The 72,089-nt window shown below is 38.9% G+C and overlaps 1 long non-coding RNA gene across 1 annotated transcript; it reads left to right on the top strand.

The window, feature by feature from the left end:
• Positions 1–34,996: 34,996 nt before the first annotated feature.
• LOC143260114 (uncharacterized) lies at positions 34,997–64,749 on the top strand. Its single transcript, XR_013034200.1, has 2 exons — positions 34,997–35,129; positions 62,122–64,749. It is a non-coding gene; the product is annotated as an uncharacterized LOC143260114 (long non-coding RNA).
• Positions 64,750–72,089: the final 7,340 nt, after the last annotated feature.

Below are 72,089 nucleotides of genomic sequence, written 5' to 3'. Positions count from 1 at the left end.
CAACAGTGACCTTAACGGGGCGGGTGGCAATAAGACGCACGAAACGATACCTACGATACTTTCGGAGCAACAAGAGAAAGCTTTCGAATCGTCTCCAACGGCCACAGCATCGTTGGAATCATCGGTGCGAAACATTTTGAAAAGTCCTGAATCGCACCGCGACGAATAAGAACATTTGTTCAACAATCTTGGACCTTTAGCCAGCAAATACTTGCGCAATTCCTTTAGCGGACCACCGAAAAATTTGGACAACGTGTATGGAGTGTATTTTTATAATGACAAACTGATACTTGGAAACACCACGTTTGATGTTAAAAGCAACGACGATATCGTTATCAGGTCTCTACGAATTGATATTCAAAAGAATACCCGACGAGAACCTGTACATCGAGGTCGATAAGGATATTTACAGAAACATTCTCATCGCTACGCGCGCGCATCAGCGAGGTAACCAAATGATGGGGAATAAGGGTTACAAGTACAAAACTATCGTAGGACCGATGTTTTCGACGTTGCGCGGAAAGGGTATACAAATTCCAACGATGATGCGCGTAACCAACAATCCAATCGATTACGTGCATTGGGACGATCCGAACGAGCTGGTGTATCGTTTGATATTGCTGATGGCATCGAAAAATGCCGGGCCCACTGGTCACGACAACGAAATAATATCCGCAATCGAAGAACTTCGAAGAAGTCGGATTGATTATAAATTAAATCGTTCGATACTCGTTACTGCAGTAATGAATGAAATGCCTGTTGATAAATTTAACAGGTGGTTCGATAGAACGAGTATTCGTTGGAATTGCTGCGAAACCAATCAAGCGATATCTGTGGACGAAAATTGGAACGATAGATTTACAAATATTGAGTTGAAACATAGATGAAGAAGATAATGATTGAACCGAGAAACCTCGGTAGCATAAAGTTAAACGAAGAATTCGTTCATCTTTCGTTTTGAAGCGACCGCGGACCCGATAAAGCAAGAGAGAGAGAGAGAGAGAGGTGTCAGTGGTAATCATGAGCGATGAGAAAGTAAACTTGGTGAACGAACTGCATGCTCCGGCGAGGCGTTTCTTCCCGCGCAGGCGAGTGATCGTGCGAGGACTCGACGATCTTGTAAGGGCCTTAATACATTCTCATGTTACACACAGACACTACGTCATCCGGAAGATAACCCACCCAAGATCCTGCACATGGCCCCGTCGCCGAATGTTCTGGAAGCACCAACCCCTGACAAAGACCGATATAAATACCAGTCTCCAACGCACCAAACCTCAGCCTTGACGAATCCTCCACCAGCTACGGAACTATTGTACTCGGTATAAACTATTGTAAATCGTATAAAACTTGTATTATTTGTAATAAAGAGTTAGAGAGTTAGGCAACGGCTCAACTCCTTCTTTTTTTATACTTCTTGGTATTGCTTTACGTAACAATCTCTGGCAAGCCGACATCGTCGAGGTTCAACGATATGCTAGAGACAATAGAGGACATCGATACATTCTCACGATAATCGATAATAAGTCGATCTAATAAACAAATCCTTTACGTTTCTTAATGCGATTATTTATTATTAAATCAGCTTTGCAAATCATTCGTTGAATTCTGTTCGGACACGGAATTATTTAAATTAAAATATCATTTACGAACTTTGTTAATCTTCACTGTACACCTTGCATACAAATTTCATATGGTACCCATGAGGTGTCATGCACACTAGAAAATTAAAATGGTAAATAATATTCAGACGTTCTAAAATAAAGATGAACAGCTCTTTGTTTAAAAATATCACTTTCACGTAGTAAAAAAAAATCCGGAAATTTCACGCTTCGTGACTTGTTCAGTACTTCGAACGCGGCTCGAGTCCGTCCGGACCTTCTGTCAAAGTCTCGTGCTGCGGGCTCTCGAACTTCGCGCCGTCACCTCCCATTGGTCAGTGTTTTTCGTTAATAACTCGTAAACAAAGCTGCAGATTACATTTTCGCAAAGGAAAAAGTTACTTAGAATGATCTCAGCTGCCCCACATTTCCGTATTGCGAGACATTTTTGGGACACCCTGTATAATAAATACATATTTAAATATATATTTACGTTTTATTATAATATATATTAATATCTATATTTTATTCAAATATTTTATTAATTAACTATAATTAGAGAATTATATAATATATATTATAAATTTATAAAATATAAAAAAATCACAGGATTATTAAATTTATTAATATATATTTTTAATAGATCAACTATAAATTTAGAAATATTATCTGTCCTCATAGATATATTTTAATGGATCCATTAAACAAATAATTAATATTTAATAAATATCTTTATATATTCATAGATTAATTAACAATTCTACTTCAAAAGAAGTAATCTAAATTTATAAATCTTTACATCTTAACATTATTCTTAAATATAATTAACTTATCATATATTTTTAATTATTTAATAATATACAAATTTTTAACCAATAAACAACTACTCGAGGTGTATCTTCAATTTTTCTTGCAAAAGTTACGAGGCATCCTATTCTATTCTATTCTATTCTATCATCTATTCTATTCATCCTATCCAATTTATCCAAATCCTATCCTGATTACTCGGTAGCCATCCGTGCTGAAAGAAGCATCGGCTGGTCCACGCAATCTCCCTTATAAAAAATCCCAATCGCATCGAACCTCTGACCACGCAAAGCTGCCTGGCCCTCGGCTCGTAACATAGCAAATGTTCCTGCGCGGTTGCATGCATTGCACTCCTATTATCTCTTTTTACAATTCGCACGTCCAATAATTACATTTCATTTACCCCCGTCCCTGACGCATCTCAAGCAACTATAACCAACAAACTGCGGCAATTATAGCCCATACACACAGATCTTGTACACTCCCTCTGCTCAACAGAACACTCAACGTTGAAGTTCTCCACGTCATCTAGAGCAACAACCACTACAGGAGCTACAAGCTCAACAAAGTACAACAATCATAACAACGAACTCCTCTTTCCTTCCCTTCCTCTCAACTCCAATAATCTTGAAACCTACTAATTCTCGAGCCTTAACAAATAGTTAACTCCAACTCTCAGCACTTTTCCACGTACAATCCTAATTCAACTTGACTTGACCCCATCACACTCAAAGCAACAAATGGTAATACACCACTACTCACTCAATCCAACACCCCCACTTCCTCATCGCTGACTCACCCTACCCTCCTTTCCTCTCCACACCTATCCTCTACTTATCATATTGTTGCGAATCACTCCGTTTCTCTCGCGTCGCGGCATTTTATATATATTTACAATAAAGAATATAAACTATAATACAACTCAATACGATTATATTTCAGATCTTTCAATTTGAAATGTTGCTCGTTCGACGGTCCGATTTCGACTCTCCGATTGTCCGTTGGTAACACTCTCCGTGGCAACACCTATCTTCTATTATTTTTTAAGGAGTTGTTCACAACAGGGCAGTTTCACGTTACAGCGACTTGATTCGGACAAGTCACCGTAACAATATAATCATATTATTCACCATATTATTCAACGGCATCCTCTCAAGCCGGAGTTTTTTTGCAAATTTTTCTCCTTCAGTCACTCATTAAAATGAATTTTTTACATCCTGCAAGTAACCACAATCACGTAATTCACTTGATAAGTCTGGATTACAGGCAGCAACGGATCCAACATCACAGCATAAACCAAAAACAACCACTCGTCAGCGTTTCACCAGGAGCCTAGAAGCAAGGTGCTACTTGCAAAACCGGCTCCCGAAGGACACTGCCCCGCTATATAGATTTCATGGCGAGTTCACAAGTAACATGTAATATGTAATATACACTATATTTCTGAACATTTCGGGACCAAAAGTTTCGGGTTCTGACCCAAACTCAAAGGAAATTTTCGACCCGACTCTAACCTGAAATCTCAGATCCCTGCTTACCTCTAGTGTACAGTAAAGTGAACATTCTGACACCATATAGAGGGTGTCTCAAAATTATGTTACTTGCGGAAATGGAGGGTTCCTGAGGTCAATTCAAGTAACATTATTTTGAGAAACCCTGTATACCAGCGATAAAAATAGCATCTACAGAATACGATAGAATACAGAAGTAAAATTCGCCCCAGGAGTTCACCCGCATTGACTTATTTAATTATATCATCAAGAATAATTTATTTATGATTATAGAGAAATAAGATTTTTGAATATTCTAACAATTTAATTGATGACGTTCGTCAAATTCGAAATTGTCAAGTTTACTGAAAAAGGTATTGTCAATCCGAAACTAGTCTCGAACGCATCTCCGAAACTCGATCAAGCCCAAATTATGCAAATGACTTCATTTCACATAAAAACAATGCTAGCGAGAAGGATTTTTTCAAATTGGAATGTTACGACCCGAAATATTGCGAAGAATGTATTGCACTGTTATATAAACAATATAAACATTTACCATTTCTGTCTTTTTTAAAAACGTTTACAAAACCTCCAATAAGAATGAAAAATTTCTTTCCTGACCGAGTCTTTTCCGTACTTCAACCTAAACCAATGCAGTGTATCACAATCAGTGTAGGTTCGAAATACACAGCGTTCGTACTCAAGCACATAATATACAATGCGGTTCCATTTCACAAGAAGAACTGCGATAAATACTGTCCAATATAAATCATAGACCTATTTAAACCAATAACACTACTATGAAAAACCTCAGAAATAAGTTTATTAATTGCATTAACTCTGCAATGCTATAAATGCTTGAGTTTGCTCGAAAAGATTCGACGCACCTACTTTTTAACTTTACAGCTTACTTAATAGACAACAACAAGGTTTTGTCCTCGAAAAAGTTGCTACAACTAGACAATCTGCATTATCAATTTCATCGAATGAATGTTCCAACTTAAACATTTTAAACATGGATTTTTATACATCTAGAGTATTTGATTTAATCGTGTCAGAATAGGAAGCAGACAGTAAATTGATCAACGAACTCGAGAAAGCAATATCTCTAGTGGCAGTAGGATTTGAATGGAGAAATCAATCCTCTGAAGCTGTATTGCTTGTTATCCAAATATGGTTGCAAGTTTTTAATTAATGGAAGGCAACACCATATAATGACGAGTAAATAAAAATTACCGATCCAGATTTCAATGACTCTTGGTACCATTACTGCACAATTTGATTCATAGATAATATACACGGCTTCGCAGAAACACTTCCGGTCCTGTTCACCCCGAGAAGTAAATATTTCAGATTCTTAACCAAATTCAGGAAAGTTTGGTATGGAAGATCCAAAAGCAATTCTCAAAGCCTTGCTTCAAAAGTACGTCGAAATTCAGATCAATGTAGTCTTACTTTTCTTGTTGGTTACTTCCGCAATAGTCATCTGGATATCTGCTGAACACTGACGTGAATCTTGACATGAAAACTGCATCACTCAACTTCCATGTTGACCCAATCGGTTTTTGTTGACGGCAAAAACTGTAAATCATCAAGCAAGCAAATTCCTGCTTTCTGTATTTCCACTTCAATATTTACTAGGAATCGTGCATTCTTGCTATTTTTCATTATGTGATTAATATTTGTTGCCAGTATACCAAGAATGTATCCACTGCGCGTTACTTTTCTAGTTATGTACACTATTTGAAATTTTGTAACTCTGAATTAATCAGCAATTATTCTGAAATACTTTGGAAATTGAAGTCGATAGTTGTGAAGTTAATTTATGATTCTTTGAAAATGGCTATATTTTCCTGTAATTAATACTTAGGTAAGTAACGTTGTCGTATCCAGCCATAGTTGCCTTCGACTAATGAAACCAACGACTACTGTTACATTGCTTTTCTTCCTCCATATTATAACCATTTTAGGAAAACATTTAGTTATTTCGGGCGCGTAGAGTACAAGAAATGTTCTGCAAACTACCAAGAATGCATAGCTCTGCAGTAATAAAAAATGGAGTATTCTCAATCTGAATGTTCCATTTAATGCAGTCCATTACCTCCTCTTTACTGGTATCACTTGGTTCGATGCATAAGAACTCTAGCGCGACGTTAGTTTTTTTACATTAAGTCGAGCTCAGCTGTTCGAGTTCGACGCCCGTCCAGGTAGACAACCCGTAGTAAACACTTCAAACAGTCTTTTTTTGCAGCGTCGCAATGTATTTATCACCTTCCAATAATCCCAATATCAAATCCGTTACCTATTTTTCGTTGTTTCCCATGCAGCGCTCTTCGTTAGGTCATTGCCTTCGTGCACTGTAACGAACTTTCAATGCTGCTTAGTTTTCAATATTCACAACGAAATAAATAGGCCCTCACACGTGGCATTAGTTATCAACTACTGTTACGTAGATACATATAGTTGCGCTAGTATATATAACTCTAAGTTCTCTGCTCTTGCAGTCCAGTGTCTGTATACTTTTGTGCTTGCAGCCTAGCTTCGCTATAATCAATTGCACTTGCAAATTTCGCTACAGCTTTGTAATCATAAATTGATCGCTTGATCGTATAAATTCGTGACCTTCATGATACATCAATAGATTTTATCATTCTATTGTATATTATGCTGCTCTGTACAAATCTTATTGGTTAAAATATATTTAGTGTTATTACACTAGCGTTCTTTACTGTACAGTCCACTATCCAATTCATCCTTCCAACACTACTAGAGTTCCCAACGAAAAGATATATTTGCAACATAAACTTTTATAAGAATAACGAACTAGTAATTTTGAAAATTGTCGAACATTTAACTTATTTTTGCACTTTATGAGCCTTCCTGAGTACTACATATTTCCAAAACTTCATACTCCGGTTACGCAAATACATACAACTGTAAGATGTAGATGGTTCATTCTATTATATATTTCACATAGAACGTTATTATGATTCAGATTTTGATAATACTCAACATTCATGTTTAAACCCACGATTTAATTTAGTGTTGATAAAAGTGATGTCAATTTTGCAGGTTGTCTTCGCTATAGCATGCATGAAAGTAATATAGTAATACTTTACTATCCACACTTTATTTATGCATGATTCGTACTCAAGCCGCTATATGCATTATTCCGACTTGACGAGAAGGCGACTATACACAGTGCGGACACGTTGGTCGCAAAAGTCTTCTCGTTAGCTTTAAACTATACGTTAGTAGGAGTTACCGTGTTCGTTTGAACGGTTCAAACAGATATATGTATAATTTCCTTATAGTACAATACTGTGTATAGTACAAACAGAATTAAGTCTCATTACGAATAATTTCTTTCACGAACCATCACTGAACGCGACATCGGGTCGACACATTCGATGGAAGAAATAGAAAAGCTCGTCACGATGACTACATTGTGCAACATATGTCCAAAATGATCTATTGGAATCAAAATATACTCCATAAATACTGCAGAATTCATTTGAATTGATAGAATTAAGAATTAACTTTCCTACCTCGAGTATAATGATATAAAAAAATGATCACGTTTTCAGTTAGCATTTATGCATTACTATCCTACAAATGTAAGTTTTATAAATAACGCTAAATATTTATTAATAAAAATAAGATCAAAATAAATAAAACTAATTCAAACAAACACTATATGGTACTACAATATAGTATATAGAGTATTTTCCCGAAACTACAGAGATTTAAATTATTGTAATATCATTAAAGAAATTTTTTTCACCAATTTTTAAAATACACCTGTGAGATTTATTATGTATACAACATTATTTAGAATACCAAAATTATGAAATTCTTTTTCGAAAATCATCGGTTGGTGTGAAATTGGTTTAGTCAAGTGTATCGACTGAGCACTGGCCAGAAAAGCATAGGACTACATATTTCCAGACTTGTGGTCGGGAGATTAACCGAATCAATTAAACCAGTTTGTTTCGCACTTATCCGGCTCGAGGGACCGGAATGTGTCGCGGATCCGGCTCGAAGGACCAAAATGTGTGTGCGAAGCGAGTCGAGCTTTTTCGACCCGCGATTGCGTTCGCTCGTTGGCGAATTTATGCCGCGGATGAGGATTCTACGGGAGGTCCTACGGAACGGAACAAGTTTATTACAAAAGATAAAAGGTAACATTTTCTATTATTCCAAACATGACTAGACATATAAGTCAACATAATAAAAAACAGGGAGAATGTGAATGTGATTGTTATTATTGGGTATGGGCCTTGAGAAATGAAAGAGAGTGAGGAGAGTTCGTCGGAGCGTGTGCAGTTTCAAATGTTATTCTCTCGATTAGAATACGTAATTTCTGTTCACAATTTCGTTACTGTGAAAAATCATATCTTGCGGTTCTTCTTGAAGTTCTTTCGTTTCTTCATTTACGTTTCTTCTTTCTTCCTCCTGAGAGCCTAATAAAAATTGTATGACATGTATCGGGGTGCATCGTTCTCCTATAATCGTACTTATAATGTCTAGTTAATCATGTTCAAGCTTTCTCGTGTCTGATTGAATGGAATGAGCATTTTTATATAATAATCCCTCCATTCCGAAAAGCGATGAAACGTATAAAAGAGCCTTAGAAATAGTAAGGAATTTAAAATTAGTTAATGACAGTGTAAGACGAGGCTTGAAGTTTATCACAGAATGTAATAGCTTATTATAATGAAAAATGAATATAATAAACAATTTATTTTACAAGTATTAGTAGATTATCGGTGACGTCATCCAGATGCCAGCAAATCAATCTGAATAAAAGCCGTATATTGATCAGTATGTGATATTTTATAAGATATTTCAATTAATTTTATTATAACGTATAATTTTAAATTAAGTCACGATAATATTATATACATGTAAGATTACATTTTTATTATAAAAAATATTTAGTACCGCCTCTAAAACAGTGGTACACATTTATATTAAAATTAACGTACATAATAGAAATTTCAAATCTTTGAACCCGATGCGACACGGGTTACCGTTATCCAGTTGCTTTGAAATTTTACATACATTATTTTTTCACCCTCAGAAATCATGTTTGTTGTTACATAGCATATTATAAAGAAAAAAAAATCAATCATAAAAAATGTTTACCTTGAATGAATATCTAATAAGAAAATACGTACAACTCCAGAAATCCTCCACGGTATGATACTTCTTAAAACATTCCGGCAGAAGCTACTTTACCTCTCGCGCATTCTCACTTCGTTTCGCTTCGAATTTTATATTTATGTATGAACTTGGAGTCGAAGAGGTGTTTCAACTGATCTAAATTTTCCACGCATTTTGTAGTCCGGTAATTCGACAATTTGTAAAATTGCTTCTGCTATATTTATACCGTAATCAACATAAGTCTCCCTTTTTCAACTGTGAATAGCTTTATGCATAATGTAGGTATTGAACAGAGCCATATCTGACATGCAAAAGAAAAGTTTTCGGCATCCTTCGATGACTTTTTTCATGATTCGGAAACAGGCAAACAACTGATCTTGATGATCAACTGCACCCATAACCTTGTTATATTCCAGAATACATTTAGGCTTCATTACTTTCTGTAATTCTTTGTTTGATTACTCGACCATCTCTCCAGTTTCGTGTTTCATTGATATCATATACACGTCGCGCTTGTCCTTCCACCTCACAGCTATCAAATTATTGCAACATCTTCATATACATTCTCCTTTCTTCAAAATATGCTTTTGATTGGCGTTTGGCATATTTTTCCTGTTCTTGCGCACTGTCTCGATTACGTTTGCCTTTTTCTGGTGTAATTTTTAAAAACAGATTTGGTGAAGAGTACCAGTTATCCACAGACAAAGTATATTCCTTGTTTATTATAAATTATGACAGCTCTATCACAACGTTCTCTAACGCACTATCATTTCGATCAATTTTGTACTGGCCAGTATATATTTTAAATCCGTGACAGAAACCGGTACTTGCCTCGTACAATTTGTAAATTTTTAATACAAATCAGGCTCTTTTGGATGGATTGAATTGTTTGTACGCTAAACGCTCTTTATATTTCATTAAGGATTCGTCTATACTGACATATTCATTGGGTGTGTAAATTTCTTTAAATTTTTCATTCCAAAGGTTGATGATAGCTTTTATCTTTAGAAGTCGGTGATTACTATCAGCAGTTTCATTATCAGAGAGATGTAAAAATCTCGAAATTTGCCGAAATCTCTTAAAAGGCATCGTTTGTCTAAATATTGGCGTTTCTACTACAGCTCTTCTAGTTCAATACAGTTAAATATTTGATTTTTTTCACTTGACCCATCAAAATTCACAGTGCATAATGGGCCTTTATTTCATCTAAGATAACAGGATACCAAGTGTCGTCCACATGCCGTCTTTTCGCTCGTCGTGAATTGTCTGATGTGCGAAGCGATTTGTTTTCATGGTCAGCATTTCCCGAAACTTGTTATCAAATGTAATAAAAAATAGGTCTAACATTGTTGGATTCTCGCTTAAATTATTTAAAATAGGCGCTTTTTTTTCCATGATGTTCAGAATACTTCCAAACTATTGGTGTGTTTTTTACTTTCTGGCAAATCCATGATTGTCGTACCTTTCTCTTCACTACTCCCAACTATAATCATACGCCTTACACGCTTTGTGATTGGCGCAAACACGTTACTATCACTGGATTCGTTATGATTGCTTTTATCTAACACTTTTGTATTTTGCATTTTGTAGGGATTTCTTAAATTTTAATAACTAAACTGCTTTGTAACAACAATTATAAGAATCGCGACTAACTCTCGTTCGCGAGCCTGGCTCGTGATATTCATTTTTGATAAGCGATGGTAATATACAACGAATTTGTACAAGAAAACTGTTGTGGAAAAGACCAAGAATCTTTTTTTCAGGTTTAACGTCGTATCGACCTTCATGTCATTAGCGACGGTTTATTGTCCTGTTTCTTGTTTTTATTTCTTGGGAGATGTTGGTTTCCTTTAGGAATTTTACGACGGGTAGTATCTTGTATTTTTGTCTTGATATTTCGTATTTTCTGCATTCGAAAAGGACGTGGTTGGTCGACATAGTTTGGTTGCACGTGTTGCAAAAGGGTGGTTCTGTTCGTTTGATTAATCTTTTTTTAATGTTATTGTAGCAGAGATCTTGAAATTCAAGTCGCTAATTTTATTGGGTTGATATGACTTTCTTCTGATGTTATAGATAGCGGTCTCTTATTCTCCGTTTTGTTTGTGTTGGATTCTTCTGGCTCTATTTCCATTGTATTTGTCCTGCCTTCTTGATATTCGACAATACGTAGACCGATATGAATATATCATTGATGATTGATACGTTAATGCGGGGGGAGGGGATTTATATTCGGATCGGTTTGGGAACCGTTTTCGTTCGTGTTTGTATTGTTAGGACATTGCTTATAGCTTGATTGATTACAATTGAAGCAGATCTGTTTCTCTGAAGTGGTGAATATTCAGAGACATGTTATAAACAAGTTTGTAGACTTGTCTTCTTCTGAAACTTAATATGTTTGCAAAATCTGGGTCTGTGATTACTGCTTTCAAGTACAGTGACTCGCATTAATATTCGGACACGATATTATTATAAAAATTATTACTCCCTTTTATTATTTATGATAGTATTATTGAATCAATAGTTTTCTCATATAATAAAGCACTTCTTATAGTTAGTAGAAACATAAATTTTTTGTTTATTTATTGCGCATATTCTTTTGTATAATAAGCAAATCTGTTTGTCAGTAGAGGCACAAATTCTGTGTAGGGTATCGTCAAAATTAATTAAGAATGTGCTTGGAAATTTGTTCAGGACGTCGATATCGACGTATACTTGACGTCTGAAGCTGCACAAATTCAGGGTCAGATATCTCTGCTCTGATCGGTTATTCTTGAGCAGAGTTTGATGTTATTGGTTCTAAATGCATCTTCAATTACTGAATTTGGGATGATCGATGCTACATTTGACAGCTCGATACGTTGGGTCGGCGAAATCATAGGACGGATTTCAATATTTGTGTTGCTGATGGTAATTGATTTAAATATTGCTGTTATGTTGCTGACAGTTTCTTTGTTATCTAGGTATGTGCATACCCTACCGTTTGAAATTCTCGATATGTATTTGATAGATCTGGGGCCTATTATCTTTCCTATGGCTAATGCATAGTCCCTGACGGTAATACCATCTACAGCATGCAGTATTATGGCTTGGTCCTTGGTTGGGGCGTATTCTCGTTTGGCATTTTCGTAGGAGGTGACTGATATAGTTTTGTTTTTGGCTCGGTTTCTTGAACTATTGGGGAGTTGGGAAGGATTCCTGTAGTCAGGATCTCATCCCAGATCTGGTCGCTCTACATTTGTATCATGATACTGTAGGAAATGAATCGGCAAATTTATTATTCTGAGTCGAAGTTTTAAATTGTTTATTTCACAAAGGCTCGGCTCGAATAAACATCGTAATGTATTAAACAATCTTCTTATCGATCGCATCTCACAGCTAACACGATTCATTCTACAGTTCAGCCAATCCTGAACTGTAGAATGACCATCCATGGTCACCAAAGAATCACAACTTTATTTCCAAGAGTTAGATCTTCAAAAATATACAATTCATATTACACAAAACGTAAATAAGAAATAATAAAAATAAGTCTTACGGAATGCAACAAATACGCATACAAACACACACAAACTTAAACTTATTCACAATCCGGTATCGTTTTAGTTTTCGAACAATCTGACACAATGCTTCATTTCAAACTCTGTCAAATTTCGAATCACTTATTCAGATCTTGTCGATCTACAAGCAAACAGTTTAACGAATTTGGTATAAACCCATCCACTACTGCCAAAACATATATAAAACCTTTTCCACACTTCTCCGTAATGATCCACATGAATTGTCTGAAATGGTAGGTCACCTTTAGGTAAACTATGCAAAAACCTCTCCTGTCTACCACTAATTAGCTAAAATTCAATACATTTCAAACAATTGTTAATATATTGTTTAATCTTTTGTCGCATTTCCGGAAACCAGTATATTTGTCTTATGTCATCGATGACTTTGTCAATACTTACATGCCCCAAATTGTCATGAGCCTAATAATTTATATATATTTATATATATTTATATAATATATATATATATATATATATATATATATATATATATATTGTCATTAGTCTAATAATATTATTTTCTAAACACGCGGGTACGTAAAATAACAATTTATCATTATTAATTTTTCTATTTTCCTATAAACTAACCGTCCCTTAATTCATAATGTTTTTCCTCGCTTGTTTCCAATCTATTTCTTAATCCACGAATCGTATGATCTTGATATTGTTTAATTGACAATGTCTCTTCTAAAGTATTAGGTTCCAATACTGCGTCAAGATATCTTAGCTCGCAACTCATTTGAGTCGCTCGAACGTCCCGGTGAAATGTCGGGACGCACATTGTTGTTGTTAATCCTGAGCTCCTTAAACCGGTGGAACATGCAAACGTTCGTGAGTAATATCCTATCACTAAGCTTGTTCGACCACGGACCGTAAGTCCACAATGTTGAATCCTTCGGCGATGATGGATCGTGCACGTGATTTCTTCTGCATCCCTGCCTCGATGATGAAATGCTTTCTGACAATGAATATGGGTTTGAGATTTTTCGAGCATTTCTTGCATAATCTTCATTTCGTCGACTCCTGCGTTGCGCATCATTTTTGATCCTACAGCTTGTTTACTTCTGAAAAAATACAAACATGCAAAATATATAAACATGTGCTAGAAAAGAACGATGTATTGCGTAGCAATTTTTAAAAAATGCGGATCTATCAGGGACGGTGGTGGATTGTTGTTATACTAATTGACCGCGAACTAATTCGTAGCACACGATCCATTTTTTTATTCGATTGGATTTCACACCTCGTACCCAATTCATAATCGATTCGATTTCATCAAAATTCAATTCATGGCCGATATAGGTGTACTCTATTATTATCACTTTTCTTTTACTCATTATATCATTACCAAGTGTATTCAGAGTTAATAGTACATATATTTATTAAAAGGACAACCAATAGTAGTAGTAGTAGTAGTAGTAGTAATAGTTGTAATCTAAAATTGTTGAAGAAGTAACTGTAGCCTCGGACAAAAATTAATTTATACTTTGCTTGGGACTGAAGTTCGAAATTATCAGATTTCATTGCGCCGGTTTCTTAAGCGCGCACAGGCGGTAATATAAACTGTAATTTATAAATACACACCGCGATACACACCCATTATCGCCGGTGTCGTTAGAGCACACCAGCGGTAGCATACAATGTAAAACGCGATAAATGACCGTCTTTAATTGGTGGAGAGGATCACATCAAAAAGGTATATACGCGGACGAAATTCAGTCGCGGTCTGTTAGTTGAAATTGGGCAATCAGTCGTTCGTGCATAACGTACATATATCTTCTTAAAAATAAAAATTATAATAAAAGTTTTAGTAAAACTTTGTACAGTAAATAAATAATCCAAGCCATAATCCCAATAAAAATAAATAATTAAATAATTAATTTTTAAAAACAAAGTTACAATTTTCTTCCTCTGTCATAATTCTTCGTCATCCTTATTATACAATAAATAATCATCTTTTCAAAAAATTTGTGTTTCCTCCTCCTCTAACATAACCCAGCTTCATCCCTTCCATGTGTTATTCATTTCTGTTCGGGGCTGGAACTATCCCAGAATGGGAGACTGTTAGTCGGAATGGTTGAACCTAAATAAACGATTAAATACATGTAAACACGTCGAGTCTTTATTACAGAATCGCAGACGCGATCAACAAATAAATGGTTTTAAGTATACTTGATGAGAAAAATTCTCGGTCTACGTGGATGGCACAAGGTGGAAAAAAACAATTGGTCCCAAATGGTAGTAGCTACTTTAGCATAAACGAAGTACATATAGGGGAGGGGGAGGATACTGGCCTAATTATTGGCACACGTGTATTGTGCTGTGATCAGCGAATTATGCCTCGTATTTGCATGTTACTTGCGCGGTTTTATTCAGTAATTTACGTATGTTAGCCGTGGCGTAATAATACAGAGCTAATAAGTAAGGTAAGGAATGTATTATGCTTGATTACCAATGAACGACTGTTTTATTACTCTTTTATACCTTTTGTCATTGTGGCGTACGTGATCGAATGCATGTACAATTATAACGGCGTACATGATAGCGCAGGTAAAAGGGATCGGATGTCCGAAAGATAGGCTGGTCGAATGCGTCTCAGGTGGGCTCGCCTGGCACTCTACCCGAACGAATTTTCCTGCGTCATGAATCGAATTCCCGAATATCGTGCATTATGTCGGGTGGTCTGCCTAGGAGCCTGTAAAATCCCGGAGTTGGCCTCATTTTCCAGCTTGACCACCGGTCAAAACGGGGACAACGTCAAAGCATTTTTGTTCCATATTTAAAGTGCCTTATCATTTCGTCCACACAAAATTTCACTTTTTTGCATAAATAACAAATGAATCGAACGATTTATTTCATTTCTTCATGTATTACGTCAAAAATACTACCATATTGTGACGTGTATTCATTTTCCATGTATATAAACAAATAGGTGTTCATCCTCAGAAATATTGAGGTTCCTTATCATTGTCCGCCGGAGTATTTGTAGGATTGGGATGGGCGTATTCGAAGTATAACTTTAATGACGAAATAATTTAATAAAAATGTAAAAATGTTTCGGGTAGGGTCTGTTCGTAATTAATAGTACTCTCGCGTGCGGTGGTAGAAAGTTCTTTTTATTTCGCGGACTATGTCTGTGGACGATTCGTGATACAGTGATCGAGTTTGATTCTTCGTTTCGCCGTTTGCTCTGGTAAAATTCTTGAACAACCCTGATTGGTCAACCCCACGCGTTGGGCCTTTCCAATCAGCGTTGCTCATTTTGTCCTTTTTACCGCCCGCCCCTTACGCTCTTTGCGTATTTTCGGGATGGCTCGGTAATCGGAGGGGATGATGAGTTGTACGTGACAACGTGTGGAAATTTTCCTCCGGGTCACCCACGTCGGACCACATGGCCTTTGGGTCGCTGGGCCCGCTTCGAGTACCCTTCGGAAACTCTCCTAATTTATGACGGTTTCTTTAGCTATTGAGGAATTTCTTAAAAAGACTCTACTGTGCAAACATGTGCTATCAAGTGGTGAGCTTGTCTTCTCAAAAATAGCTTCTTCGAAGGAGTGTCATAAATTACGTTGGCCGTTTGCACGAGGACTGAAGATCTTATTGTGCGCACGACTGGTCGCTACAAATGTAAAGATATAAAAATGGTACAATGGTCATGTGTACATTCACGATCGAAATTGATACATATCTGCGGTGTCTCCGCGATCTTCTTTTATTTCTTCCTGGACACGTTCCTGGAATGCTGGAGAATGATCGCGACGTTCTGTTTCTTTCAGTTCAATATTTCGGAAGCTCTCGATCCTCCGGGATGCTTCGTTGCAGCATCGGTATCGCCGGTCTCGTTAGCCAATATCAGCCGATTACGATGCATCTGAAACAATAGTGTAAGAATGCCCGTAAGGATGCCAAATGAAAGGTAACGTAACGACCTTTGAGGTCCATTTATACAAACGTCACCGCGGGTACATCGTAAAACTCACACCAACAGATCAGTACGGTCCACAGACATGGCCTCGCCGTAAGACGGCCGGGCTGACGGAAAAGTGTTGTTCTGAACTACATCTGACCGTTACCAGACCGGATGACGAGGTCCTAACCTCGCTATTAAACTAAAAGAAGAATGGATTCTACTCAGCTACATCGGAAGCTAGGCTAATCCTCACGACTTGTTTTTATTGTTGTTGACAATCGACGACTATAATTCCGTATCGGTACACGGCTGGCGACGTTTTCATCAGCGAAGTTTGCTGTACACGTGAAAATAGTAAAAGAATAAAGTCATTTCCAGGCTTATAAACATCAGGGAAGATATTTCTCACCTAATCCATGACATCTGAAAGCAGACAGTTCGAATGGATATTTGATCGCCGACCGTGTGTCGCTGCAAGGCATTCCTGTTTCTTATAAGTTTCTTGATAAACTATTTTTCGCTTGTAAACATTTAAATTACAGACAGGCTGTGAATATTATTTCTCACAAACCAGGTATGTATTGTGAAAGGGATGACTGATATGCTATTTTTGAATGTATTACTTTACGAATGGAATGGAGCCGTTCTTCATTGAATAAGAATTTAATTGGCAGAAGTTGACGTTCCCATTACGACAATTCTAGGTACTAAGTATTTTTTTACAATAGCAGTTAATGGTTGCTGTATCATATGATTCTAGGTAACTCATATTTAACAGACAGTTATTTTTATATTTTTAGGTCAATAACTCGCAGGGTACCTTATCACTTTAACAGCTATCCTAACAGTTACCTGCGATGAATGCTCAGTCAAGTGTTTCAGTGCATTGTATAATAATTAAATGTAGAGCTCGAAATGTCGGCTAAAAAGTCGCTTATATGTTAAGTGGCCACGACATTTTGAAGTCGGAAACGATTGTCCTCGTTACTGCAACATGGCTACTTTGGGGTACTGCCGATCTTACGATAATTTCTTGTGTTTATTCTCAATTGATCTAATATATTCAAGATATAACAGAATGCTTCAGGAAACATAGTGTCACAGAACGAAAACCATTTTATTTGACTAGTTCCCTTCATCTGTAATTTTCACAACCGAATCAAAAGTTTAACATCCTAAGATTTATGAAATGCAGAAACTAACTTCTTAAATTTCTAATAATGGTTTGACGTCATTTTGCCCTATGAATCAGGTTGCAAATAAAGACGAAAAAGATACAAAAATCATGCTTTCCAAAACAAAAGAATAAACTATTATATCTATAAAACTCGACAAAATTACAGAAAAATAATAATTAATCCACTGCCTAGATATATTTGCGTCTTGTTTTAAGTTTTCATGTCTTTTTTTATGTGTGCGTTGTGATTACAGAGCCCTCTTATGACAAACTGCGTATTGCATTTAACGTTAATTTCTTGGTCTGTGAAATGTATGGACACTGCACGTAATTTTCTTTCCTTTTTTAAAATAATATTGCAAGTACTGAAACATGTATAATAAGTTATGATACCTAAAGCTCATACAATTTTCGAAGTTTAGTATTTACCTAGAACTGATTACATCAAATTAGATCTAATTAGATCAGTGCACAGAAATCGACACACGGTAACTAGATCAGTGATCAGAAATTGGCACATGGTAATTAGAAAAGGCTCAGTTACTGACACATAGTAATTAACCTTTCATTTTTTAAGAGCGCAGTAATTCGATCGAAAACTGATTTTTATATTAGATTTTGTTAATTATTTTGTGTTCTTTATATATTTCGGTTATCATAAAATTTGTGTATTTATATTATATAATAGACATCAATGTTAGAGGTGTGCGAGTACGGATCAGGACGGGATCTTGAAACTTTCGGGTTTTCCGAAAATGTTTAGGACTTCTTAAAATACTGGTTAAAAAATTTTGATTTCCATTGTTGCAGTTTATTTTGCAAAATTTTATATTTTTTAACAAACCAGAAAAGTAAGATATGTATAGTTTGATTTAAAATTCTCTACGTATGACAGTATGTAATAGCTTGGTTCTCTCGATTGCAACGATATTTCCAATTGTTGAAAACATCTTTTCGTTAGTCAATTCTGTACTAGGTACGGCGATGTGTCGTTTTGTAATAATTGGTAGCATAGGAAATCGAATGTTTTCAGGAATCTTGAATATTGTCGTCCCGATCTCGTCCCGACCCGATACACATCTCCTCATCCCGTTCCAAGCATCGGGTTTCGGGAAATCCCGAGTTCACGCACACAACTAATCAACATATATTTTAAATATTTTAAGAATTGCGATAAGGGTTAAGAAAACCATTTAATTTGTCGAAAACTTAGGACGACACTTTAATGAACACTGTTGCGCACGGCACAAAAAAACCGCCGGAAGTTGTGAGGAGACGACAACGATTTATTTGTTGGACTCCGCAGTCCTCGTTTACAATGTTTGGAGCACGGCTCCGTTCAGAGGTTAAATTTGAAGCACGGCTTCGAACTTAGTATGAAATGAAGCACGACTTCGCAGACTATAAAAATGAAGCACGGCTTCGTACGGGCGCAAGGGCGCTGAATAAAACTTGTAATGGTATCTGCACTGAAATTGTTGACAATTCCATCCGTTATCGAATTTGCGGCAGTATATATAGACACCTGGCCGATGTTCAAGGAGAAGCATCGTCAGGCGTCGAATGCCGGGTCATTGCCTCCTAAGGCAAAACGCCGCGTGTTTACAACGGCCGAGGCGAGCGTTTGACGGTCGGGCCAACGCACGTCGATCGTGTTATTGTCTTGCCGCCTCGCCGTTTATTCGACAAAAACGGCGAGACGGCGTACATCGAATGTCGAACGTGCGTTGACCCGCGGTCCGCGATTCGGCCGGAACAAACACAGTAAATAACCCACTTACCCTAGTAAATAAATATAGAAAAGAAAGAATATTGCACCGAGTGGCAGACCAAAAAAATTAACAGTACAAAAACATGAAATTCTTAGGATTATTAAAAAGAAGCCAGATATAAGTGCGTCTGAGATTGTATCAAAAGTCCAGGAACGAAATAAAAATCAAATGCATACAAGAACGATTCAGATTACATTGGGCAGGATTTAAAAGCAAAATTGTGAGGAAGCAACCGTACATCACTGAAGTGAATAAAACAAAGAGAGTGGAATTTGCGAAGCAAATCTCTCTCTGAGTCGGAGAATTAGTGTTTATAGACGAAATAATGGGTAAACACTTGAATTTTGACATATGAAAGGAAAATTAGCAAAAAAGTGCGGGTTAATTAGGAATGGGAATGACATACTATTTTTAATGGGATAACGATTCGAAACTTGCGGCTGATATGGTACGTCAATGACTTTTATGTAATACTATATGACTCCTATCGAGAGATCCATCCATGTAAATCGGGGATTGAAATTATCGAACATGCAGCATTGTTAGTAGGCGTAGCCTCGCGCTACACTTGCGTCTACTTGAACATACTCGAACGACAGTGCTCGACAAGACATTCTGCAAGTCAGACGTTTGTTTCATGTCACCACACTCCTATATATGTATTTGTTGTTGGTAAGGAATTTATATGTTACGACCAACCTGTTCACGAAAAAGGCTACGCAAGGAGTGAGGACAAGCGACGCATGTGCGAGAGTCCCGCACAGCGACGTGGCGCGTCTAGCGGGTGAAAAAGTTATAATGTTCAAAATTATAACGTTCACGCGGTGGACGCGCCACACCGCTGTGCGGGACTCTCTTTCTTCGTCACGACCTTTACAGCGTAATTGTATAGCTTTGGAAGTTGAGTTGAGAAAGTTGAGGAACCAACCTACAGTGGATTTTCCTTAGTTGGAAAAGTACTTGAGCGATTTATGGAATGCTCTTTAGAAATTGCGGTCTTTTGCGGACAATTCATCAAATCCTTATCGATTAAGGATAAGGATCTGGCGAACATTTGAATTTCTCAAGGAATTATAATTACAAAGTAATTCAATTACAATGTAATTCGATATTGAGATCGCCATTTAATTAAAATACAAGGTGATTTGTAATTAAATAGGAGTATAATTACAAAATACTAAGTATTTCAATTACATTAATTACGAATTACAATGTACTTAATAAATAAATTAAAATATTATTAATAACTACGACGTAATTATTATTTATTGGACACGGTATACCGCATGAATAATAAATACTTAACCATTAAATGATAATTAATAAGTAACAATTGAAATCGTATTCGTAATTAATAAACAAATTTTATTATTTCAGATAATTAATAAGTAATTGTTTTCTCTTTCATTTAAACTTTCAAACAACAAATAATTATACATACATATATATTATATTGTATTTCAATTACACTCGTGATTAAAATAATTCGTAATTGAATCAATATTCTAAATACATTCGAGAGGCCAATCATTCCCACGTTATCGCGACTGTGAACACTCTCCACTCATACAGGATTGTATACGCCTATCTTGAAATGTGATTGGTTTCTTGAAAATTCGTTCAATTCCTTCTTGAGTGGTACCACTTATTACGTTTGCATAGGTCATTTTGCTTAGAACACGTAATTTTTGTTTGCATAAGTGCATGGTAGTTCTAGGTAGTTTTTCACTTACTACTGAGGGGGGTTGGGGGCTCCCCTTGACATGCCGAAAAAATTCAAAGTCGAACGAGTCACATGGATCGTAATCTAATCCGGGCTTGAATATGGGACAACAGGTACAAAATACATAATGCAAAGATGAAACATCCTTCTTTTTGTTTATTTTTAAATAAAATTTGCGTAAATGTGTTTGTAAGATTTTTCTGATTAAAATAAGAACAAACAAATTTTTTACCATAAATTATAATCAAGTAAGTATTAATATGAAAAGTATATTTATATTTTTTATAAAATTTGTAATTTTATAAGATATAATCTTACAAAAATTATATTGTATTTGATCTTAATTTAATCACAAAAACCTCACAATTACAGTGAGAAAAATCTTACAATTACCGTTAAGAAAAAATAAGAAATAAAAAAGTGTCGCATTGCATTATAATGATATCCATCCTTTATTTGCTGTCTACTTTTGTGTTTGTCGAAGTTGTATTAATATTTTTATTAATAATAAGGTAAAATAACTGGAAAATGATTAAATTAATAGATTAATCATAAAGACGTCATTCGGCGCAAACCGAGCCGCATTAGAGAGCAAACGAAAAATACGTCGACGTAGTATGCAGTGATTTAACCTAAAAATTTTTAACTTCTTAACAACAGATTGCTAACCTCAAAATATGTAATTAAATATAATTACTTAAAACAGTTTCAAAGTTTTGTTCATATTTACCAACTGATGAACAATGGCATTTTAAAATTTTTAAAAAGATTTGATCCATTTTGTATAACAGGCCACATGTTAGAGAATTTTTTCAGATTTTTCGATCGTAAAATGTGATCACAAAAAATAGAGAACGTAAAAACAAAACGGAAAGTTGCAAATTTTTCGGAAATGACACATCTTGTCTTCGCCATTTTAATTCTATCGGAGGATATTGCCAAAAGCAGCAATCTCTGATGTTGTCAGCAATCTCTGCCAGATTTTTTGTGGGGGTGAAACAATATTATAAAAAATAAAAACCAAACTTTCGACATTTTCTCCATACTTAACTTGGTTAAGTATAATATTGTCCACTTAATAAGTATATTATGCAGTATTAAACGGTTTTACATTTAAAGAAACGATTACTTAACTAGGAACACGAAATTCAAGATATGAAACTATGATATGCGTGATATACAAAATCTTCGTTATGATTACAACGTCGTTGGTTGATGGAGCGAGCGAGATACGAGTCTTTTGAACGTTGTGCGAGCGCCGATGAGGCTAATTTTTTTCATAAGTATTGCTCTTTCTCGATTTTTTTCAAAATTAAGTTCTTAATGTTTTAAATATATTTCGGATAAAGATATAGGCAAAAGTAATTTTTGAGCATTTTTTATTCCATCGTTTACCCGAATGTATATACTTCTTATTACAGTTTTATTTCACATTCTTTATATTAAATAGATACACGTGACTCCCATTAATATTCGGACACGATATTATTAGAAAAATTATTGCTCCCTTTTATTGTTTATGGTAGTATTATTGAATCGTTTCCTCATATAATAAAGCACTTCTTAAAGTAAGTAGAAAAATAAATTTTGTTTATTTATTGCACATGTTCTTTTGTATAACAAGCGATAAACAAGATTGTGACAGAATTTAACGTCGCAAAAATATTCGGACACAACATCTTAGATGCCAGAGTAAAATATTGTATTACATTGACGACGCCGCTAACACATATTGTTTATAAATAAATAAAAATTCGTTGTAAGAACTCGGTACCACAGAAATTATTGGTGATATCAGACGCTTTACTTGTGAAAATGGGATGAAAAGGAAGAAATACGTCTTTTGAAATCCGACAATTGGTTATTTATCACAAGGGAATGGGATCTTTTAACAATAAAGCAGAATTAATGGAAACAATCACGAAAATATGACCAGAAATTCCGACTGAATTTATGCCACACAGATGCAATGCAGTCCTCAAATCCAAGGGTTATCCAACATCTTATTAGACTGTTATGAAAACTACAGTCAATGATACATCGCTGTTTTTCATTAAAAGTGATTATATAACTTAAGCGGCGTATGTTTCTATGCATTCGTAGGTACCGAACAATTCTATCAGAAGCTTATACTATTTCTTTCGTCCTTTCCTAATTCAATGGGATCTCGATGTTGCGAGCCATCCTTGTCCTGCTCGCCTCTAGCGTACACATGTTCGTATCTATTGTCTCGAGTCGTCTGTAAGTCATTCCTCTGACGGCTTGATTCTTCTCGTCGGAGACCCTAAACGAGAAAGCCACTTGAAGGTGCCATAAAATAGTATTCCCTGCAATTGCTGTCAAGGACGGAAGGACTGTCCTGAAACTATGCTTATCGTAAACGAGAATTTCGAAGCATTGCACAGCATATGGTGTATCTCGACGTATTTCGTTTCTTTTTTATGAAACCATTTCTAAATAAACCATAGACCTTTCCTAATATATTAAAGAATTTTGTCAGCTTCTTCTTTGTTGAAAATTGTGGTTCAAAATAATGAGGAAGAAAAATAATTGATATGTTTCTTTTTCGCAGGAATAGAGAAAAGACTGTTCCTCAATACATAATCTATTGCAATCAGTGTTTTAAATTTTTCAGATTTTCTGGTAGGGTTTGATCGTATATTTATTAGTCTACTTGGACTAAATGATATTAACGAAACTAAGGGAATCGTGAAAATAATATAAAATTTCGAGTTACTGCAGTAGCTGTGTGTGTGTGTGTGCAATGTAATTTAAGTTGTAATTTTTTCCATAATTTAAATATTTAATCTTTTTAACTTACTTCTAATAAACGAATTTTATTATGTCTGACGGTGCATTATTTTTTAATACAATATTAATCGATCTCGTAGTAATATGACTGAAACTTTTGGATCGATTAAATATATGTACTACTCGATTAAAAACATCTAGCATTTAACATTTTCAACTATTTCATCATAAATACTGTACGATATTTTTGCAGTATAATTTATGCTGAAATTCATTTGCATCTTGTAATTGCGAAACAAATGACAACCTAGCAGAGTTGTACATTATTTAGATAATAAATTATAGAAACGTTACGAAGAAAAGATATTTCTTCATCTTTATGCAATATTGTGGAGGGTCCTAATAAAATAAGTATCTTTATTCGATGTGTTTGAAATAAATAATTTTATTAGTCGAGAATTTGTCCGACAAATAAAAATACCACTTAATTATCAACACGTAACTACATTGTTCCAGAACAAAAACAAATCAATATTCATAGAATCGTTTTTCAAATAAAGATAGGAAAGTGTCGAATATGTGGATGCTTGGTCTCAAGTTTCCGATTATGCTCTCTAGTTTTCATTTCGGGGTAATACAGTATCTAACAAAAAGATAACATACTTTAAAACTAATGTAATTTTTATTTATGTAACATTACAACTAAAATACTGTTTCTATATAAATTGGCAAAATACCACTATAAACATACACAAATGAAATAAAATTGCATTTCGCAAGTGTAAACAATTTTATTTAAAAAAAGAGAATTTTTATGCAAATACAGTCGGACAAAATGTTAGCACACTTAACTAAAAATTATGTATGTCAATAAATCAAGCAATAATATTGAATGCCTAATGTTTTGTGGCTTCATCTTTCCACTTATTAACAGTCGTCATTATCTACGAAGTTTCTTTATTAGTTTTTTGTTCTAATTGTTTCTTATCATCTTAAATACATTTTTATCATTCGGCAATCTTTTGAAATTATCTGCCATTTGCATAATGCATGGTTATGATTTTCGCAACAATTTTCAACGATATGATCTTGCTGATTAATCCTCGAGAAAAAAATTCGCGGCATCACCCTGTTGAAAAATATGTACAGGGTATTCCTGAAACTATATACAAGCGGTCACCGGGTTATTCTTCATAAAAAAGAAATGAAAAAGATATAGAGTGACTTCTTTTTTTTTAGGATTTCGTTTTTGAGAAAACCAGGTTTTAAACCTTGCTTTGTACATACGCTTTTCCGGCTATAAGCGATGTACAGCGCTTAGCAAATTTTCAATCTCGATTTTCTCGAAAACTAAATCCTAAACAAAAAAATATTTTATTTTACACTTTTTTCATGTTTTTTTTTATTTGGAATTACATGGAGTCGCAACATAATTCTTAGTGAAATATGCCATCATTATTTTCCACCGTATTTCCATAAAAATTCTTTTTTTCTAAGTAAAATTGTTTAAACTGGCGTAACGTAATTTTATTTTATTTGTGTATGTTCATAACAGTAATTTACAAATCTATATAGTATTAGAATCTCGGCTATTACCTTAAATAAATCTAAATTACGTTAATTTTAAAGTGTGCTATCTATTCGTCCGGCACTGTAGCTCGTTGAGTTTCTTCTTCTTTGAGCTTCTTCACATGTCGCGAAGTAAAGATATTTTTCTATCAGAAAGTATCAGTGCACATTTCTTTTTACATCCATTTCCAATACATACATTTTTTATTCAAAGCGTATTTATTCGTGGCGTTGAATATAATTTTCATCTTTTATCTTTATCTTTATATGAAGGCTACGAATAGATTTGCGGATAACTTTTGCCAGAATTTTGAAGATTCAAACTTTTACATTCTTGAATATACCTTCATAAAGCAGAGATTGAAAACAATTATGACATCGGTTTCAGTTCGTGAAAGAATTATGGAGAATCCAAAAATTCTCATCAAACAGTTTCCATTGTTTAATGATGGAAATAAACAAAAAGCACAATACCGCGTATCCAATTAAATAATGATATTTTATTCGAAGTATGCACACGTGCTATTTTATGTCCTTTATATCCGTTTATGTAACTGCGACAGGCTGACTAGAACGCGCTGTTTGACCCATCAATTGAAACAAAAAACTCAACGCACACAAAATAACTGCCGAGTAGCGACGATGTCTTCGAGCACCAAGGAGAAATGTGATAGTTGAATGCCGACATTTAAAATCGATATTATGTATATAGGTCCATAACTGTTAATTTTCAGTTCTGTATGATAGCCAGATAGGATTAGTATGTCACTTACTGTGCCCATTAAAGTGGCGTCTGAAGTTTTCGATAAATTATATGATTTTCTATGTTGATGTCTTTTATGTTGTTGATGTCATATATGTTGATGTCTTTTACATAACTACTAATTTTATTATAATTGAAATATATAAGGAACATAAAATATTTAACAAAATATAAATAGTAGTTTTCGATCGAGTTACTGTGCCTTGTAAGAATGAAAAGTTTACTACTGCGTGCTATTTGAGCCGTTCAGTGCATACATCGATTAACTCCACTTTCTGAAAAATCTTAAATTTATGTGTCAAAGCACTTGCTATAGTCATAACTTTTTATATTTATAATAACTTCCCTGTGTAATAAAAATTAACACCATTAAACGGCAACATTTTTTTGGCCATTGAAAAATAAGTAATTTATTTCAGAAGTCATTTTGATTAACTCCATACCCTAATGTAATCGTTGCTTTATTGTCATGCATCAACGCTTTGTTTTAAACAGCCGAAGATGCTTTCCCTCCTCTCAATAATATTGGTAATAAAATCGCATCGACAAACAGATTAAAAAAAAGCGCAATGCAAACGGTAGTTAGTATAACAGTGATCTCGCACGCTGAATGTTACTGTCTACTTCACCATTACTGCACGGCCTACATATTTTCTTGGTCTTTTCATCATTACTCCCAGATTGTTTTTAAAGAAATAAATATTATACCGTTATAACCAAGATGAGTGAGACTAATAACAACGTGGATGACGAAAACAGTGATGGTTCTTCAATACGATTTATTAACAGAAAGTGTGGTTCAAGAAGACGTTTATCGTTTTCCTCGGATTCATCTGATTGCAACAGTACAAATTTCGCAACAAACACGTTGATCGGGAGGAAAAGAAGTTGTAATCCTGATAAATGGACACGAAATTTACAAAAGCATAACAGAACAAAAGGTTTGGCATATAGGAATAGGGGAGGAAATTTAATACCTGCAAAAACATTTGTCGATATAAAATGCAGATGCCGCCAAAAGTGCAACCAAAAAATTTTTTCAAATGAGAGAGAGACTGCCATGAAGGCATTTTATAGATTACATAGTCAGCTTGACCAAAATATTTTCTTAAGAGGTTGTATTAAAGTCAACGAAATAAAAAGAAGGCGCCCCACGAATGAAACTAAAGAACGAAGATCACATTCTTTTACATATTACTTTCGAAAAGACACACGTGATATTCTCATTTGCAAAAAATATTTTAGAGACACTTATCAGGTGAGCGATGGGCGGATATACAAATGTTGTCCTAAAGAACAAGTTACATCTTTGGTTGATACCGTAGTCACTACACTAGAGCTCATAATCCAAGACGACAATATTTAGATCCTGACTTAAATATTAAGAAGATGTGTGAACTATACGTCACAGAATGTGAAAAGGAAAATGTAGTACCAGTGAAAGAAAAGTATTACTATAATGTGTTCTCTACAAAATTTAATTTACATTTTAAACAACCATCAAAGGATACGTGTCAAAATTGTGATGCTTTGCAAATAAAAATTCAATCCTCAGACGGTGAGGCAAAGAAGATGGCAGAAATTGAAAAGGAAACTCACTTAGAAGAGGCTAAACGGGCTCGCAGCCAAATGGCTGCCGACCGAATGGCAACATCAGAAAAAGTTTTCTTATTTTCTTTCGACTTGGAAGAAGCTTTGTCCTTTCCCAAGCTGACCACATCCGTAGCTTATTATAAGCGTAATTTATATGTTTATAATTTCGGATGTCATGAATTCATTAAAAATATAAGCCACATGTTTGTTTGGCCAGAAACTGAAGGATCTCGTGGGTCTCAAGAAATTTCATCTTGTCTAATAAAGTACATAAAGACTTACGCTACAAACTTTGAAAAAATAATAACATATTCGGATTCGTGTACCGGGCAAAACAGAAATATTAAAACTGTCTTAAGTTTATTGAAACTTGTTCAGAGTACGGAAATAAGAGCTGAGTCAATTGAAATGAAATTTTTGGTAAGTGGGCACAGCTATTTGCCTAATGACTCAGATTTTGCCATTATTGAGTCACGTGCGAAAAAAAATCAAAACATTTTTTCACCAGATGATTGGTACAATATAATCAAAACATGTAAAAAGAAAGCTCCATTTCATCTAATCCAAATGACCCACCAAGATATTTTTTCAACAAAACCTTTAGAACAATCAATCATTAACAGAAAAGTGACCGTCACAGGCTTTCCAGTAAATTGGCTTAAAATACGCTGGATAAAATTAGAAAGGTCCAAACCCCATCTCATACAATTCAAATGTGATTATAATGAAGATACAGAATTTAAAGCCATTAATTTAAGAAAATCTGTATCAGGTAGACCGCAAAGTTTGAAAAATATATATCAGCCTTTATTATATCCTAAAGGCAGAACTGTGACAAGGGAAAAATGGAGAGACATGATGGACCTGCTAAAATACATTCCTCCTGTTGAACATGATTACTATAAAAACTTGACAACAAATCGAAATGACGAATCCTCACATCCAGCTGATGAAGAAGACATTATTTATAATATTTCTGATGAATTAATTACAAATAATATAATATAACAGAACTGTGAACATTCATGTTTATGCAAAAGCTGTAATAAAAATATATAATAACTAACTTTTTCTGTAATAAAAAACTTAAAAATTTAAAGACTGAATTTAACTTTACTACTTTTTTTCAGTTGCCAAATTGATTAACTCCACCAGTCACATAAAAGCTGTAACATTACTGACGATTATTTTTTGGCTATTCTTTCTTATTAATTTTATACAGCGTCAGATGAAAGCTATATCTGCATTTATGCACTCTACATTATATGTGTGAATCTATATTATAACAGGAATTTTAGAAAACAATGTACATCGTTTCATCGCGTTTCTCAACTTTTTCTTTTATGGAGTTAAGCGATATGTGCACTGAACGGTTCATTTACTGAGCCTTTTCTAGTTATCATCTGCACACTCATCTAATTACTATATGTCAATCTCTGTGCACTGATCTAATCACTATAAAGAGTGCTAGGTAAATACTAAAGTTCGAAAATTGTATGAGCTTTGGGTATCATAATTTATTACACATGTTCAGTACAATCACGTATAGCGTATACACATTTCACGGACAAAAAAAGTAATCTTAAATGTAACACGTAGTTTGCTATAAGAGGGCTCAGTCTAGACTGTTTTTCTGCAATTTGGTAGAGTTTTTTGAATATAATAATTTATTTTTTTGTTTTGTGGAAAACATGATTTTTGTATTTTTTTTATCTTTATTTGCAAAGTGATTAGTAAGTCTTTTAACAAAATCAGGAAAGAAGGAAATTCTGCGGCTGGAAGAAAAAACACTGAATGTCACATGTTTTCACTTTCGAGATGTTTGTCCTTTAAAGTTCTTACAGAAACCAATTCCTTTCTTGGTTTTCCATTTATTGAGCTTATCGTATTTGCATAAACTGAAATTTCTTGAAATTGTAACATGTTGCGGTATTCTCTACAGTCACTGAATTATGCCGCGAGATCTAGGACGCTCGGAGCGTGGGCTGAGTCGAATGGTGCCGGCCCTGAGCAACGGCGAGTGCGCGTAGGGTTTGTGCGTCGTGCCGAGCCGTGAGTCTGGGGAGTGGGGAATGCCTCGTTTCTGGCTGAGGAAGCGATCTGCCGAGAACGAGGATCACTGTCGCGTAGACCGTAGCGTTGGGTATTTGGAAGAAATAAGTGTAACTGTGACAATTCGAGCCGAGATTAATTCATACGAAATGAAGGAAGATAGCCGCTAAAGACCATAGGGCAGCAGGCGAAATAATAAAGGACAGTGCTGGCAACAACTGGCAGCGACCGTTCCAAAGATATGGCAAGACTAGTGACCGGCCAGAAGCCGCATTCGTAACTGGGAATTTCTGATCAGTTTTTCGGTAAGTCTCATTATCAGTACGAATTTCTTCATTTACATTTCAATGGCTCGGACACCTTCTCTCGGATGGGCTAATTATTCGCCAGTGCAAATTATTACACGCCACGTGCGTTACGCATATGGCGTCTCGAGAAAGCTTGCGAAACTGGAAGCACGTGTCTTCCACGTGGGCAATCGGTTCTTGCGGATATATGGCGTCGCGGCCATATTTATTTATATTAATATTCGGACAACTTTTAAAACGCCATAACTTGCTTAGAACTGGACTGAACAACTTGAATTTTGTTATTGCTTAGAATGATTAAAGAAAATAATATATGACGAAATATATATAACGATGATTTAAGAAATGCATTTCGTAGATCTCGGTAATTTATATGCATGTTGAAAATTTCAGCGGAATCGGTTGACTTTGGTATAAGCGGTAAACAATTAAAGATCGCAAAAATCGCAGTTTTGTCCTGATTTTTAATATTTCTGTCCAATAATTGTGAGAAAGTTGCTGTTTTAAAATTTGTTTAATGCTCGTAACTATGACCTTGCGTTAACTGATTTCGATGAAATTTTCGGCATGCATGTAACTTATCGAGATCTACAATTCCTAATATATTTTCTTTGCAATATGTAAGCTTATTTTCTAATAAAATGTCGCTTTATGGGCATGTCTTGTATTTATTTCTTTATTTCTAGATATCTGAAACTGTTTCTTAAGTTGTTTAATGTAAGTATTGTATAACATACTGTATAGCGTACCTGATTATACATTCACTTCAGATTGATCCTCTATAACTTGAGATATTATTTTATTGTCGTTAAGAATATGAAATCCTTTATCATTTCCATCATTTTTAATCACATTTTCTACATCGCACTCTACGCAGTGCGAAATGCACCTTGAGACATTATACATATAACTTTGTGATTACGGTTTGTTCGCTATCTGATCTTTCATGCAAAGATGAATTACTTTCACCCACTTTTAGAGGTTGTTATTCATTTTTATTCCTGTATTCGTGTTTGCTGCATCATCTTCTTTGCATTTTAATGTTATCTTTATAATTTTTTTATGATATATACAGTAAATCTACCAATGTTATATTTACGAGACAAGAAATTAATTGTTTCTGAAGCGTCTATTAATTTCAAATTTTTCTTCAATACAAAGCACCACTCTTTTTCTCTTTTCGTTTGATTTGTGTGAAGACGTAATGAGAATATAGTTTCTGGACGAATCACATAGATACAAGTAACTGAATTAAATCGTTACTTATCTTACATTCTATGCAGGAAGACTATGCTAGAATTTCTAACTAAGAAACAAAAACAGTGTGTTGTATAATGGGTATGTCGCGTAGACTGGAGTTGGATAAGAGGAGCATCGTTCCTGACATCCAATTGTTGGTAACGGGTTACTATGTTGGATAAACACAGTCCAGATAAACGGTGTTTTACTAGTTCTTGTACTAGTTGTTCTGTCATTAGTATTTATTTAAGATTGATGTCGTTTTTAAATCTCTATTTTATACGATTTTAAGATTTGTTTATAGTATGTATTTTTTTTTGTTGCAACTTGAATGTCCGAATTATATATAATATATATTATATATTATCAAATATTTCAAGATTTAATGAAAAGTATTTGTTTAATATAATGTTTTACAAGTAGTGTATAAACAAGGATTCGGACCTGGACAAACTAATCTAAATTGGAATCGAAATTGCGTAGGAACCGTATTTTATTAGGCTTCCCTCAATTTATTTTCTTTATTACATCACCGCCCAATGCTTCATCCTGTAGCAAATGATAAAATGTCATGGTTAATAGTAAATCAAAGACCTATGCATATAAACTGTGAATCGTTTAATAGAGTTCGATGATGTACCTGCGCTGTTGTCTGTTTTTGAGTTGAAGTAAATTACCTCTCAGATGTTATACCAACAGAACTTTTATGATTTTCATTATTTTTATCGGTTTCTTTGCTTTTGTTACATGCTCCACTGCCATTAGCTTTATCTGTTTTTTCCGCTTCTTCTTCATCGTTACTACTACTGACAATAACTATTATCTCGTCATTATTGAAGGGTTTTACCGGTCTATTAGCAAATAATGTTTGCATCTATAAAATAGCATGCGATTATCCAATCTGTCAAATCTGATAGTATATTATCATTTTTAAATGAGTTTGTTTGCAAGTATACATATACTTCTGTCTTTTCTTTTTGTGCTTCCTCCTTTCTCTTATCACAATAATTTTTAATTTCTTTCCTGATATTTCCAATATCTGCAGTTGTTTCAGTAGTTTCCAAACATAGCACAAGTTCTTTTATTTCACGACTATATGTAAAGAATTAATTGTAACAATACAATCGAGCTTATAATGGCAAATCAATATTTTGAAATATTACATTGTATATGCTTGACCTCTGTAGGTTATTAAAAGCGTTAGTGTTATTTTTGTTAACAAATTTACCTAATGCTTTATTTAGATCATTCACTGTTAGTATTGTTCATAGGTTTTTATTTTCAACCAAACTGGTGTCCTTTTAGTTTTGCTTGTATGTGGTTTCCACAAAACCTTAATTCTCCTAGTTAAAAAACCAAACACAAATTTTACCTTCGAGCACCTTGTAGAATATCGCAATTTTTGTTTACCTCAGTATAGCTCATAATGTCAGTCGTATCCTGGAGTACTTACCGGAACTTCTTGTTTTACAGAATACAATTAATTCGTGAGAATTAGCAACTTTATCACAATATTTCTGTGCCAATCTAAAATACACATATTACTTGTATTCGTTAATATACTAATAGAATCTTACCTGGTCGAATCGAACCGTTCTTTATCTTTCAAGTAAATTACTTTCAATCGAATATACGGCAAGACCGGTTGCTTCGGATGATTTGACAATTGTTCCGCGGTACTAGGAATCAATTCATTTTCTATGCGTCGGTCGACGATATTAAAAACTGATTCTGATAGCAATCTATCATTGTTACTTTTTATATTTGTATCATTAAGGACCAGAGTGTCAAACACAAATGGTCTAACGGTTTTTAATTTCAATTTCTTCAACTTAAACTTATTACCGTTTACGCTAAGTATGACAATGTGTTTGGCCTTTGATTCGCCTTCGCATAAAGAAATCGCAATCTGTAAGTGCGTTTCTTAAGCAGTAGTTTCTTATTTTTCATGCATCATAATTAATAAATAAATCTAAAAATATACCTGTTTGAGAAATGTAGTATTGTCTTTTAGAGTTAAACACGTGTGTGATACAACATTCCTATTCCCCTCCCCACACGACAAAGTCAACAAAAGAGGGAAGGTGGGCTTCCGAAGTATATCCACGTTTAAGACATGGTGCACGTTTTTTATGTAAAACAAACAAATTAAAGCATTTCACCTATGAATGAAAATCATTTGCAATAAAAAAAAATGGAAAGACCTCTCAATACATATATGGATCTCATAAGTTCACCTTAAAATCGTTCAACATCCGTATTAATTTATCATCGTTCATGCAGCTTAAACCAAAAATTGCAACATGGGTATTACCCATTTTTATCATCAGTGGAGGAATGATCATTTTAGGGGTGGCTGTCCATTTTCCAAAATAATTTATGAAACCAGACACAGACAACAAGTCCATTTGGCCCATTTATTCCACAACCTATAATTTTGATTATAATTACTAATGGCTGAATCAATGTTGAAAAATCACTGTACTTAAACTATTGATATTATATTTCTTACTTGGATGGTCGTTTTTCCCGTGAATGGAAAATATTAGCATGTCAATATTAAAATTTGGATCCTAAAAATTTACAGTTTTAAAGGTACAGTGTGGGAATGTTAATTCTGGCTCGCTCAAAAATTGGATGTTAATTGCTCTGATGAAAAAACAATCATTAATATTTGTCGTACTTCAAATACCATCTTATATTGATATTATCATATCTTGCTAACCTGGGACCCATACAGTATTTATTTAACAATTCCATACATTTTAATTCATCAGAAGTTGTTGGTTTCGCATCGTGAAATAAATCTCCACAATGAAATATAAGGTCTACATTTTTTTCCTTGCTACATTGAAGTATTTCTTCAAAAGTATTAATGCTCTCATCCGATGACTCTCCTGCTTGTATAAATTAATTATTTGCAGTATATATGTGCGTGTGTTGCTGTCAATGGTCATGATGCTACCACTGAGTAACCACATCAATGGCCTTGCCATTTTTTAATTACTGTAATGTCTCCAGTTACATTTCGAAATATGTATTCTTCGATGCATTCTCGGCATCGACTAGCGTTTGATGTTTCCAGGATTACAGAACCATATCCTTCACAATGACAATCTGCCTCACTTCTGTGGTTTCCTGCGATGATATGCCAGCAGCCTTCAGGAAATAATTCTCTTTCTTCTGCTGCCACTCGAGACCAACATTTTTCACACAATTTGTATTCTTCAGCTTCAAACACGAGTTGCATTTTCCTTATACATTGGCATATTAAGAGATCCTCGTGCACCTCTGGATAATCAGCGGGATTTACTTCATCCTGAAAGTGATTCCAATTTTTAATTTGTGTCGGACGAACTATCGAAGACGAAGGAGTGTTTTAATTTATCCTGATGTTTCGCGATTAGGTGTCCGGTCGCATCTGTTTTTAAAATTGCATTATTTATATCCGACATCTACTATCTCGTATGGCCCGATGTAACATGGATCGAATTTACTTGTTTCAGGTTCTTTTTACACATGAACGTATTACTCCACCATAAGTTATGTCGGATTAGCTCACTTATCGTAATTCCCGAAGATTAATTCGTGGGGTGTGAAATTCGTAGCTTCGTGGACGGAGGTATTTATATGAAATCATGGCAAATGGTAAGTAGAGGTCCCATTCTTCATATGACTCGATGTATTGTTTTAGATGTTCTGTTAATACAATATATGGCTCCTTTTTAACGATCCATCTCGGCAACATGTAGCATTAGTTTCCCAAGAAACTAGTGTTTTCATCTATCGAAATGGATTTTGGTGTCTCACGTATTGCAATGAAATGACTCGCGGACGCGTCAGCTATTATCATGGCTTTAATATCTGATAAAGCAACTGCTAACCAATACTTTTTTAAATTGTCTCGCATAGTTAAAATGTAGCGATTTCCATTGATTGTTTTTGGAAGTAGTCCAAATGTGTCGATGGCAAGTTCGTCAAAAGGTTCCAGAGATGTGTCCGTAATAATCACGGGTTGACGGGTTTTGTTCTGATAAGTGAACGAATGAATTCTTGTGAATCTTTTCTCATTTCGGGGCAGTGATATTTTTCTTTTAACCCTTTCGGTACGGAGGACCTGGCCGCGGTTATACATTCGTGGAACGAGGAAGTTTTTCGCAAGAGTGGTTGCTCTGTCCGACAGCGTAAACCGCGAAAACATGTTTTGCGGCATTCATAGAAATCTCGAGCGTGATTGACACTAAACTTTTCATTCGGACCGCGACATCGGTGACTGACGCGGAATTTAACGTGTTTGAAAAACATTTCTAAAATGTTTATACTGCTTAGTCGTAACCTAAACCAATCCTCGGCAGAAAACCGATTTCGACGGTATCTTATCTCGCCGATCAGACGGAAGGACAGACAACAAAACAGGCATGGCGCTTAACGTTTTAAAATCATATCTTTTTCTTTACAGTACATTAATTAAAGTAAATGGCATTGATATAAATAATATGGTCCAATATTACAAAATTAAAATAAATAACAAAATTAATAGTGTAACATAATAAATAATAAAACTAATAGTGAAATATAATCAACGACAAAACTAATAGTGTAACTTGGTGTAATAGTTTTCGAAACAAGGGGAAACGCGCAAGCCCACATTACATTGTTCGCACTGATACTTGGATTCACGTCTCACACCACCAGCCGCACATACAACACATCTTCGTTTTCGATCTTTTTTCCCCGACTGATATATCGAAGGAAAATGTCCCCCTGTGAGCCGATGATATTCATGATTCTTGTGTTATTTTTCTAATATTTCCTTAATCAACTGAAGGTGAAATTTCGCCATTGGGATTTGTTTTTTTGTGGTGTGCTTATATAGGCAGTATGCGTTTTGGGCTTTAGAACAATTTCATTTTTTCTTGACTTCTTAGGTACTTCTGCAAATTCTGCGGTTTGGATAGTGAAAAGCATATAAAATTTCTTTCTATCAAACCATTTCATTGCAAACAGATTTTCAGATGAGCGGAACACTGCCTTTCCTTTTTTCAATTTATCAGTTATTTTAAGCATCTCTTTCCGTCTTCTTTGCACAGTGCCACAAGCGTTCGTACTTTTTTCGTGGGGTAGGTTGAACAATATGGGACTGGAAAACCAGTTATCCAGATAAATACAATAGTCTTAGTTGCCAACCCAATGGCCTTTGTTTAGAAAAGGTTGCAAAAGCGACATTACAAAGTTCCCTGGCTTTCCAATATATTGATATTCGGTAGCTACAGTAGCACTAGCCCCACAATAAATGATTATATCTTGGATATAATCCGTCTTGCAGTCACAAAGTGGGAATGATTTTATACCAAACCTACTCCTTTTCGAGGGAATATATTGTTTAAATGAGAGACGGCCTTTGTAGAGGAGTAGACTTTCGTCTATACATAACCGCTGGTATGGCTGAAATGCATTGATAAAAAGATGTTCGTAGCATTTCCACTACTTCATTTATTTTGTATAAACGATCAGCAGTGCGACCGACTATGTCCGTAAAATGCAACACTTTCAATAATGAAAAGTAGCGATCTCTACTCATAATTTGACTGAATATATCGCTTCGGAGAAGCTTATCTTTAGACCAATATTCATTTAAGGATAGCTTTTTGGTTCGCGTCATTAATAACGACGCAGCAATAAAACAATATAATTCATCCACTTCCATCCCTTCTGAACCCTTCTGTCGACACCAGTAATTGTTTGTTTTTTCCACAATAAATTTAACTAAATCTTCAGAAAAAAGTAGTCTGAAGTAATCCAAAATTCTCGACGAACGATTTAAATTGTTCCCAACTACTCCCGAATGATGTGGCGTAACATCATGAATTTTTGGACTGAGCTTCTTTGATGTCCATTTGATGCTAGAAGGAGTATCAATTCGTACTTCAGGCTCTTCTGCTTCTTCAGATTCTGAGGTGCTAAGTACACGTGCTCGATTGTTCCTCCTTTTGCGAAATGCTAAATTATATTGATTTTCTTCATCAGAATCTCTTTTGGAATCAATGATTTCTTTTATTCATTGTTCTCCTTTCAAGCGTTTTACACTCATCCTGAAGGGAACTAAATTCAAATTGTAAGTTATACATTAAAAAAATTAACGATATAAGCAAACATTCCAATTTGTTTTTCGTAGCTTATCTATATATTATAAAACATATATAATTAAGGCACGCTGTTGACTGTTACTAATTATATATTATAATGGAACGATTAGAACAGCCGGGAATTTTAAACACAGAATAGTAAAGTAATGTGTACTATAGAGAGTAATCATACCCACATAACTTTCCGTTGGTGCTGTTCACGGTGTCCACATAAAGTGCCCACATAACTTTCCGTGGATGCCGCCAATAGGCGGCGGTAGTACCGAAAGGGTTAATTGATTTAAGGTTTCCGTTACACCCTTGTGACCTGCGATTAATCTACTGCAAGCTTCTCCTATTAATTTTCATCGAATTTCATCTGCTGGTGTGACAATGTTATTCGTGTTCGTAGGTTGTGGCAAAACTGGGCTAATATCTGGTTCGTCTCCATCAGTTGAACTGCTGTTCTCCTGGGATTTAGATTCGCAATCAGGTATAGACTAAGTTATACTTGGTTCACTGATCTTGGCAGGTGAGATTATTGGTAGATGTAATGGCGTAGATGAGGCTCCTGGGAGATTGTAGATGAGTGGTGTTTGCATCATTGTTTCTTCTAATCTTGGCTTCGCTGTTATCACAGTTTCATCTATTGAATTGCGTTTGCAAAAGATGCTTGGGTCGTCGATTTGGTTATTTGGATATTTGGACGTTTGGCTCTCATCGAGAGTGTGGGTTGTGGATGTCTTAAATGAATTTAACGCTGTCTTAAATTCCCACGTTTTCGACGTTATGTTCGACGTTCTTTTCCTGTGGCTGAATGATTATTCTTGAGCGAATTTAAAGTACGTGAAAGATAAGCTATGAAAAATATGTCAGGAATGTTCTTCGTATGTCACACTTCCAGTGAGCATTTTCTATGACTTCAATCAACTTTCTACTTGACATTATTAAAACCCCAGAGTAACCATGAGAAGAAAATAAAATAAAACATTTGTCTACAAACTCCTATTAAAATTTGGACGAAACACGCAATAGAAATTACAAAAATATTAGTTTGTATAATTGCCTAAGTATTCTCCATGTTTTTTATTATGTTGACTTATATGACTAGACATTTTCGGAATAATAGAGAATGTTACCTTTCATCTTTTGTAATACACTGGTTTACACTAACCGATGATTTTCGAAAAAGGATTTCATAATTTTGGTATTTTAAATAATGTTGTACACATAATAAATCATCTCATAGGTGTACTTTAAAAGTAGCTGAAAAAATTCTTTTTAATGATAATATAATAATTTAAATCTCTGTAGTTTCGGGAAAATACTCTTTATATTATACTATGTTGTAATACCACATAGTGTTTGTTTTAATTAGTTTTATTTAATCTGATCTTATTTTTATTAATAAATATTTAGCGTTATTTATGAAACTTACATTTATAGGATAGTAATGCATAAATGCCAGCTGAAAACGTGATCATTTTCTTATATCATTATACTCGAGGTAGGAAAGTTAATTCTTAATTCTATCAATTCAAACGAATTCTGCAGTATTTATGGAGTATTTTTTGTTTCCAATAGATCATTTTGGACATATGTTGCACAATGTAGTCATCGAGACGAGTTTTTATATTTTTTCGATCGGATGTACAATTTACACATTTTTGTCCCGATGTCGCGTTCAGTTATGGTTCGTGAAAGAAATTATTCGTAATAAGACTTAATTCTGTTTGTACTATGCACAGTATTGAACTATAAGAATTATACATATATCTGTTTGAACTGTTCAAACGAACACGGTAACATACAGTGTATTTGTATGTATGATAATAAGTTTGCTCGAAAAAATTTGAACGCAAATTGTTATATTAATTTTAATGTACAATTCATAACTCCTACTATCGTATAGTTTAAAGCTAACGAGAAGACTTTTGCGACGAACATGCCCGCACTGTTTATAGTCATCTCCTCGTCAAATCTGAATAGTGCATATAGCGGCTTGAGTACGAATCATGCATAATTAAAGTGTGGATAGTAAAGTATTATTATACTACTTTCATGCTTACTATAGCGAAGACAACCTGCAAAATTGACATCACTTTTTTCATCACTTTTTTAAATCGTGGGTTTAAACATCAATGTAGAGTATTATCAGAATCTGAATCATAATGTTTTATGTGAAATATTATATAATAGAATGAACCATCTACATCTCACAGTTGTATGTATTTACGTAACCGGAGGATGAAGTTTTGGAAATATGTAGTACCCGGGAAGGCTCATAAAGTGCAGAAATAAGTTAAATGTTCGACAATTTCCAAAATTACTAGTTTATTATTCTTCTCAAATTTCCAAATATGTTGCAAATGTATCTTTTCGTTGGGAAGGATGAATTGGAGGAAGGATTGGAAGGATGAATTGGATAGTGGACTGTATGGTAAAAAACGCTGGTGTAATAACGCTAAATATGTTTTAACCAATAAGATTCGTACAGAGGAGGTTATAGATGATATACAATAGAATGATGAAATGTGACGATGTGTCGTGAAGGTCATGAATGATACGATTAAGCGATCAATTTATGGCTACAAAGCTGTATCGAAATTTGCAAGCGCAATCGGTTGTAGCGAAGCTAGGCTGCAAGCGCAAAAGTATTACAAGCGTAACGTGAATCGCGTGCACAATAGCAGAGAAGAATTACAAGCGTAACTATATGTATCTACGTAACAGTAGCTGCTAACTCATGACAAATGAAAACTAACCACGGTCGCGGTGTGAGGGCCTATTTATTTCGTTGTGAATATTGAAAACTAAGCAGAACTGAATGTTCGTTACAGTGTACGATGGCAATGCCCTAACGAACAACGTTGCATGGGAAACGACGGAAAATAAATAATGGTCGCGCTAGAATTCTTATGCATCGATCCAAGTGATACCAGTAAAGAGGAGGTAATCGACTGGCGATTTAAAATTGATCGATTTGATTTTAGACACACGAGACTATTTTCTTCAGCGTACTGGATCTGTATTGGAAAATTTATAGTTGGGTCGGGTTGTTGCTTGACAAATTTCCAATATTCGGAATCAGCAACGGAATCGCCAACATCTAATTTCACCACAAATGAAGAGTTGCATTAAATGGAACATTCAGATTGAGAATACTCCATTTTTTATTACTGCAGAGCTGTGCATTCTTGGTAGTTTGCAGGTCATTTCTTGTACTCTACGCGCCCGAAATAACTAAATGAGTTTCTGTAGTGGTTATGATATAGAGGAAGAAAAGCAGTGCAACACCCACTCTTATGTTATTCATCGAAACCAAATTATTCGAAATGCATTAATGATACTACTGCAGCTTGGTTTCAGTAGTCGAAGAAAACTATGGCTGGGCTATTAATTATCTCATATCTTTCGATATTGGAGCGATGCTTCCCTAAGTATTAATTATAGGTAAATATAGCCATTTTCAAAGCATGTTCACAACTATCAATCTCAATTTCCAAAGTATTTGGAAATTTGGTTCCATAATTTCAAATAGTGTGATATACATAACCAGAAATGTAACCTGCAGTGGATACATTCTCAATAAACGGGCAACAAATATTAATCACATAATGAAAAATACCAAGATTGCACGATTCCTACTAAACATTCAAGTGGAAATTTAGAAAGCAGGAATTTGTTTGCTTGAAGATTTACGGCTTTAATCGTCACCAAAAACCGATTGGATCAATATGGAGATTGAGTGATGCAGTTTTCATGTCAAGATTCACGTCAGTGTTCAGCAGATATCTAGAAGACTGGTTCTTCTGCTTGAGACTTTGTATGGCGCGATTGCGGAAGTAATCAACAAGAAAAGGAAGACTACATTGATCTGAATTTCGATGTACTTTTGGAGCAAGGATTTGAGATTTGATGTTGGATCTTTCATACCGAACTTTCCTGAATTTGGTTAACAGTCTGAAACATTTACTTCTCGGGGTGAACAGGATCGGAAGTGATTGTGCGAAGTCGTGTATATTATCTATGAATCAAATTGTGCAGTAATGGCACTAAACGTCATGTAGAAGCAAACTTGAAATCTGAATCGGTAATTTTTATTTACACGTCATTATTTGCTGTTGCTTTCCATTAGTTAAAAACTTGCAACCATGTTTGGATAACAAGCAATACAGCTTCAGAGGATTGATTGCCTTGCTACTTATTTCTACATTCAAATCCTACTGTCACTAGAGATATTGCTTTCTTGAGTACGTTGATCAATTTACCGTCTGCTTCCGATTCTGACACGATTAAATCAAATACTCTAGATTTATAAAAATCCATGTTTATATGATCAATTTGGAACATTCATTCGATGAAATTGATAATGCAGATTTTCTAGTTGTAGCAAATTTTGCGAGGATATAACCTTGTTGTCTATTAAGTAAGCTAGAGTAGGTATGTCGAATCTTTTCGAGCAAACTCAAGCATTTATAGTATTACAGAGTTAATGCAATTAATAAACTTATTCCTGAGGTTTTTCATAGTAGTGTTATTGGTTTAAATAGGTCTATGATTTATATCGAACAGTATTTATCGCAGTTATTCTTGTGAAATGGAATCGCGTTGTATATTATGTGTTTGAGTACGAACGCTGTGTATTTCGAACCTGCAATTTGGTACTATCACTGATTGTGAGACACTGCATTGGTTTAGGTTGAAGTACGGAAAAGACTCGGCCAGGAAAGTAATTTTTCATTCTTATTGGAGGTTTTGTAAACGTTTTTAAAAAAGACAGAAATGGTAAATGTTTATTGTTTACATAACAGTGCAATAGATTTCTCGCAATATTTTGGGTCGTAACATTCCAATTTCAAAAAATCCTTCTCGCTAACATTGTTTCTATGTGAAATGAAGTTATTTGCATAATTTGGGCTTGATCGAGTTTCGGAAATGCGTTCGAGACTAGTTTCGGAATGACAATATTTTTTAAGTAATTTTGACATTTTCGAATTTTGTGAACCTCATAGATTATTTAAAACATTATATTTTATTTAGGACAGTAATTTAAATTGTTAGAATATTCAAAAATCTTATTTCTCTATAATCAAAAATAATAAATTATCTTTGATATAATTAATCAAGTTAATGCGAATGAACTCCTGGGGCGAATTTTACTTCTCTATTATATCGTATTCTATAGATGCTATTTTTATCGTTGCTATATAGGATGCTCTTTTCTACTGGTACGTTTCGAAATGTGGTTCTGATGTTTTCATGACACTCAACAACTATCTGCTACCATCACGGAAGTTGTCGAGTCGTCTCATCGGATACAGATAACGGCTTTGATTGTGGTAGGCTTCAGCGAGGTTCGTCGTGATTTGGTAGAATGACATCATCCATTGGTTCGTTGAATTCCAAGAAATTTCTGAGAATTTACCTTGTCTTGGTACTGGAATTTTAAAGTCTAATGAACATTCGTTGATACGTAATACATATGTGGCATTATTGTTAATTGTACCGTTATTTGTTAATTAAATTTAGATCTTACATGTGCAATTTTCAATTTGTTAGTGTGTACTATACGTAGATTACCTCCAATTAGTATTTCTATTCGGCAAGATTTCTACAACTTTGTGTGGACTACTATATTGGTTACAAAATTTTCCTATTTTAGACTCTTTCATAAGTTAAATTAAATCTAATGGTTCATAAACTTCTTTAATTTGCAAATTTGAATTTTGTCGTCGTTTTCTATTTAACATTTCATCATGATTTTTAGGACTAGAATTTATTATATCGTTCGTCGATAATTGTTCGACAGGGATTTCAGGTTGTGACGGTGCTTCTTGAGCTTCGGGAGTTGGGATGCGTAGATTATCTTCTCTTTGAAGATAATCAATATTATCGTTTTGATAATCTTGAGAAGACAGATTGACATCGAAAGTTAATGGTTCGCTATTGTGTTCGTCGCGGCCTAAATCATTTTGCGGGATATTTTCGGAGGGAACGTTCTTTACGGCAGACTTTTGAATGTCGTTCGCGCTGAAATTTTCGAGGAACTTTACATCGCGCGCGATTTCTACCCGTTTTGCATCCTTATTTCATATTCGATATCCCTTCGAACATTCGGAATACCCGACGAAAGTCCCCTTTCGCGAAGGTGGTTCAAACTTCCCTTTATTCGGATCGTTATTTAGAAAGTAGTAAAGCCTCTCAAAAGGAGATTTTCTGGCTGTAGCTCTTGACGGACATCGATTACGAATATGATTCGCCGTCGATACGGCTTCTGCCCAATAAGATCGCGGTAGACCGGATTGCGCGATTAGACATCTCGCCGTTTCTACTATCGTCCGATTCTTCCACTCGGCTACCCCGTTTTGCTGTGGATTGTATGCGACCGATAACCTACGTTTAATCACGTTATCGCTTAAGAACTTATCAAACCGCGAATTTATATACTCCTTCCCATTATCCGATTGTAGGAATTTCATCTTGCGACCGGTCTGATTTTATATATAGTTCTTGAATTCTCGGAACGCATCAAATACTTGGTCCTTTGACCTTATAAACCGAACTTCGCACCACCTAGAATAATCGTCAATGAACGTGACGAAATATCTGTTACCTGCGTGTGAGTGCGTTCGCATGGGGCCGCAGACATCGCTGTGAATTATTTCTAAGACTTCCGTCGCACGCTTCGATTGTTCCGCAAACGGCGTTTGCGTCATCTTATTTTCGATACAAATTTCGCAACACAATGTCCGTTTAAAATCTTCAACGTTGCCACTCGGTATGATGCACTTCCGCCTCGCTTCCAGTAGATCCTGTTGATTTAAATGTCCAAGCCGCCTGTGCCATATCTCGAGCTCGTTGTTCCGTTGCGACTTCGCTGCGTCCTCGTCTGCTGCCATGGCCCTGTGTGTGGACCCTTTTTTCGTCACGTAATATAGGCCATTTTTACGAATGGCGGTCAAATTGTTATTGCCTTTACCATCGATGACTTTGGCTTGATCTTTTGTGAAAAGCACTCTGTATCCACGATCCGTTATTTTCCCGACCGATAACAGGTTCGTTCTTAGGTCCGGTACTTGCAGAGCGTCTTCTAGCGTCAAGTTCTTTTCTGAACCCCTTTCATCGATAACTACGCGCAAAGTTCCACTCGCGTTAATGTTTGTCGACGCATTGTTTGCAAGATTTAATTTTCCATGCAGCCTTTTGTCGATATATTCGAAGCTATTTAGATCCTTGCACAGGTGAGGCGTGCTGCCACTATCCGTCGCTCACCCCGTTATTCACTCGTGTTATTTCGCATTTTTGCCCGAATTCCGACGTTGTGTAGAAGGAGATATCGCTGCTAGCACCTTTAGCCGAGTGTCTCGTGTTTCTACCCTTGCGGCACTCGGATGCTATATGGCCGAATTTCCGACATCGAAAACATTTCGGTTTTGAGCGGTCGTCATCGGTATATTTTCCGCAGCTCTGTTATAATTATTTTTCCCATAATTTGGTCTTACACGTCTTCCGGCAACCATAGCGTTAGGCACTGTGTCACACGATTCATTTTTGCGTGCGTCGCTTTCTTCGATGATCTTAATTCGAAGAGTATCGGGAGGTGGCAACTCATCACGCGACTCAATTGCACAGCGTAAAATTTCGAAACTCTGTGGCAAACTATACAGCAACAAAATTGCCAGCAAATCTGCGTTGATATCCACGTCCATTTCGTGTAGTTTGTCGACAGCATCAAAGAATTTCCTGAGGTGTTCGCGAACATCTTCGCCCTCGTTCATGCGCGTAGCTTTACGCGCAGGCCCCCGTGATTGATAGATCTGCTCGAGTTTCCGCCATACCTCGTTCGATGTTCTACAATCCTTTATTTGTTTTAATTCCGACGGATTGATCGACAGTATTATATCAGATTTTGTCTTTTTTTTTTTTTTTAAAGTAAGTTTATTTTTCTCATTTCAGTCATAATATACAGAGAATAATCCTACTTAAAAATACTTTTAACATTAATAATAAAAATTTTGATAGCCATTAGTTATCAATTTGGATAAACTCTATAGCTAGCTATGGTAATATGATATGTTTTAGGCACGTTATTAGGGCGAGAGATTTATATGCTATCAGTCTTGTATCGTTAGTTGTTAGTAAAAGAAAAGGAAGAGTCTTAAAAAAACTTTTACCATCTATCTTAAATATGACTTAGGCTAATTAAAACATAAATAAATAAGGCAGTAGGTGTGGGGTGAGGAGTTGGGATGGGTGGGTTAGGGTTCGGAGGATCTATTTACAAGGGAACTTAAAACTAATGTTGCTGTTAAGCATTTTGCGCTATTTAAGGATTGTATACAGGTCTTAAGACAATCACTGATAATAACTAATGACCTTTGTTTTTCCGGAACTTAGTCTATTTTTTCACTTTTTACGGGTTCTTCTGCGGAGTTCGTCAATGTGCCTGGCGTCGTTAGCTAGCTAGGAGTAATCTTTGTTTAGTCTATCCCTGTCCATTTTGTCCTTGATAGAGAGTGCTGTTGAGTAGTTGGATTGTTATCGTATGTATTTGTTGTCGTCTGGATTGATTTTCTTATTAGCGGAGTGTCTATTCCTATGGTAGATTATGGGTAAGTTATGTTGATCTTGGATTATTCCATTATGGTCACAGAAGAGGAACAGCTCTGGGGGTATGTAACCTGAGCTTAACTTGTTGGGGGTCGTCTCTTCTTCCGTTTTCATTGTGTCTATTATTATTTGATTTTTGGTGTGGCCAATCCTGCTGAAGTAATTTCGGGTGAGTTTTAAGTTGAAGCAGTCTATTCTTGGTATATCAGCTTTTGTGTATATTTTAATGTTACTGATTCTTTTGGTGTAATTTGATTCAGCTGTTCTATATCGGCCGAGGCATGATCTTTCAAATCTTCTTATTTTTTCTATAATTGTTGGCCCGGTGTTCCAGAATATGGGTGCGGCATACGTTAATATGGGTCTAACTAATAGCTGGTAGCAAATAAGTTTGGCTTTGGTGGAAAGATTTTTGTTGTAGAAAAGTCTAGAGTTAGCTTTGAAGGTTCTTCTGGCTTTGTCCAGTTGCGTAATGTGGTGTTTGTTCAGTCTTAGTAGATGATCCAGTTGTACTCCTAGATATTTTACTAGCTTTTTGGGGGGGATTTCAACAGTTTCGTTAGTGTGAATGTTTTTAGCTGTGATTGTTGCTTTTTCTATCTTTACTACGTTTGAGTATTTGATTTGTTTTACCGGTCTGCGGAAGAATATTAGCTCACTTTTGGTGGGATTAATTTTCAAGTTCCAGTTTTTATAGTAGTCAGTGATGTGGTTTAATGTCATTTGTAGTGAGTTTTTGATTTGTCCTACGTCCGTGTCAGCTTTGTAGATTATTAAGTCGTCCGCGTAGGCAATCGAGTGTAGTCTGTCTACGGTGTTGAGTCCGAATTCGTTTATAACTTCGCTATTATAAATGTTGAAGAGTATTGGTGATGTTACTGTTCCTTGTTGTAGGCCTTCTGAGATTTTGAATGTGGTGGTAGACATTTTCGTTCCGTCCCATATGCGGAACGTTTTTCCTTTGGTCATATTTGCTATTAGTAGGATTAGTCCTGCTGGAAATTGGTATTTGTCTAGTTTATGAATTAGCCCATTATGCCAAACTGAATAGAATGCTTTTTCAAGGTCTAGCAATATTGCCCCCACTGTCAGTCCGTTGTGTAGGTAATTGTTGAGGTCAGAAGTTAATTTGTGAATTGCGTGTGTGGTAGAAAGTTTATTCTTAAATCCGAATTGGTTATCTGGTATAATATTGTGTTCAAATGTTCGTAGTGAGACTAATGGGTCTGTAGCTTTGTGGCTCTTCTGGGTTTTTACCTTTTTTTAGTATCGGTAGGATTTTAGCTTGTTTCCATCTGTTTGGGTAATAGGCGTGGTCAATTGCATTATTAAAGAGTATCGTGTATTCTATTATGATGGTTGTCGGTAGATTTTTGATGGCAATTGATGGGATGTTGTCCAGCCCTGACGAAGTCTTATTATTTAGCTTTTTGATAATTTCGCTTACTTCACTGCAAGAAATGAAATGATTGGTTTCTTTATCCAGGTGTACTGGCCTGTATGCTGGGTTAGCGTCTGTGAATGTTGTAAAAGTTGCCTTTGTATCTGTCATTCTTTTTGCTATTTTGCTGTATTTGTCTGTTGTTTCGTCGTATCTTGGTGAATTTATTCTTTCCAGATACTTTCCTATTATCTCGAGTTTAGTAATCGGATCTGTAATGTAAAGTTCGTTGTTGTCGGTCCTGTCTGGTAAAGTTTTCGCTACTTCTTTGTTAAATTCGTTTTTGTTAATATTAAGTCTGAGGTTTTCGATGCTAATGTGTTTTTGTGGTCTCAGTATCCTGTTAATGGTCGGGAAAAATTCATTGGCGTTCTTGAAGTTTATATTTTTAATGATGGAGGCCCAGTATGCGGTTGCAGCTTTAGAGATTTCAATGTGGAGTTTTTTATTGAGTATTTTTATTGTCCGTTTAATTCTGTTTGTCTCTTGTCTGCTGTGCTTGCTCGAGCTTTGGTACCTGATGAAATACAACTTTGATACTAGGAATGACTTTGCCGCGTGTAGTTTTTTTTAGTGTTATTGCTAATGTATTTTTGACAATAATTTGTATTGCTAGGTTTATTTGTTGAGACTATTTCTTTAATTGTTTTTGTGATAAGCAGTTCGAGGTAGCTGATACCTTCGTCTATTTCATTTATCGCGAGATTCCTATTATCCGGTAGTTTATTTTTTAGGTACTTATCGGCCCGTTTGGCGTATTTTCGCCAATTAGTTTTTTTATAGTTGAATGAGTGGGGTTTAGGAGGAGTTGGTGTTATTCCTTGGAACAGTGTGGTTGGTTCTATTGCGAATGTTAGTGCATTATGATCGCTATCGTATGGGTTTGTCCTTATTTTGTTGTTGTTGAGGTTCAGTATTTCTAATCTGCTGTCTGTTATGCAGTAATCCAGGAAAGAGTTTGCTTTGGTGTACGTAGGGTTGGCAGCTGCGTAGATTGTTGTTTAATGTGATATACTGTTGTCGACCTCCCATTGTAGTAATCGTCTGCCCCTGTCATTCGTGTTTGAATCACCCCATTGTGTATTTCTGGCGTTTATGTCGCCGGCTATGATGAAGAAACTGTTTTCGTTGTCCAGATGAAAGTCTTTGTAAAGTTGTTCGAACTCGATTATGAATGTGTTTTTTGTGGATTGTGGGGCGTATATGCTGAAGATGAGTAATGTTTTTTTTGAGTTTACTATTATTTTTATCACTGTGTATTCTATGATTCTATTTTTCTTTGAGTTTGGGTATGGGACCATGGTGTAATTGATGTTGTTTTTTATAACTATTGCAGTACCTCCGCCTCTCGAGTTTGGAGCTCTGTCTGTCCTAATTATGTCGTAGTTGTTTAATTTCAGTTTGTGTTTGTTGTTAAGTTTGGCTTCTGAGATCAGTATAATGTCGTGTTTGTAAGCTTCAATATATTTTTGTAAGTCTAGTCTTTTCTTAATTGTGCACAGTGAATTTACATTTATCGCTGATATTTTGATTGGGTTGCTGGTGGTTGTGTGAGCCATTACTCGATTGACCATTGTGCTAAGTAATCGATTCTCAGTGTATTTTGGGTGATTTTATTATTGAAATCGACTAGTTGCTCTTTGATTTCGTCTAAGCTACTTCTGAATATATCGAGTATTTGGCTTATATTTATGTTGTTGTGGTTATTATTGTCCGTTACTTGAAATTGTGTTCTTTCGTTGCTGTTGGTCAGCATTCTTGGGGGGGGGGGGGGGTGAGCCTTTCGTTTCTGGTGTGTGTTTCGGGTTGTGCCATATGTTGTGTGTATGGAATTCTATTGTTTTTTGTGATGTTTGCGTATGAAATACTCGGGTCAATTTGTCTGTGAATTTTTTGTGTTTTTTCGAAAGCTTTTCTGTTTTTGTTTTCGTGTTCTTGCTTCTTCATGTTCATTATCATAAACATATATGGGCAGCCCAGGTAAGAGGCCGGGTGCCCATTTTCCCCGCAGTTAGCACATTTTAGCACGTTTTTATTACCTGATTTCTCGATTTTGCATTTTCCCGGTTTATGGCTTTGTGCGCATTTGACGCACCTGTACTCCATGTTGCAGTTAGACCTGGCGTGACCTACTCTTTGGCAGTTTTTGCATTGGAAAATTTTAGGCTTTCTAAGCCTTTCCCATCTTATTGATTGGCTTAGCAGTTTTTTGATTTTGAGTAGCTCCGGATGATTGCTATTTTTGTCTATTTGCACTATAAAATGGTATTTATTGCTATTTGTGCGGTCAAATTGTAGTTTGTTAATTTTGGTTATGCTTATGTTATTGATTTTGAGTTCTAATGCAGCCATTACCTCAGCTTCATTGAAGCCCCCTCGAATGCCCTTAAGGACGAATGATTTGTTTTTAAGATGGCTTGGGGTGAAGGAGTGGAATTGGAGGTTATTTTCCTTCAGGATTTCCATGCTTTTAACCACTTGCGGTGCAAAGAAATTCTCGGTTGCGCGTGCCAGAACAATCGAGCGGGAATCACTTCGCGGCGCGTTCAGCGGGTGAGTTCCAGAAGAGAATATAAAGAGGCAGAAGGATAAAATTACATCTGTATCAATACTAAATTTATTTATTAATAATCTTGTAGGGTGTGATACTTTTCAAAACAACTTGGAATGTGTAACGCTACAAGACATGTTTTACACTCCCATATAGTTTCACTCCGTTTTTTATGTTTAGCGCATACTACGCACCTCCGTTGTGGATTTTTTTTGGCGTTTGTAGGTGGTATATTTCTTGGGAAATGTCCCCATTGCTTCGCTTGTAAGCGACTCGGAGCATTTCCAGCAGACATCCTTCCACGTCTTTGGTAATCAGGAAGACATACTGTTTCTAAAATCTGTTCGGCTACATCGATTCGAAACTTCGAAAAAGAATACTTTTTACATTTTGGTATTTCCATTTTTTTGCAATATAAAATATATGAATTGAGCAGTGCCATATCTGCTACGTAAAAAAATATTTTTTTATAAGTTTTAACGTATTTTCTCATTAATTTAAAAGATGATAAATAACTATCTTGCAGATCCACTCCACCCATACCCTCATTGTACTCCAAAACGATGTTAGGCTTTGTTGTAAGGCTATTATTATTTTTCCACCTCTTTTTTTCCACTTCGATCATCTCAATTTTTGTATGTTTCGTGGACATTACATATATGTCTTTTTTGTCTTTCCATTTTGCAACCAAAATTCCATTACAGGAGCGCGATATCACGTCAGAACGTTTTAGTTTTGCAGCTGCGAGTTCTTTAGGCATATTCTTCCTATTGCATCTCACTGTTCCTGTGGCATTAATTTTTCTAGACTGTAACTTTTGAAATAGGCTTGGCGAAGAATACCAATTGTCCAAAAATAGAGTATGCCCGTAACCAGTTAGTACTGTGGACATAAGCATTGTGACGCTTTCGGAGACACCTACATTCGCATTTCTGTCTAAATCTTGACCAGTGTAGATTTTGAATTTAATGCAATAACCCGATTTGGATTCACATAACTTATAAAATTTCACTCCAAAACGTGCTCTTTTGGACGGATTATACTGTTTGTACGAGATCCGACCCGTGTACTTCATTAGCGACTCATCTAACGAAATGTATTCCGCGGGAGTGCAAATATTTTGAAATTTCTCATTAAAATAATCGATTACACTCCGCACTTTACATAAACGATCGTCATTATCGTTTACAACTTCGTTATCAGTAAAGTGCAAAAAGCGTGAAATTTGTGCAAATCTCCAATAGGGCATTGTTTTTCGAAATATTGGTGTCTCGATTACGCTTCTTTTAGACCAATATGACTGCACAGTAGATTTTTTGACTTGGGACATCAAAATGCACAAAGCAAAATACGCATGTACTTCATCTATATTGGTGTCCCACCAAATGTCTTCAAATTTTCGTAATTTGCGGTTTTCATTTTGTAGTGTTTGACTGGCGTAACGATTAATTTCTGTCACAATAATTTTCCAAAAGTCTTCTGCTAATACTTCTCTTGTCATTTGTAAAGCTGTGACATTTTGCCCAACAAGAATATGTATTCTAGATATTCTTGAATATTCCCATACTTGCGTTATATTTTCCGCGTCTTTCCAAATCCATTCCTGGGATGAAACATTCCTTTCTCTATTCTCATTCTGAACATCTTCCTCGTCGTCAGATATAATTCTACGCCGATTCCGACGTGGAAAAACAATTTGTTCTAAATCACTGTCAGATTCTACATTGTCTTGTCTTTTCCGTTTATTTATAGAAATAACATCACTGGCTTCGCTATCACTTTCCATTTTACAGTCTGGGGTCAATACTAATAACTTTACACGATGAAGAGCAAGCAGAAACTGTGCCTCGGTAAAGAATTTTATTGCACAGTGGACATGCCACGCACGTCATTTATCTTTCTGTAACAATAGCCCAACGACGTGCGTAACACGTCGCTGGCGTTCCGGTAACAAAAGCATGTTGACGTGCGTGGCACGTCTTTCCACCACAAGTGGTTAAAGTGAGCAGACTCATCACTGGCGTTGAGCCTCACAGTATCTTCGTCTAGTTGTTTTACCATAAATGACTCTGTGTTAAGTTTATTTTCTGAAATCAATGCTATTATAGCTTTTATCTTTGATTTTGTTATATATATTGGTGGCATTCTGCCCTTCCCTTTTGGTGTGGTGACATTTTCGGGAGTCCCCTGCGTTTCTTTGTTCTCAGCGCACTCTGCCGCGAGGAGATTGTAAAGGGTGTCCCAAAATTCACGCAAGAAATAATTTTGATAGAAAACACAGGTTTATAATTAAAAATTGTAAATTTTTTATTGATTTATATAGTATACAGGGTTATGTATGGAATAGCATATCGGGTAAATGGCCTCCACGACTTTGCTGGCACATACGCACTCTTTTGTTGAAATTTTCCATGATTGTTTTGCATAAATGTGGCTGAATTTCGTTGATACAGCGCTCAATTTCCTCCTTCAAGGCGTGGGTGGTCGTGGGCTTGTTGACATAAACCTTAGACTTCAAAAAACCCCAAAGAAAAAGATCCAACGGCGTTAAATCGCATGATCTGGGCGGCCAATTCTGATCACCAAAACGGGAAATTACACGACCAGGAAATGACTCATGCAGTAATTGAATTGTTTCTCGGGCTGTATGGCATGTTGCACCGTCTTGTTGAAACCACATGCCGTCCACATCCATGTCTTGCAATTTTGGCACAAAAAACTGCATTATCATGTCGCGATAGCGAGCACCATTAACCGTTATTGTCTGACCAGCTGCATTTTCGAAGAAGAATGGTCCGATGATGCCTCCAACCCAAAATCCGCACCAAACAGTGACACGTTGTGGATGCATTTGTTTCTCAACAATCACTTGTGGATTTTCTGAACCCCAAATGCGACAATATTGTCGATTAACAAAGCCATCCAGATGAAAATGAGCCTCATCGCTGAAGATGATTTTGTTCGAAAAATCAGCATCCACTTTTTGTTGTTCCATAATCCATTCAACGAACTCTCTTCGCTGTGCGTGGTCAGTAGGCTTCAGTTCTTGAGTCAATTGAACTTTGTAAGCATGAAGATGCAATTCTTGACCACGGCGCCGAATTGATGTTCCTGGACTCTCAGCAACACTCTCTCGAACTGCTTCAATGTTTTGTGTTGAACGACTTGTTGAAGGACGGCCAGACTGTTTAACCCTTTCGCGGCGGAGCGCTCTGAAATGAGTTGCGCTCTAAGCAGCCGATGCCAGATCGACCGCGCGGACAAAATACGCGAGTCGTTCCGAACGCGGTGTGCGGAGCTGATTTTGCTGGTCATTTCTCTAACGCGGCTGGCCGGCACGCCGATCAAACAATAATATTAATAATAATAACAATTTTAGTAATGTTTAACAATCTTTAATAATCTTAGATAATTTTTAATAATATTTCTTTGTGTGGTACAATCTAAAGCAGGGTTCAATACATAAACCAACTTTACAGTCTTTACATTCAAATCGTGTTTCGGTTCGCTTTTTGTGTTTGCTGCAAACCACACATTTCCGCCGACCGTTCTGCCGCTTTCCTGTGGGATTGATATATTTGGATGGAAAATGTGTTTGAACCAAACGTAACAGATTATCTTTGGATGCAGTTTGGCCTCCAGACTTATTGTTACATATATTTTTATTTGAATATTTGAGTAGAATTTCTCTAATGAGACGTAAATGAAATTTCGCAAATGTTATATTCTGTTTTGACGTAATTTTGTAAAGTATGTAAGTATTGTAAATCGAAAGGTCCACCATATGGGAAAATAATTTCTTATACCATTTTAGAGTTTTACGAATAGTATTAATGGAATTTAAAATCATATCCGTTTTATCAACTGCTCCCATAACGCGATTATAGTCTACTACGACAGTTGGTTTTAGAATTGGTCTTCCCGTTTTAATATCATTTCTTTTTGTTTCTGTATACTCAGCAGAATGATAACTTGATAACATTAGCACTTTTCTTTTGTCCATCCATTTTAGTGCTAATAATTTATCCGTAGATTGAAATGCAACTTCGCCTTTGCATAATTTATTGGATATATTAGGCATTCCACGTCTGGTTTTCTTCACGGTTCCAAATGCATGTGTCCTATTGTGATGTAAGAGAGAAAATAATGCCGGGCTTGAATACCAGTTATCGGTGACCAAAACATGACCCTTATTTAGATACGGTTCCATCAACGTCATGACAATATTTCCTGATTTTCAAATTTCTGCTAAATTATTGTTTGTTATATCCGTGCGCGCTCCATAATAGACAATAAAATCTTGGATATATCCAGTATAACAGTCACAAATAACATACGACTTGATGCCAAATCTGTTTCGTTTCGAAGGTATATACTGCTTGAAGAAACATCGTCCTTTGAAAAGCAGCAAGCTTTCGTCGATGCATAAATACTTGTACGGCTAAAATGCTCGTGAAAAGGAATTTCGCAGTCTGTCGATGATGCTCCGAATTTTTATTAGCACGTCTTGATTTGTTGTTTTATTGTTATCATGAAAGTGCAGCATTTGTAATAGAGATTTATACCTGTCTTTTGTCATTATTCTTGGAAAATTTTCCGTTCGTAATAACTCGTCGGTTGAACAATATTCTTCTATTGATACTTTTCTTACTCTTGACATTAACATCGACAGAGCAAAAAATCGATACATTTCGGTAACTGTTGTATTTTTCCATGCCAACAATCGTGAGTGCCTACTGCGTACAGTTTTCGTAGTATAATAAGCATTGCTTTCTCTTACAATATGTTCAACCATATTTTCGGAAAGCCAAATTTTGTGCGCTCCAAAGAAATTGCCGCGGATCGATGTCTGGTAATTCCTCAATGTTCTCAGAATCAGATTCCGAACTACTTGGCATTAAGCGCTTTTTATTATATGCATTTGGAATTCTACCTTTGTATCCAATTTCTCTAAACATTTCAGAAAGGTCAGAATCCGATGAAAATTCCATATCATCGTAGCTCATATTCGTCGTCCATTTATCCATGATTAGGGCAAAATTTGTGGATAATTATATTTGATTATGTAAAAAAAATCTTTGCACAAGAAGCGTATGCTGCTAGCACGTCAAAAACAAACGACTTAATGGACATTATTGGGCAGTTGTTGATAACAAACGAACGGTGCTTTCTTTCGAAGAGAGCGGCTCCGGATGGGCACCATCTGGCGCTGTTCGTTCGCAGCGGGTAAATTTGCCTGAGCGCCATCAGGCGCTGTTCGCTGAGAGTGAGCATCTATAGATGAGCGCCTAAAGGCGCTGTTCGCCGCGAAAGGGTTAAATCTGGGGCCGAAGTTGACGCCTAGGTATCTGACGGTCTTCTCCATTGCTATTGATCCATTCCCGATCTTGATCGTGGGAGGGCGCCTGATGTCAAGGAGTCCCTTGAGAAGGATCATTTCCGTTTTAGAGTCCGACAGATGCAGCTTGTGTTGCTTGCACCAGTCGGCTATGGTCTTCGTGGTAGCATTGCCTCTGACCTCGAGTTCCCTCCTGGAGTCGCCAGGGATCAGGACCAGGAGGTCGTCGGCATATGCTATGGTAATTATGTTGCAGCGAGCCAGAGTGTTTAGAAAACCGTCAAGCACCAGGTTCCAAAACCTCGGTCCCAGGACTGAGCCATGCGGGCAACCCTTTGTCACCCCTTTTTCTGCAATGTTATTATTGTTCTTGATCTGCACAGACCTCCCCGAGAGATAACTCTGGATAAGCCTGTACAGATTCGCCGGACAGTTGCGCTTCTTCAGGTTGTCCAGGGTTGAGGGCCACCAGACATTGTCGAATGCGCCAGCTATGTCGAATAGTATTCCAATCACGTATCTCTCTCGGCTTTATGAAGTGATCCGCCTGACTCTCACAATTGCTTCCTCCGTGGATCTGGCTGGACGGAAGCCGAATTGCTGGTCAGAGGTATGTGGGTGATTCTCAAAGATGCCTTTTAGTCTTCCTGCTATTAGCCTCTCCAGAACCTTGCTAAGGACCGGGAGGAGGCATACAGACCTGTAGGATTTGGGGTTGGCGGGGTCCTTTTCTTCGTTCTTCAGAAGAACTTTGACGTCCCTCCGCTTCCACCTTACCGGAAATGTCGCCGATGAGAGACACGTGTTGTACATATGTGTGATTTTCGCGTGTAGTATGGGCAAGGCCCTTTGTACTACTTCCGGTTCCATTGCGTCAATGCCTGGGGCCTTCCCCCTTTTCAGTTTCCGGATGGCCGTGTCGATCTCTGAAATGGTGAATGGAGTGGTGTCAGTAGTGTTGGGCGATTCGAAAACGGTGGACCGAAGTCGCCTGTGCTGTTGCGACTCAGTGCTCGTTTCATCATCAGGTACGAGGCTGCTCAGAAGCAGTGCAGCAGTGTCTTGCCATGTCATTGTGTGTGTGTGTGTGCTGTTGTCTGTGAGGTTGTTGCAAGCTTTAGCGGCGTGGACTTTCCTGGTTTGTAGTCTATAGACTACTCCCCAGGGGTCTTTATTCCCCTCAGTTGTCACAACGGAGAGGAGACAGATCGGTCGGTAGGACTTCGGGGCCTTCACGTCCTTGTCCTCTCCCTTCAGGAGCATTCTGAGGGAGCCCACCTTCCTTGTGGGGGGAAAGACGCCCCAACGAAGGCACCCGTTGAATAGACGAACTAGCTGTCCTAACATTACTTTCGCGGCGGCCTTCAGCGCTCGGACCTCGATGAGGTCCGGTCCTGGTGCCTTGTCATTTCCGAATGTATGGATCGCATCCACGACCTCGTCCGGTGAAAACGGAGAGGCGTCCGCGGTGTTTGGCGCGATTCGCACGTTCTCCCTAATCTCTCGCTGCGCGGGCGTGTCGTCTTCCGGCCGGTCGTCCGGGACGTGTGCTTCCAGAAGTTTGTTGGCTGTCTCTATCGCGCACGTGGTATTGTCGTTGACTCGCCGGACGGTGCTGAGCACCCTCTCGACACGGAGCTTGTTCGCTTGCAGCTTGTACACGAAGCCCCAAGGATCCGTGTTCCCGTACGACGATACAAAGTTTCGCCAACTCTCGAGTTTCGCCCTCTTCACCTCTCTGCTGTAGTTCCGCAACGAAGTGCGGTACTCCAGCAGTTTTTGGAGGCGTGAGGACTCATCTCTTTCCTTCTGGAAGGCACGTCTCTGTCGGTAGACAGCCTTCTTCATGACCGTAAGCCCTTTCGTCCACCACGGATTGGACTTCCTGAACCTACGCTTTCTCGGCATTGACGCGGTGCAGGCATCTGTAATGATGTCTGTGAGCGTTTCTGCCATTCCTATTGTTTCCTCCGCTGACTCCAGGCTCAGGACTTCGAGCCTCGATCGTGAAAGATCGGACAGGATCTCGGAGAATCGTTCCCAGTCGGCCCGACGAGTGTCGAACCGAGAGTTCGCGACACCGCGAACGCTACGAATCTATTCTCAACTGAGGTTTCGAGTAACCTCAGGAGACCGTCGAACATAAGGTTCCAGCACGCGGGGCCGAGGACGGAAACTTGCGGGCATCCTCTTGTCGCGCGCTTGGAGATCCTTTCTGTTCCTACCGTGAGACTGACCTTAGGGTCCTCGAAGTAATTGGAGATTACCTCGAAGACGTTGCGCGGACAGTCTCGATCCCTAAGACTACCTAACACTAGGGGCCACCAGACATTGTCGAAGGCTCCGGAAATGTCGAAGAGTAGTGCGATCACATGCCGATGTTCGGTGTCATCGACCATGCGGCGCAACTCGACAATTGCATCTTCAGTCGACTTTCCGCGCGTAAACCCGTACTGTCTGCTGGAGATGCGTCCCGTCGCCATCGCCGTCTGCTCTAGTCTGCTCTTAAGGAGCTTTTCAAATGTTTTCCCGATCACGGAGAGGAGGCATATCGGTCGGTAGGACTTTGGGTCCTTCTCGTCCTTTCCTTCGCCTTTCAGGAGGATTCTCAGAAAGCCCACCTTCCAGGCGGAGGGGAAGGCGCCCCATCGAAGGCACCCATTGAATAATCGCGCGAGTTCCCCGAGGATTGTTTTCGCGGTGACCTTCAAGACTTGTACCTCAATGAGGTCCGGTCCTGGCGCCTTTTTGTTACCGAAGGAACGAATCGCTCCGGCCACCTCCCATAAGGAGAAGGGCGGGGCGTCGGCGGTATTCGGGGCGATTCGCGCCTCTTCCCGGAGAACCCTTTGTGTCGGCGAGTCGAGTTCAGGTCGGTTGTCAGGGACGTGGGCTTCCAGAAGCTCGCTGGCGGTTTCTAAAGCACCGGTGGTACTTTTATTGTTGCGCCGGAGTGTGCTTATTACTTTCTCTACACGGAGTTTATTCGCCTGAAGCTTGTATACGATGCCCCAGGGTTCCGTGTTCCCGTTCTACGTCACGAAATTTTGCCAGCTTTCCTGTTTCGCCCTCTTCACCTCCCTGCTGTAGTTCCGCAACGAAGTACGGTACTCCTGCAGTTTTTGGAGGCAGGAGGGTTCGTCTATCGTCTTCTGGAAGGCACGCCTCTGCCTGTACACGGCCTTTTTGAGCTTAGTTAGCTCTTTTGTCCACCACGGGTTGGGCTTCCTAAATTTCCTTTTTCTAGGCATTGACGCGGTGCAGGCGTCAGTGATGACGGCTGTGAGCGTCTCTGCCATTCTACCTACATCTTCCACCGACCCCAAACTCAGGACTTCGAGCCTCGACCGTGAGTGATCGGACAGGGCCACCGAGAACCGCTCCCAATCCGCTCGACGAGTGTCGAACCGAGAGTTCGCTGCTCCCTGATTTCCCGTCCCGGCCCTAGGTGCCCGCAGCCGGATGTCGATGGCTTTATGATCGCTAGTCGCCCATTCGCTTCTTATTCTCCATTCTCTGATATATGGGGCCATGGAGGGGGATGCCAAGGTAACGTCGATGTATGACGATCCTTTTGGCGTCCAGAAGGTGGGTGGTTGACTAGCGTCGCTAGCTACAGTTAATCTAAACGCGGAGACTAATCTTTCTAACTGCGCTCCCCTCTCGTCTGTGCTGTGCGGGCTCCAGAGCGAGGATTGCGCGTTCGCGTCGACTGAAATTATTATTCTCTTCCCCCTCAATGACAGGAGTACCGTCTCCAAATGCTTGAGGTGCTTCTCTATCTCATCTTGTTGTTGGAAATAATAAGACACCGCGTAGAAGGAGAAGCCGGGGGCCAGCACTTCCGCACATGCGCAGTGCGGATTACTGAGCTGCGAGATAAAAGTGACCTCAAAGTGAGGGTTGGGGATGGCGACAGCGGCCCATGGGGAGTTGGTTTTCACCGTCGCCACCCTCACTCCGGTCCCTAATCCGTTTACCCTTTATTCTGCGCCTTGTCTGCTGACGTGTAGTTCCTGCAGGAGCAGGACGTCCAGCCGCTTTTGCGCTATAAGTTCCCTAACTTCGCCCGTTACTACAGCTGAACGTCGTATGTTCAGCTGTAGGATCCTAACTCCCGTGGTTACATTCGCGATCGCGGGGCCGCGGTTTCTCGTTGGGGCTGGGGGGACGCGGGGGTTGGTTTTCCTAATATTCCCTATATTCACAGCGTCGCACCTTACGAGGTGGACGCGGACGGCGCGAAGACCGATCCCGTCCAATTGTTTATCCGAATCTACTCCTGTTGCATTGCCTAGGTCGTTACCGATGTCCCTCCTAATCCTAGCGGTTAATTCCGACGGGAGTCCCTGTGTCCGAGGCCCTAGCTTTGTATTTTGTGTCTGGCATTAATGGTTTTTTGAAAAATAACTTCCCGCCTTCGTCCTTTCTCGTTCGTTTTCCGTTCTCATGTCCGTCTGAATAGCATTGGTTCCCGTTACTTTGCTCTTCCTCTTTTGTCTTTTGTCTTTCGCTCCTTTTATCTTTTGTCTTTCGCTCCCTTGGGCTCTTCCGACCTTTCGAACCCTTTGTTTTCTTCTGGGTGTTATTACCCAGTCGGGGCACTACTCCCCTTTTGTTTGGGTGTTACTTCCCTTTTTTTTCTTTTATGGGCTCCACCCTGCCCATGGGCTCCCTCAGGCCCGATATCACCTGGCCTAGGCCCTACAAACACTTTTGGCTCTGGAAGGTGAGGTTGCCGACCCTCAAGCGTAGACACACAGTCAGGCCCCAGTCCTTTCGCAGCGGCAGCATTGGTTTCCCCGAAGTAGTAGCTAGAAGGTGGAATATTCCTTTTTTTTTGTTTGCTACGTCCTTCGGGGTACTCATAGCAGGAACCACGGGGAGGTCGCTGCTTGTTAGCCATGCGCCTCTAACCCATTAACGCCCAAAATGAAACTGCAGTATATTTTTCTATTGTTTTTCTATTTATTAGTCCATAAGGGATAAACTATGCTATATAAGAAGATAAAATGAAAAAAATATATTTACATATCAAGTTTTAGGGGTGTACTCAGCCGTGTACAATGGGCGCTTTAGGAGTGAAATTGTTTGAAACAAGGTCGTTCAACACATAGCGTTTTCAAACATTTCGCAACGCCAGCGAATTCTTTGGTGACAGATAACACATCGCAATGGGTTTTCCATCCGTTCAGGATTATGACCATTATTGTTCCGACCCCCTAGTGCCGCTGAGGATGACGGACGGCTCTTAGTTTTCGTTGGACGTAAATAAGTCCGTGCAATAATTCGTCTGAAAGATAACTGGTCCATGTAAGTTATCTCTTGTTTAGTTTTACTGAGCAAAACATGTAGTCGCCAAGCATTTGATATCGCCATATCTAACAAATAGGTAAATATAACCCACCACCACTTTTTTCCTTTTATTGAAATCCGATAAAGGCTGATAGACTGATCCATTTGGTCAACTCCACCCATTCCTTTATTATAGTTGACAAACATTTTAGGTATATTTACGTCAACCTTTTGCTTTCTGATGTTACACCATCGTTTGACTTTGCCCAGAGGCTCTATGTCATCAAAATTAGTTCCCATTGTAACGACATTATTGTCCTTCCAACGTACCATAGTTATCTCATTCTTTGTATCAAAACTATAATCATATTCCGCCCTAGGCTTCTTCTTCATATTTTTTACTGTGATCAGGGGACATTTCTTCGTCCGATTCTCTCGAACGGTTCCAGTACTTCTAAAACCTAGTCTACCCAAATCGAGCAACAATTGATGATTGGTAAAAAAATTATCGAAATATACGATATGCTCTTTAGGAACTACAGGCATTTTAGCCAATAAAGATTTCACGACTCTCGCACCAAGGGTATCATTAGAAGGTTCCGTGGATTTTCCACAATAAACATCAAACGCGTAGCAATAACCATCTGAACCTGTCGCAGCCCAATTGCGATAACCAAATCTTACAGGCTTTCCTTGTATAAATTGTTTTGATGGATGACGCCCAAAATATTTGATCATGGACTCGTCCACAGAGAAGCTTTCATGAAATACACCCCACTGACTAGAGTTTCGCTGAATCAAATCGCATAATGATCTGAGTTTGATCATTTTATCTTTCGAACCATCTATTAGACCGTTATCCACAAAATGAAGATTTCTTTTTATCTCCAAAAACCTATTGCGTGACATACAATTAGCAATCAATGGAACACCAAGGTCTTCATCCAAACTCCAGTAAGCACGTTCAGATGGCAATTCATGGTAACCGGTCAGTATCAGTACACCAAAAAATTTTTTCAAACATGCACTATCAAGTTCAAAACCATGCCTATTATTTTGATTAGCGTACAAGACACTGTTAGTTGTTATCAAATCCATTACGTCCTGATCAAATATTTTTTCAAACAACATTACGGGATTGCAGTCTGCTAAGCTTTCAACAACGTATTTTTGTCTCTTTTGTATGATATCGGTAATTTCATAAGTAGAACTATAGGTTGGCTGAGTTTTCCTCCATACAGGTAAATGTACATCACATTTTTTGGCACGTTTTGCAGGAATAGGTCTTAGCGGCTCATCATCACTGTCGCTCAATTCCGAAACATCGTAGTCAGGATGACGCCGACCTACCTCAATAGTCCCTGGAACGTCCATAGGGAATCTTGAAGCCGCCAAATTATCTTCATTACCTTCTTCCTCATCACTCACCACAGCCGGATCTGGTGGCACTAATACCATATCGTACTCTTCATCATTGCTTTCATCAGCCATAATTGATTCCAAGGCTTCCTCCAGTCTCTTATAGCTGGTAAATACGTTCCGATTGGCCATTTCAACTTATAAGTAATACTGTAAACAAAACGAAATTTTAGTACGAATCTGCCCGCTGTACCCGCCTGTGTACAGCAAATGAAACAAACCCTACTTTACAAGTTTTGTAATAACCTTTAATTCTTATGTTATTATTACCAACACAAATAAATAGACTCCATAAAACTAAAAAAAGAAGTTGAAATATTTCACTATTTTTGATAAAAACCAACAAAATAATCTTACCTTGTATGTCGTGTCTGGACTCCGTATTTTATTACACAATAAGTGAAATTTGTTTTCGCGACACCGCCTATTTTTATTTATTATATGGTAACTAGTGTCATCTAGATTTGTAATTTCTAACTACTTTCAACACTTACCACAGATAAAATACATAATTTATCGATTAAGTAGTTGTACCTGTGCAGGTACAGAGGGCGGTAATGGGCTAATCCGGCCGACACAATCCTGCACTTTTTGGCGTTCGTAATCGGCCCAGAAAAGAGATAGCACCTCAGGCGGTCGCCGACTGGTCGCACCCGCCTGAGAGATACATTAGCAACTCCCGCCAGTAGATAGGGACATTTAATTGTCTACTTTTATTTCGAGCGATAAGGCTTACTCCGGTTCAGGCCATACCGAAGCTGCCGAATGCAGCTTATACTGGCGAAGTAGATAGGGACATCTAATGTCTACAGTAATTGAGCAACAGGGCCGAGGCCGGCTCTGGCCGGGCGAAGCAGCGCTTGCTTATGCCAGTCGATGTTATGCAGCTGAAACCACTGTGAAGGGAGAGGTCCGCATCCGGAAACTGCGAACGTCGTGCTCGGAAAAACCCCTTCCTCACCATTTACGGTTCATCGGAGAGGAAGATCGTCCCACAAAGGGGGTAACTCACTTAGCCATTCCCCCGGCGGCTCGGCCCCGAGGGGGGTCGAGTCGCCGGGAGAATGTTTCCAGCGGGGGCCATGTGGAGGCGGAGTTACCAGCGTAACGCTCGATCTCTTACAGGTTCTCCATTTGAGAGATTTGCGGCGGCCGTCGTCGCGACTCGCTGGGGAGCGGCTCGCGAGGACATTCTCCGCGGGTTACCCCGGAACACCGTTGTCTAGGACATTAAGTCTCTAGTGATTTAACGTGCAGCTCCTGCCCAAAGGCTTATCCACACGGCCCCCGGGCGCGGGATTGGGATATCGCCCAATCAGCGGGTCCTCGAGGGACTACCGGTATACTCCCAAGATGTAGGTCCTGTGAGCAGACAACCGGTGGTGCCGAGCGACTTTCCACGCTCTACCGTCTCTGGAGGACGGTGCCCGAGCTGTACCATGCGCAGCTCATCCGCCGAAGCCCCCGGAAAGGAGCCTCTCAGCATTCAGCCTTACCACTGCCCCCGCGATGGTCCTACCCATGACCGGGCCGAGGCAAGCCTCGGGGGCGCCCGGTCCCCGCGGTACCAGTCGTGATCACTGGTTGGATCTTTCGTAGCAAAGCTACTACCAATTTGGGAGGCCTACACTCCCGGCATTGGTCGGCCAGCGCTTCGGGTTCGTGGTGTCGCTACTCACCAAAGGTCCTTACAGGAATCAGCCGGCAGGACCCGACAAGTCGTATCCTACCGACCTTTCAACCTGCAGGGAACCCCCCTGCGCCTCGGATACGCCAGGCTTCACCCGTCCACCGTTTCGGCAACCTTCATCCTTTTCCTCGCAAACATATTCTTAGCCATCTCACTAAAACATTCATATGTTGCCCTATCACCCAACACACTCGCCACATCCACACTTCCATCCTCACACACTTTCACACCGCTTTCATTCAACCTTCGGAGGTCGTCGTACCATTTACACCTAACCAAAACGTGCTTCCAGTCCTCATTTCCTTCATTACATCCACACATCCTAGTTTCACACAATCCACGTTCCCATAAAAAGTCATTCATACTTCCATGCCCAGTCATCATGAAACATACATACAAACTCGGTTCAAACTCAACATTCTTCCATGCAAAATGCACATTCTTTATATATTCATACGTTACCCGTCCTTTCTCACTTGCATGCCATCTTCGCTGCCACACCTCTCTCATTCTTTCATTCATAAATTTTTCTTTCTCACTCTCATCCATTCCAGCCATTTCATTATCACTCAATAACTCATTCTCTCCTACATTCACATCATGCTTCACTTTCCATATCATGCCTCTCCTTCCACACTCCAGGTCCCAGGGGAGTGTACCCATGAGGACCTGCATGGCTTCGGTCGAGACAGTCCTGCACACATTCAAACAGGCATACAAAACTATTCTTTGACATTTATTCATAATTTCTCTTGCATACTTGTGTCTCATCATATCTGCCGTAGAGACCTAGAGATCGAGGGTCAACGAGTTGTTGACCTGATCCTAGGTTGGTGCAGATCAGCAAAGCTAGAGATCTCCGAAAATAAATCCGAGGCGATTGTCCTGCGCAGCGGATATATCGAGAGAGATAGAATAGGCCGACGGGGAGGATCGCGCCCAGACCGAAAACGAACGGCAGTCCGCGCTTCCAAGTTAGACTTAGTCAAAAGGCCACCGACCATTCGGATCGGAAATAAGTCCTTGAAATTCAAACCCTTCGTCAAGTACCTCGGCGTCCACTTTGATAGGGGCATGGGTGTTCGAACCCACTGCAACTATATAAGTGACAAGGTCGGCTCGCTCTTCGCGAAGCTGGGTAGAATGGCAAGGCGTGAATGAGGGCTCCGCTTCGGGGCGCTCTCCGCCGTGTACCGTGGGGTTTTCATCCCGGTGGCAACGTACGCTGCCGCCGGGTGGGCCGGTCGGTGCACGGAGGGGGAACTCAAGGTACTGAGAGCTGTACAGCGCCGTGCTCTCATCGCGATGACCGGCGCATATCGCCGGGCATCGTGGGACAGCATGTGCGTGGTGGCCGGTGCTATACCCATTGACGTTAAGCTCAGGCAAACCAAAGCCTTGTACGAGACGCGCAAAGGTAAAGACGCCAGACTAGGTAGCATCGTCGTTCCGGCGGGGGCCGACGATGCAAAACATAGGTTAGCGGTCGAGGCGTACAAGGTGTGGCAATCCATGTGGAATTCTTCCCACAAGGGCCGCACCACCTACGCCTTCTTCAAAAACATAGAGGAGAGAGTGGCGGCCAAGTGGACGAAACCGAACCACTACACCACGCAAGTCCTCACCGGCCACGGAAACTTCCAGACGTGCCTACGCGCGTACGGAGTTTCCGACGGTGAGGAGTGCGCGTGTGGTCACGGATCGGACACGGTCGATCACTTCCTCCTCGACTGTCCTAATTTCGACCCGCAAAGAGAAGCCCTCCGCGAGGTAGTACCAGCCGGAGACTGGAAATGGCCGGAAGCGGCACAACACTTCGTGTCGTCTCCAGAGGCATTCCAGGTCTTCTCCGACTTCTGTAGGGAAGCCCTTTGGCTAAAGGGCTTCATGTAGGCAACCCCGAACACCTGTACTCCCCAGGACCCGGAAGGGGACGACTTATGTCCCCATCAACAACAACCCCAAACCCCTACCCATCCCTCCCAACTCCCATCCTTCCTCCTAGGTCTTCGCTTAGTGGACACGAGGCGTCGCGTCACGAGTTCGCCTCCCCGTGGTTCCCCGTGGGCGCTAGCGAGAGGAGGGTAAAACCAGAATCTCGCTAGCGGCTAAAGAACTCGTCCATTGCAAACGGCTCAATGGCACGTGCGGATTTTTCCTTGGCCCCTCTCCTTGACAGTGGTTGGACTGGGGGTAGATGGCCGCTTAGCTGTGTATGCCCGTAAGGGCGAGGTAACATATCCGCGTCACCCTCGCGGTGACCGGATTCACACTAGATGTCTCATCATATCACACCATACACTTGCACCATACATCACACACGCTTCAAACAGACCTTTGTATATCACTCTCATGCCTTTCTTCCTCATTCCCCACTCACGTTTCATTACTCTACTCATTTTCCCAACCACTTTCGTTATCTTTTCCTTCAATTGGTTCAAATGTTTTTTAAATTGCATTCTCTCGCTCATCCATATACCCAAATATTTTACACATTCAACTCGCTTCATAGCTTTCTCATTCATACGCACATTCGGACTTCTTGTATATGCCAAATTCCCTTTCATCATCATCATTACACTCTTACTTTCAGTCACATTCACTCCCACATGTTTTCCCCATTCACAAACAATTTTCATCCATTCTGTTTCCTTCCTTTCCAGTTCCACTCGATTACGTCCTTCAACCATCAATACTAAATCATCCGCATACGCAACGCACTTACATCCTTCCATATTCAGTTTCGTCAGAAAATCATCCATCATAAGGTTCCATATAAACGGTCCACCTATGGAGCCCTGTGGACATCCACGCTCTACATGCTTCCATACTATTTCATTCACTCCAGTCATACAAACCATTCGATCCTTAAAGTACTCCTTCCATAACCCAATCTCATCACATTCAATCTGTCTTAACTTTCCAATCACGCGACTCCATTCTAAATTATCAAACGCTCCTTTAAAATCAATAAACATTCCCAGTACATACTTACAGTTACTCTGATGCACACATTCTTTCACTTTCAGCCACGCAGTTTCAGTCGATCTTCCTTTCATAAATCCCTGTTGCGCTTCATTCATTCTTCCACTCATCTTTTGTTCTAACCTTTTAACCATAATTTTTTCTAGTATTTTCCCTAGTACTGATAATAAGCATATCGGCCTATAAGAACCAGGATCACTCTTGACTTTATCGGGAGACTTTAGTAACACAATCAGACGCGCTTTCTTCCATTCACTCGGAAATGTATCCGCTCTCAGGCACAAATCATACATACTTTTGATCCGTTCCGGAATCGCTCGTCACACTTTCCTCATCATTTCCGCATTTATACCATCGAGTCCAGGTGCCTTTCCCAGTCTCATTTCTCCTATTCCTCTCTCTATTTCATTCCATTCAAATTTTTTCTCATTCTCTTCATTCACATCATTATTCACTACACTAGTGTTATCACTCATTACTTCATCCCTACCATTCATTTCCGATGCCGGGAAGAGATGGTCCATTATCGCACTTGCACTTTCACTCCATGTTGCAGTCATTGTTCCATTTACATACACATTATTCAAACATTCATTTCGATCTTTCCCGCGACATACTCGGTAAACGGGGCCCCACGGGTCCTCGTTACTCCATTTACTCACAAATTGCTTCCAACTTTCTTCCTTCACTCTGCAGATCTCCTTCTTGTACTCATTCACGCCTCTCTTATACTCCAACACTTTTTCATTCACATTCTCTCCTCGTCGTCGAGCAATCTGCATTTTCTTTCGCATATTCCTTACATTCTTCTTCATTCTCTCTAACTTTTCCGTCCACCACATAATCTTTCTCTTCCTTTCTTTCTGATGTGTCTTCAACCACTTATCATTCGCACTATAAATCCACTGCAACATTTCGGCCACCAACTCATCCGCACTTTTTCCATTCGTCGTATTTAGTTCACTCATAATCGCACTTTCTCTTAGATCACTCATAATCGCACTTTCTCTTAGATCATTCATATACCCTTGCCAATCAACGTTCTTACAAGTCCACCTCCTCCCAGCATCGAAACGTTCCATTCGCTCTTCATCACTTGTCATTTTAATACTCACAACATTATGGTCACTTATTCCCCATCCACACTCCACTTTCCATTCAAACTGACACCTGGCACACGAATCACTCACAACAGTCACGTCTATATCACTCTGTCCATTTGGGCCTGAGAACGTGTACCACTCACTCGGCTCGTTTATCACTTGCATTCCATTCGCTATCACCCATTCTTCTAGTTCTCGTCCACGCATTTCATTTTCTCTCGAGCGGCCAGCTCCCTTACTGTACCATAAGGGAGACACAGCATTCGCATCCATGCCAAACACAATCTTTCTTCCTCGTAAACACTCACACACTGCGTCCATGTATCTAAGATACCCCTCTATATCTTCACCATATCTACAATACACGGACACCACATACAGCTCACCAAAGTCTCCCTTCAGCCATACACACACTCCATATTCATTTGTACATTCATTCACACAAACAGCTTCTATACATACGTCATTTACAACTATAGCTGATCCAACCCGTTCACTCTTGTTCATAAACACTTTCATACTACCTGGCAATCCTTTCACACACCCATCTGTAAACACATATGGCTCTTGTAGCATTGCCACACTTATCCTTTTTTCATTCATGCTCACACCCAGATCACACATCACCGTATACGCCCGCTGACAGTTACACTGTATCATACTCAAACTGCCTCTACTCGTAACTAATTCTCATTCTCTCTCGTTCAGCCACACGCAGATATTCCGGACACTGTTCAGACATAACCGAGTGGTCGCACTCATTCCCTTTCAAACGACAATTACGACATACATACTTATCTCTTTCGCAATTCATTCTCACATGCCCTTTTTCACAACATTTCTGACATAAATTCTCCTTTTCTTTACATTCTTTGGCAATATGCCCAAACCCACAACATTTGAAACACCTCATTACACTCACATTTTCTTTAAACTTACATGCTCTCCATTTCACATACACGCGTCCTTCTTCAAATAATTTATTCATCATTTTCACATTCATTTCCACTATTACGCTCATGCTTCTTTTACTTTGAAACAACTTTTTTTTTTTATTATCGTGGGGGAAATCTGCTGGTCAGACACCCCCGTCCCGCCCGAAGGGGGTAGTGCGGGGTTCGACCCGCTAAAACCCCCACGGCGGCCTAGGGCGCTGGCGATTAGCGGGGGAGCCACGGGAACTCTCAAGAACACGACCGCGGCTCCCCCTCGCCTGGCCGGCCACCAGGATGGAGCGGTGGCCGGCCGCGTCCCGGGGGGAGATTAATCCTCCCCCCATGAACATCTTGATTCGGCGGAGCGGGGGACCGCACCCCACACCGCCTCGTCATGACGGCCGCACCGGCGGCCGTCGGGGGCGACGACTTTATTTCGTCACCTCCACTTCGAAAAGGACATCCTCGGTTGGCGGGCGGCGGGCAATTAAACCAGAGATCTGGTACACCCGCCGCCCGCCTATTCTCAGCTGCTCGGGGGGGGGGGGGGGGGGGGGCTCTAGGCGTGGGCGCACACGCCGCACCCCCCGCTCACGGCGACCCCGCTCGGCAGCCTCCTTCTGCAACATTACCTGTTCGCAGAAGGCTATGGTTGCCGCCCATTTTGTCGGGCTCTCCAGCATGGCCCCAACTAAGCTGGAGAGAGCGAGGTCGCGACCAACTTCCCTTCTTAGGACTCGGCGCAGCACTGAAAAGGCGGGGCATACCTCCAGTGTATGCTGCGCCGAGTCCTCCTCAGCGCCACAGTGGTGGCACACCGTCGTCGCTTCCCGACCGATGCGACACAGGTAAACACCGTAGCAGCCATGCCCGGTGAACACCTGCGTCGCACGGTAGGAGAGCCTGCCAAACCGCCTCTCCCGCCACGTGGTGAAGTGTGGCAGGAGAGCCCCAGGGACGCGCTCGCCGGCATGGGAGCAAAGCTCCGCATGCCATCTGGCGAGCGCTAATCCCCGGGCCTGGAGCTCGAAGCACTCGACCGCCTCCCGCTCCGGCGGGTCCCGCCGAGCCCGGCCGGCGATGCATAGGCGCGCATCGCCGCCTGCAGCTCGAAGGGAATTTCTCCCGCCAGAACAAGCGCCGCCACAGTAGACGTGGTGCGGTAACCCCTTACGAGGTGAAGGGCCGTTTGCCTCTGAAGCTGGCGCAACAACAATGTGTTGCGCCGGCTTGCCCTCGCGTATGGCGCCCAAATCGGGGCGCCGTATAATGCCATGGACCGCACCACGCCCAGGTATAGGCGGCGCACCATATCGTCCGGCCCTCCGAGATTGGGCAACAGGCGGCCTAACGCAGCCGCCGCCCTCTCAACTCGGGGGACGAGGCGGCCGAAATGCGCTCCGAACCTCCAGTGGCTGTCGAGGATCAGTCCGAGATACTTGATCTCAGACTTGACCTCGACGCAGGCTTCTCCAACCCGGATCCACGATCCGGCCGGTGGCCGCGACCGAGGCCGTCCAAACCAGACGGCCTCGGCCTTCTCCGGGGCCATCTTCAGCCCCAGATCGTGGATCCTCGCGACGACGGCTGCCACCGCAACCTCCGCTCGTCGGATGGTCCTCTCGAAGGTGTCCCCAACGGCGACCACTAATGTGTCGTCTGCATAGCAGACGAGAGTGGCACCGTCGGGCAGGGAGGCCTTCAGGACTGCGTTATATCCCAGGTCCCACAGGAGTGGTCATAGCACGGACCCCTGCGGGACCCCGCAGTCCACCTCCCTCCGAATCACCCCGTACCGGCCCGGGTATTCTACCCACCTGTCCCGCAGGTAGGCCCCGCTCACCCGCCTCAGATAGGGAGGCACCTGATGCCCGACCAGGGCCTCCCTAATGGCGGACCAGGGCAGGGTGTTAAACGCATTGACGATGTCAATCGACACCGCCAAGCACACCTCGCCCCGTGCCACGGCATTGTCCGAGAGGGACTTAAGACGATCGATTGCGTCGATCGTCGACCGCCCCTCCCGGAAGCCGAACTGGCAGTCCGCTACGAGAAGAAGTCTATACAGATAATAATATTAGTTATGCTAGATTATTTACTAAAGAAAATCGAAGTTTCTCTATGAATAATTACCTTAATAGTTTTGTTAAACATCTAATCTCTAAGCTTGAATCTTGCGAAAGGAAACAGATTAAAAAGGGGACGATTTAAAAACTTTTATCCGTTTAAATTTGATAGCATGGAAGAACGTGATATCATATTAAGAGACTTTTTCTTTACAAATGATAATATACAAGGGCGTGGTTTTTATCAATTTGCGCGAGATAAAATAATAAGAGATGAACTTTTAAAGCGATTAGAATTTTCGTCTGCTATGCAGACAGTAATAAAAGATAGGTAATATTCCCGGAAAGAAATAAAAGAAGCATTTTTGGATAAATTAGTATTTGCAGTTAATCAACCTAATAGAGAAGAATTGAACAGCATTATCAAAAGTGAAATGGGAAAAAATACTAAAGTTCTGAGGGCTCAGAAAAACTAAACTGGAAAGTATCGACTGTCCTGTTGACTGACTCGGGTCTCTTATTTATGTTATGTCCCCCAAAAAGGCCACGCCTGTTTTGGGGGACTCGCTGTCTTCTTTTACCCCCGTTTAGTTTGGCGGGGGAGACAGCCATCGATGAACTCTCGCTGTAGGGGCGCGCTGGCCGTTCGGCCAGGTAGGGGTACGCGGCCGGCGGCTTTCTCCGCGACCAGGCATGCAGTACATCTGGCAGTGATAAAAAATAAAGAGACAAAGGAATTTCCGGTTCTTGCAAACGTCAAGGACGTTTTCTCTCCGTCGACCCCTTGACATCTGCAAGCGGACAGTTTTATGGTTATTACGGTCGCCGACCGTGTGCCGCTACAGTTCATTTGTTCATTTGTTCATTTCTTCATTTGTTCATTTGTCAATTCTTCATTTCTTCATTTGTTCACTTGTCCATTTGTTCATTTGTTGATTTGTTTTTTTGTTCATTTGTTGATTTGTTTTTTTGTTCATTTGTCCCACTCCGACCGCCTGCGAATGGCGCAGGCGCGGCGGCTCTCTGCCGCCATCACGAGGAGCACAT

The sequence above is a fragment of the Megalopta genalis genome, chromosome 10 (assembly GCF_051020955.1).
Source record: "Megalopta genalis isolate 19385.01 chromosome 10, iyMegGena1_principal, whole genome shotgun sequence".
Taxonomy (NCBI): domain Eukaryota; kingdom Metazoa; phylum Arthropoda; class Insecta; order Hymenoptera; family Halictidae; genus Megalopta; species Megalopta genalis.
The sequence above is the reverse complement of the archived record's forward strand: the minus strand, read 5'-3'. Positions and strand labels throughout refer to the sequence as shown.